The 72089-nt window shown below is 43.7% G+C and overlaps 2 long non-coding RNA genes and 1 pseudogene across 3 annotated transcripts; 2 read left to right on the forward strand and 1 right to left on the reverse strand.

Annotated features, from left to right (window-relative positions):
• Positions 1–6826: 6826 nt before the first annotated feature.
• On the forward strand, positions 6827–7428 carry LOC123488370. Of its 2 annotated transcripts, none has more exons than XR_006660035.1 (3): positions 6827–6865; positions 6983–7039; positions 7342–7428. It is a non-coding gene; the product is annotated as an uncharacterized LOC123488370 (long non-coding RNA). The 2 variants fall into 2 exon arrangements; XR_006660036.1 differs by having other exon boundaries at positions 6828–6865; positions 6980–7039.
• A 43-nt stretch (positions 7429–7471) lies between these two features.
• LOC123488371 lies at positions 7472–8698 on the forward strand. Its single transcript, XR_006660037.1, has 2 exons — positions 7472–7640; positions 7779–8698. It is a non-coding gene; the product is annotated as an uncharacterized LOC123488371 (long non-coding RNA).
• Positions 8699–24927: 16229 nt separating this feature from the next.
• LOC121566519 lies at positions 24928–46407 on the reverse strand (annotated as a pseudogene).
• Between the last annotated feature and the right edge of the window lie 25682 nt (positions 46408–72089).

A 72089-nucleotide genomic window follows, 5' to 3' on the forward strand; every position in this document is an offset into this window, starting at 1 on the left:
GACAGGTGGTAGGAATATATTGTGACTGAACTGAGTATGATCATTAGTTTACTAAATATATATGATCTATATTATAAAACACAATATTTCTGACATGTTATTGTTGTATTTCGTTGCAGACACCAAGTGACAAGATCCCAGCTCAACCTTCAGCAGACCCAGAAGTGAGACAGAGATCCACTTCATCCTTCCAACAGGTTATTACACATTTATTGTAGATCTTTTCTATTTAAATTAAAATGTTGTCTCAGTTCATTCCAAAATATGAATTAAATGGCTTTTTACTGTATTACAACCAACCTTTTGTGTAAAATGTTCACAAAATCAACATTCCCATAACTTGTTTCGATATCATAGCGTACACAAAATTAGCCCAACCATTTGACAGAACTAACCGCCCCTCAAAACATAAAATTAATCTTTATTCTCTCTAATGCCTATGTTTTTGTATTTTTGGGGCAATGTTTTTGCCCATTTAACATATTTCTTATCAATGTGCGTGATTTAATTTATATGGCAGTTGATCCATTTACATTACTTTTAAGGTTGTGAGCTTTCTTTGACAACAAAAGGATAACTCAAAGTCAGGAACCTTGACTATAGATGTGTTCAGTCGTCAAGTCCTCATTTGGTACTAAGGCTGTTCAAGACGTAAATGTGTTTCAAATGACGTCCCGATATGGTATGACCCAACAGAGTAGAGTGTGTGTGTTACACGGTCCTCGTATTGTTGGTTAGCAGATATTGTACAGTTTTAACCATTTCTATAGAGTCTTGCATAAAAAGCCCAGATCCACATATGAATTATCTTTCCTAACATTTGTGGTCAATGCAGCCCTTGACCTCAGCAATGAGTCTCACCCCAAAGGGGATTATGATAGACAGGTGGTAGGAAAATATTGTGACTGAACTGAGTATGATCATTAGTTTACGAAATAGATATGATCTATATTATAAAACACTATATTTCTGACATGTTATTGATGTATTTCGTTGCAGACACCAAGTGACAAGATCCCAGCTCAACCTTCAGCAGACCCAGAAGTGAGACAGAGATCCACTTCATCCTTCCAACAGGTTATTACACATTTATTGTAGATCTTTTCTATTTAAATTAAATTGTTGTCTCAGTTCATTCCAAAATATGAATTAAATGGCTTTTTACTGTATTACAACCAACCTTTTGTGTAAAATGTTCACAAAATCAACATTCCCATAACTTGTTTCGATATCATAGCGTAAACAAAATTAGCCCAACCATTTGACAGGACTAACCGCCCCTCAAAACTTAAAATTAATCTTTATTCTCTCTAATGCCTATGTTTTTGTATTTTTGGGGCAATGTTTTTGCCCATTTAACATATTTCTTATCAATTTGCGTGATTTAATTTATATGGCAGTTGATCCATTTACATTACTTTTAAGGTTGTGAGCTTTCTTTGACAACAAAATTATAACTCAAAGTCAGGAACCTTGACTATAGATGTGTTCAGTCGTCAAGTCCTCATTTGGTACTAAGGCTGTTCAAGACGTAAATGTGTTTCAGATGACGTCCCGATATGGTATGACCCAACCAGAGTAGAGTGTGTGTGTTACACGGTCCTCATATTGTTGGTTAGCAGATATTGTACAGTTTTAACCATTTCTATAGAGTCTTGCATAAAAAGCCCAGATCCACATATGAATTATCTTTCCTAACATTTGTGGTCAATGCTGCCCTTGACCTCAGCAATGAGTCTCATCCCAAAGGGGATTATGATAGACAGGTGGTAGGAATATATTGTGACTGAACTGAGTATGATCATTAGTTTACGAAATAGATATGATCTATATTATAAAACACAATATTTCTGACATGTTATTGTTGTATTTCGTTGCAGACACCAAGTGACAAGATCCCAGCTCAACCTTCAGCAGACCGAGAAGTGAGACAGAGATCCACTTCATCCTTCCAACAGGTTATTACACATTTATTGTAGATCTTTTCTATTTAAATTAAATTGCTGTCTCAGTTCATTCCAAAATATGAATTAAATGGCTTTTTTACTGTATTACAACCAACCTTTTGTGTAAAATGTTCACAAAATCAACATTCCCATAACTTGTTTCGATATCATAGCGTAAACAAAATTAGCCCGACCATTTGACAGAACTAACCGCCCCTCAAAACTTAAAATTAATCTTTATTCTCTCTAATGCCTATGTTTTTGTATTTTTGGGGCAATGTTTTTGCCCATTTAACATATTTCTTATCAATTTGCGTGATTTAATTTATATGGCAGTTGATCCATTTACATTACTTTTAAGGTTGTGAGCTTTCTTTGACAACAAAATGATAACTCAAAGTCAGGAACCTTGACTATAGATGTGTTCAGTCGTCAAGTCCTCATTTGGTACTAAGGCTGTTCAAGACGTAAATGTGTTTCAGATGACGTCCCGATATGGTATGACCCAACAGAGTAGAGTGTGTGTGTTACACGGTCCTCATATTGTTGGTTAGCAGATATTGTACAGTTTTAACCATTTCTATAGAGTCTTGCATAAAAAGCCCAGATCCACATATGAATTATCTTTCCTAACATTTGTGGTCAATGCAGCCCTTGACCTCAGCAATGAGTCTCACCCCAAAGGGGATTATGATAGACAGGTGGTAGGAAAATATTGTGACTGAACTGAGTATGATCATTAGTTTACGAAATAGATATGATCTATATTATAAAACACTATATTTCTGACATGTTATTGTTGTATTTCGTTGCAGACACCAAGTGACAAGATCCCAGCTCAACCTTCAGCAGACCCAGAAGTGAGACAGAGATCCACTTCATCCTTCCAACAGGTTATTACACATTTATTGTAGATTTTTTCTATTTAAATTAAATTGTTGTCTCAGTTCATTCCAAAATATGAATTAAATGGCTTTTTACTGTATTACAACCAACCTTTTGTGTAAAATGTTCACAAAATCAACATTCCCATAACTTGTTTCGATATCATAGCGTAAACAAAATTAGCCCAACCATTTGACAGAACTAACCGCCCCTCAAAACATAAAATTAATCTTTATTCTCTCTAATGCCTATGTTTTTGTATTTTTGGGGCAATGTTTTTGCCCATTTAACATATTTCTTATCAATTTGCGTGATTTAATTTATATGGCAGTTGATCCATTTACATTACTTTTAAGGTTGTGAGCTTTCTTTGACAACAAAAGGATAACTCAAAGTCAGGAACCTTGACTATAGATGTGTTCAGTCGTCAAGTCCTCATTTGGTACTAAGGCTGTTCAAGACGTAAATGTGTTTCAGATGACGTCCCGATATGGTATGACCCAACCAGAGTAGAGTGTGTGTGTTACACGGTCCTCATATTGTTGGTTAGCAGATATTGTACAGTTTTAACCATTTCTATAGAGTCTTGCATAAAAAGCCCAGATCCACATATGAATTATCTTTCCTAACATTTGTGGTCAATGCAGCCCTTGACCTCAGCAATGAGTCTCACCCCAAAGGCGATTATGATTGACAGGTGGTAGGAATATATTGTGACTGAACTGAGTATGATCATTAGTTTACTAAATAGATATGATCTATATTATAAAACACAATATTTCTGACATGTTATTGTTGTATTTCGTTGCAGACACCAAGTGACAAGATCCCAGCTCAACCTTCAGCAGACCCAGAAGTGAGACAGAGATCCACTTCATCCTTCCCACAGGTTATTACACATTTACTGTAGATCTTTTCTATTTAAATTAAATTGTTGTCTCAGTTCATTCCAATATATAAATTACATGGCTTTTTACTATATTACAACCAACCTTTTGTGTAAAATGTTCACAATATCAACATTCCCATAACTTGCTTCGATATCATAGCATAAACAAAATTAGCCCGACCATTTGACAGAACTAACCGCCCCTAAAAACATTAAATTAATCTTTATTGTCTCTAATGCCTATGTTTTTTGTATTTTTGGGGCAATGTTTTTGCCCATTTAACATATTTCTTATCAATTTGCGTGATTTAATTTATATTGCAGTTGACCCATTTACATTACTTTTAAGGTTGTGAGCTTTCTTAGACATCAAAAGGATAACTCAAAGTCAGGAACCTTGACTCTAGATGTGTTCAGTCGTCATCTCCTCATTTTGTACTTAGTCTGTTCAAGGCGTAAATGTGTTTCAGATGACGTCCCGATATGGTATGACCCAACCAGAGTAGAGTGTGTGTGTTACACGGTCCTCATATTGTTGGTTAGCAGATATTGTACAGTTTTAACAATTTCTATAGAGTCTTGCTTGAAAACCCCAGATCCACATATATTTTTTTCATTTATAGGTCATCTATAAAACAGTATTGTCAATTTCTTAACCCAAATTATTTTCACATACAGTATAATGTATAATATCCTAATTTACTGTTACGGTACTGTGTTATTAAAAACAAATATTTATTCTTCATAATTTCATTCAAGGCAAGCAAGTCCAGTGGAATTGTACCCTTCCAGTGTCCTACTGCAAAGCAGGTAAGAAAGCTGCATTCTTGTCATTAGATAAAATAGTTCATGTTCTTTGTTAACACATTGTGGTATTTTTGATGAGAGGAAACATTGTAGAAATTTGTACAGCTTAGAAAAAGCCGCCATCTGCAAAATCTGAGGCGCCGTCATGATCGTTGTGAGGATCGTTATGAGAAGAGATAGCTGAGAGACAGAGGTCTTTCAATCAGTTTACTAGAATACATTTTTCTGTGAGTATGTAGGTGTTATGCACAATGTGATGGTACTGTAGGGAGTATGATACCCTAGGTATTAATACATGTATAAAGTTATTGACAGAATTAGATGCTTTTTTTTCTTTTTTTTCAGACCTTGATGAGTCTTCGGATGCTGCAGACTATCTTCCAGACTCATGTGGCAATTCCTCGGATGCTTCTATTATAAGTACTACAAGTTCTTGTAGTAAGGAATATAAAACCACAGAAAAGAATCTCCACCACAAATTGTCAGAGAACAAACCATTAGGGAATGTTACAGCACACAGTGGGGATAGTACCACCAGTTCAGAGAAGCCAAGAACATTAAGTTATTCAAAGATGCGCAGCAATCCTTGTACTTCAGTAATAAGCTGCAGTGCCAATTCATCAGAGAACACATCACACCAGAAAAGCTCCATAAATGTCACACCTTTGTCAATAACAGCAAAAGGAAGCAAGTACAACAAGAAGCAATTTTGTCTTTATTGTAAAAAGGCCATTTATAAATTGGCAAGACACCTCGAATCCATCCACAGTGAAAAGCCTGATGTTGCAATGGCTTTCAGTTTTAATAAAGGATCCCGAAAGAAGAGAGTTGTTACGCTCTCTTAAGAAGAGATGAAACTTTGACCATAATACTGAAGTGGCAAGCTGTGGCACTGGAGAGATGGTTGCCTGTAAAAGACCTAGTAATGCAAAACCATCTGATGACTACCGTGACTGCAAATTTTGCGAAGGACTGTATGCAAGAAATTCCCTATGGAGACATGTGAGAAACTGCCCGAAGAAGTCTGTTGAGGGAGAGCCTCAAGTTGGGCGAAAAACGGATTCAACTGCACTTACCAAGACCTGACTCAGTTAAGGAAACTGTTTGGAAGATTGCTTGTGAAATGAACCAGGATGACGTTTCCTCGGTTGTAAGGAGTGAAACTGAATTCCTTTGTATCGGCGAGTCACTGTTGAATTACAGGAAACCATATGAGAGAAGGAATGACTACATACGCCAAAAATTAGAGCGATGGCAAGACTATTGATAACGGCAAGGGCTATAACACCTTTGAAGAGCACCGAAGTCCTTGTTATGCCCTGTAACTTTCCCCATGTGATACAGGCAGTAAGATATGTTGCTGGTTATGATGTTGAAAGCAACTCGTATAAAATCCCATCATTGGCTTTGAAATTGGGACACAGTTTAGCCAAAGTTGCAGGCATTATTCAATGCAATGCCATCACTGCAAATCGCCCTGCTGTTGCAGAGTCTGCAAAGCAATTTGCCACTTTACATCAGAAAAAGTGGACAGAGTCCATTTCAGCTGCCGCATTGGGTACGCTTCAACAAGCCAAATGGAATAAACCACAGGTTTGACCCTTTATAGAGGATGTGTCGGTGCTGCACACGTTTCTTGCTACTGAGCGTGCTAAGTGTATGAAGGACCTTGAGGAAGAACCCAACAGCAAAAGCTTTGGAAATCTTCCTAAAGTGACTTTGATGCAGGTAGTACTATTTAACAGAAGGAGGGAAGGGGAAGTTTCAAAAATGGAGCTTCAGTCTTTCACATCCAGGGATCTTACGGAGCTGAATCCAGACATTGTGAGGGGCCTTACTGACTTCGAGAGGAAGCTTGCAGAGCACTTTGAGAGAGTTGAGATTCGAGGTAAAAGGTCAAGAAAGGTTCCAGTGCTTCTAACCCCTGACATGATCACTGCTATGGACCTCCTCATGATAAGCAGAAAATAGTGTCAAGTCCACAAAGAAAATGTGTACATGTTTACACGGCCAGGTGTCCTTTCCCATTACAGAGGCTCTGACTGCTTTCGCAAGTATTCAAACAATGTGGTGCAAAGAACCCAGAGGCACTCACCTCAACAAGATTGCGGAAACAAGTCGCCACTTTGTCCACACTACTAAACCTCAAAGAAAATGAAATGGATCAACTTGCCACCTTTCTAGGACATGACATCCGTGTCCATAGAGAATTCTATCGGCTTCCAGAGAGTACCCTGCAGCTCGCAAAAGTCAGCAAACTGTTGATAGCAATCGAAAAAGGAAGACTGCCTTACCTGCAGGGGGAAAGGGCTGGATGACATTGAGGTCAATCCTGAAGGTAAAATTTTGTTTGAAATATAGTTTTTAGCCACTTCAAATATAACTATTATAAGTGTTGTTAGTCCTTAATTTAAATAATTGGCCGTAAATGTTTTTACCCAACCATATGAAGTAGAAATGAGTGATGATGATTCCAGTGAAGAAACCATTGCTGACCTACATCAATGCAAAGGTATCCTGACTTGTATATATGTGGTAATATCTTTAAGTTATGTCACATAAATGCACATTTCTGTGGGGATTATCGAAATGATCCTCTATCTGTTTTTTAACAATCACATTGGTGGTGATAAGTAATTCCACATTTATGGATTTGCAATCAGTTTATGTTTATATCTCAAATATCAGTTAATATCTAATGTAGAATTGCATATTGCCTGACATTGAGGTTGTTTACAGTGAATAATACAAGCAAGCAAACGTATTGTCATGAAGCTCATAGAACATAATCACATTCATTATTACTTTGCAAAGGCTCAACAACAGAGACTTCTAGGGACCAGACACTTCTGAGGCAAACACCAGAGTCAACCACCCTGGACAACATGGAGGGCACTTCTGGAGTCAACCACCCTGGACAACATGGAGGGCACTTCTGGAGTCAACCACCCTGGACAACATGGAGGGCACTTCTGAGTCAACCACCCTGGACAACATGAAGGGCACTCCTGAGTCAACCACCTTGGATAACGTACACATGAGCAACACACAACCAAGACATGGTAAAATAGTCACATCCCAAGCATCCTCAAAGTGCTCCAAAGGAAAGCAAGGTTAGTAAGCATTTTGTATTCACATGTATTGATAACATCATATAACTACTAACTAGAATCATTTGTATCATATCCTCCATTTGTCACTTTAGCAGAGCTCATTGTTAATCAGTTGTATTTTGTTTCCATTTATGAAAGCTGTGAAGGTGAGAAGCAAGTGGACAGGTGATGAAGTGAAAGCTGTTGAGCGGCATTTGCTTAATTTCATAACAAGCTGCAGAATACCAGGTAAAAGGACTGTGACTCCTGCCTCCAAGCAGAGCCAGTAGCTCTGAAAGACAGAGACTGGGTTGCTATCAAATAGTACATCCACAACAGAAATGTAGCATTAAAAAGGAAGATGAATAGATAGAACTAGAGCATGCCAACTGTAGCTCAGGTACCATTCACTTCCAATTTCAATCAGCTTCTCCTCAGATAGTGTTAATATCTGTGGGTTTCATGTTCATATTATTTTATTTTACTTAAATGATTTATATTGTTGGTTCTTGTACAAACATGCCACATAGGCTCGACTGTAGATCCCACATGTTTGTATGTTTATGTATAATTGAGGGCTATTAATGAGCATATGTTTGCTACTTATGGTCACATTTTTTTGGGATAACAGTTGATGATATATGTTAATACTCTGCTCTCATTGACAGGGAAAAGAGATAAACAGTACTTAAAGGGATTGTTATTGTTCCTAAGTTTTCAGAAGCACTTTGTTCCTAACCACAAGTTGTTGAATGTGGGAAGGTGTTTAAATTACTGTTAAACTATTACCATTTCAATGGGTGCTTGTAACAGGCCTTGTGTATGGTAACTTGCACTATGTAACTATGATGTAAATCCCTATGTTATTTAGACAGGTTAGCTGAATGTACACTGTCATGTTTCATAGAAGCTGGATGCTTTAATAGAGAGTTTCTCATTCATTTCAAACATGCCACTTCTACTGCCTTGTGCATAGCAGGGAAGGAGGCAAAGTGTAGGTGGTCTATTCTGGGTGTTCAATTGATTTGTTAATTTGCATATTTTCGCTGGCACTCAATAAAAGTAAGGCATAAAGTGTTCCCTCTTTTTTTACATGAATATTGACTGCAAATGTATTGTTATAAATAACAATAATACGACTTAAACAGTAGACTGAGAATATATTATATTTATGAGCTATGTGAACATGGATAGGCATTTCTGTTGAAGGTTACCTATCTGGTGAGCATGATTATTATAATAATTTTTTTAAAGCTTTAGTTAAGTATTGTACACCTATGATTCTTATGCAGACATTTCAACATGTAACCCGGAACCACGTTCAAATACAGACCCTATTTACAGGTTCTTCATAAGTCACATAAACCTGAAAATCAGTGTGTATCTATGGGCTGCTGTTGCTATGGGCCTTATATGTCACATGAACCCGAAAAAGTCCTCATATATACTATTAAAATCAGGTCTGAACAAAATATAGCCCTAGACAAAATCTCAACAGATGGATGTATTCCTAGAATCATGGGACCAAACTATTCTGATTCCCAGGTCTCTTGGACCTTGGGAAAGGCATGTCCCAATATGTCACATTTTTTGTCATAAGTCCTGATATTGTCTATAAACACGTATGTGTGTGTGTGTGTGTGTGTGTGTGTGTGTGCGTGTGTGTGTGTACGTGCATGCGTGCAAGTTGAAAAAACATGTTGACTCACCCTACTTGTAGAGAAACGCCAATGCCATCCTCCTCTTTCATGTTGCCTAAACGGTCTATGACTCTGTCATACAGAACAATGTTTCGTTTTTGTTGTCCTAGGCTAACTGGCTAAAATGCTTGCTCGCTACTACCTTTCATGGGCAACGATGCACCAGGCCAGATAGTTAACATTAGCATATTACATCTAGCTACATGTTGAACTTCCATCCCCTCAGGCCAGGGCACAATGTATAAATGTATGGTTGGATCAGAATCTGCATTATAATCATTGGCCAGTACGGAAAATGAAGTTAAACCAAAAGTCCAAATCCCTATCTCCATCCATGGCTAATTTAGGAAAGGGACTATTTTAGCTAGCTAGCTAGCCACCGGAGGACAACAATACAATGAGATGCAACAATTCCTTTTTTTCGGTCAATAATGACGTTTGGCTTGTGATGTGATTGGTCTGAAGCCAAATCCAAACTGGCTTCCCTTCACAGCTGAGTTCACTCAGATTAGCTCAACGCTGATTGGCTATTATCTTTTAAAAATTTTATCAAGGGAGGCCAAACGATAAATTATTTTGTATGTCTTTTTCTTTTTTTCTTTGTCCATTTTTGGGGAAGCCTGGCTTCTCTTGGAAGCCATGAATACATGCCACTGCAAAGTATGAACAAATAGATGCCTACTAGGCCAGAGGCCTAGGAGCCTAGAAAACTTGAAAATATCATACAACCATTCTCCAATGGACAGGATACAGGATAAGAGACAGAACAACAGATCTTCATTCCATTTATACCAGATCTGACTTGTTTGTACTCAAAATCAAATGTTGACCAATCCACAGACCAAACCAAAGATAGTAAATCTAAGATATCCAATCAGATCAAACTTGCCAACATCCTCTAAGAAAGGGGCCACATCTGTATGTGATGGCCTGAGGGTATGGGCTGGGTAGGACAATTGCATACAGCGTCGTCAGAGTTCACTCAGAACAACTACAAGTAACCACAGAGATCATACATCCATATAGATAGCTTCAGAGTTCTATTCAGAGGACACATTTTAAATAGATACCAAACATGGCTGCAATAGTGTTATTCTAACATACATTTCTGTAGTCAATTGGTTACTGTTGGAGAGAGAGAGAGAGATTTTGGCCCCTCAGAGGGGGGAACGGCGTACTGTCCCTTAAATCATTGTCCTTTGTGTCTTCCTTGTGTTCCTGGGCCATTTGCCATGTAGCCCCAGGTGACAGAGAGCACAGAGTTTAGGGCCAAGCCTACAGAAATTCATTTCCTTAGCCATTAATCATGCAAACATATCTTCTTTATTGTGACACGGCATCAGTGAGATTCAAACCCATAATCTTCTGTTCTCTTTCCATGGAATTAGTCCACTGCCACACCAGGATGGAGCTAGCATGCCATTTTTTTACACATACAAAGCTGTAAATTTTTGTCTATTCAAACTGACCCCATTTCATAGGAAACAAGCACTCATTAAGAACACACTTAATTAACAAGATAGAGGATAGAGAGAGTTATTTGATGCTGAATGTACAGTACCAGTCAAAAGTTTGGAAACACCTACTCATTAAAGGGTTTTTCTTTATTTTTACTATTTTCTATATTGTAGAATAATAGTGAAGACATCAAAACTATGAAATAACACATATGGAATCATGTAGTAAACAAAAAAGTGTTAAACAAATCAAAATGTATTTTATATTTGAGATTCTTCAAAATGCCACCCTTTGCCTTGATAACAGCTTTGCACACACTTGGCATTCTCTCAACCAGCTTCACCTGTAATGCTTTTCCAACAGTCTTGAAGGAGTTCCCACATATGCTGAGTACTTGTTGGCCGCTTTTTCTTCACTCTGCGGTCCGACTCATCCCAAACCATCTCAATTGGGTTGAGGTCGGGGGATTGTGGAGGCCAGGTCATTTGATGCAGCACTCCATCACTCTCCTTCTTGGTAAAATAGCCCTTACACAGCCTGGGCGTGTGTTGGGTCATTGTTGAAAAATAAATGATAGTCCCATTAAGCCCAAACCAGATGGGATGGTGTATCGCTGCAGAATGCTGTGGTAGCCATACTGGTTAAGTGTGCCTTGAGTTCTAAATAAATCACAGACAGTGTCACCAGCAAAGCACCCCCACACCATAACACCTCCTCCATGCTTTACTGTGGGAAATACATATGAGGAGATCAATCGTTCACCCACACCGTGTCTCACAAAGACAAGGCGGTTGAAACCAAAAATCTCCAATTTGGACTCCAGAACAAAAGGACACATTTCCAGTGGTCTAAGGTCCATTGCTCGTGTTTCTTGGCCCAAGCAAGTCTCTTCTTATTAGTGGTGTCCTTTAGTAGTGATTTCTTTGCAGCAATTCGACCATGAAGGCCTGATTCATGCAGTCTCCTCTGAACAGTTGATGTTGAGATGCGTCTGTTACTTGAACTATGAAGCATTTATTTGGGCTGCAATTTCTGAGGCTGGTAACTTTTATGAACTTATCCTCTGCAGCACAGATAACTCTGGGTCTTTCTTTCCTTTGGTGGTCCTCATGAGAGCCAGTTTCATCATAGTTCTTGATGTTTTTTGCGACTGCACTTGAAGAAACTTTCAAAGTTCTTGATATTTTCCGGATTGACTGACCTTCATGTCTTAAAGTAATGATGGACTGTCGTTTGCCTTTGCTTATTTGAGCTTTTCTTGCCATAATATGGACTTGGTCTTTTACCAAATAGGGCTATTTTCTGTATACCCCCCTATCATGTCACAACACAACTGATTGGCTCAAACGCATTAAGAAGGAAATACATTCCACAAATTAACTTTTAACAAGACACACCAGTTAATTGAAATGCATTCCAGGGGACTACCTCATGAAGCTGGTTGAGAGAATGCCAAGAATCTGCAAAGCTTTCATCAAGGCAAAGGAAGAATCTCAAAAAGAAAATATATTTTGATTTGTTTAACACTTTTTTGGTTACTACATGATTCCATATGTGTTATTTCATAGTTTTGATGTCTTCACTATTATTCTACAATGTAGAAAATAGTAAAAAATAAAGAAAAACCCTGGAATGAGTAGGTGTGTCTAAACCTTTGACTGGTACAGTAGTATGTTTTAAAATAACATTCTTAGAATGTTTTCTGAATGTTACTAAAGTTTTATTGTGATTTTATGGAAAGTTTTCTTATAGTTCTGAGAATGGTATGTTTTTAAATAACATTCTTAGAACGTTCTCTGAACATTACTAAAGTTTTATTGTGTTTCCCCCCTCCCCCCCCCCTTTTCATGATTACGATCTTGTCTCATCGCTGCAACTCCCCAACGGGCTCGGGAGAGGCGAAGGTCGAGTCATGCGTCCTCCGAAACATGACCCGCCAAGCCACGCTTCTTAAAACCCACTCGCTTAACCCGGAAGCCAGCTGCACCAACGTGTCGGAGGAAACACCGTTCAACTGACGACGGGTCAGCCTGCAGGCGCCCGGCCCGCCACAAGGAGTCACTAGAGCGCGATAAGCCAATTAAAGCCCCCGCAGCCAAACCCTCCCCTAAACCGGACGATGCTGGGCCAATTGTGCGCCGCCCTATGGGACTCCCGGTCACTGCCGGTTGTGACACAGCCTGGGATCGAACCCCAGGCTGTAGTGACGCCGCAATACTGCGATGCAGTGCCTTAGACCGCTGTGCCACTTGGGAGGCCTTCTTATGGTTTTTATGGAATGTTTTCTTAACATTCTCTGAATAATTTGAGAACATGACTTTAAATAGAAACATGAGGAAACCTCTAGAACACGTTACGCTGAAATACTGAAATTCCCTTAGAAGAACCTTTTTTCTTAACTTTCTTGGAACAATGTGAGAACATACCTTTAAATAGAACCATGAAGAAACCCTTGAGAAACGTTATGCTGAAGTACTGAAATTCTAACAGAAGAACTTTGTTTCTTAACGTTCTCTTAACTATTTGAGAACATTCCCAATGTCAAACCAATGGGAGACCATTCCTAGAAAATTGCCAAAATTGAAATTAAATGTAAACATGTTTGAACTTTTAGGAAATGTTCTGTTAAAGTAATGAAATACCAAGAAAATAACGTTTTTTTGTCAAGTTCCTTAAATGTGCTGAGAATGTTCCAAAGCCAAGCAACTATCCTGCACCATTCCAAGAAAGTTGTGGGAAGGTTGTATGCAAAATAAGTATAGGACAACCACGCTCTCACCAAGCTCTAAGACACATATGGTTCTAAGAACATTATGTGCTAGCTGGGTACTGTAGTATTTACTATAGTTTTTGGGGGGGCGGATAATACTGTAGTATTTACTGTAGTATTCTACAGTATATTACAGCATTATATAGTAATTACTACACATGATCGAAGGACACTACAGTGTGTAATATAGTATTCTACAGTATACTACAGTTTGCTATATAATTCTATATTAAGTACTGTACTATTCTATAGTAAACTGTACTATTTTTTCATGTGGGGCCCTATGCCTATACTGTATGATGTGGTCCATTCTGGCCTGTCTTATTGAATAAGATGTTACTCTCTAACATGAATCACACAGCTTCCTTTACTTAGATGAAAGCTATCTCTGCCATGTAAACTGCAACCTACTATTCAATCTCTGGTCCAAGACGCATTTACCTTGTTTTGGTGAAGATTACTTGCCTTACAAGAGGACGAGTAACCAATCACACAAATCAATGAGACTGAGGAGAATTACTAGGTTGTCAGAACGACAATCCCTTGATCATTCACTCAATAAAGTGAGCCCACGGTGGGAGGGAATGAACTTTATAGGAGAGTTGTGTATCAGGCGAGAATGTACTGCAGTACTGCTGTGATCTTGGCTGTATGAAGGAGGGGTGAGGGGGTGTTGCTGCTATAGACTGGGTTCTCTGACTCAGAGTGAGAGGGTAATGATTGCCTGATAATTCAGCATCGACTTCAAAAGCCTGTATCAGATGAAGTGTTATGGATTCCAGGCGTCACTATGCCATAAAGGTTCCACCCGTGAAGAGTAAGGAATCCAGGATTCAAAGTAATGGATGAATTACCCCAGTATTGAGCACCACACTGTGTCAAAGGAAACAAGTCTGATATCGGTTTCCAAAGGCCACGCTTTCTACTTCATAGATATTATTCTCTCTGTCAGATTCCTTCCCATTTGACTAACGTTCTCATCTCAAATAGGTTACAGCACTTTGATTGATTAATCACCTTTATGATTAGAATTATCAAATGAGAGAATATGATTGTACAGTCTCTCATTAATTGTGAATGTGACCCCGTTAGAAGTAGAGGGCGAGCGGTCAACAGGGGCTGAAGAGATTCACTTTGGGTCTGAGATGGGGCTGCACTCTTTTGAACAGAATGATTAATAAAGAGTTGAAAAGTGGGACTCCAGATGTTTGTCTTGTTCCAATGCCTTCTGGCTCCATCTTCCAAGGGCTGGAATCTATTCAATTATATTCATAAATATAATATAATCTCACAGTTGACAGATATAGAATGGATTTGTATTATTTAAATGCAACCTGGGAGAAATGTGTTGAATAAAATTACAGCGAGAATATGCAAATTGGATAAGAAGATTAAAAAGATCAGCGAAGGCTGTTGTAAAGTGGCATAGAGGGCTTTACACCAAAGAGAGTAGGAGGAGAGGAAATGGAAGGGATGAGGTGGGTGGAGCCAAATAAGGTAATCAGGTGAGAGCAGGGAGAAAACAAGGAGGAGAAAAAAGGAAGAAGGGGAGGAAAGAAAGGATATGAGAATGATAGGACTGTAAAGGGGTATGATGCTGATTGCATCTCTGGCTCCATTGTCCACACTTCAACTAAACTTAATGAGGTCTTACCAAGTTGAACTTTCTCCCAATTAATTGTAATTAATCACAAGCTGTCACTCCTCAAGAAACAATGAAATACCATAAACAAAACATAGCAAACTGTCAGTGAAAACATGACTCATTCTCTATCTGCTTCTCCATATCGTTTTACTATTTCAATAAATTATTTGTGGCCTTTTGAGGCTAATAAATATCTATTTTTCATGGCAACTGTTAATAAAGTTCCCTATCTTGTCTGAGCATGGCTTCTCATTACCGTGGTAACAATTATCCGAGCAGTGTCTGCTCCCTATCAGAGTGACATATCGGATGGGATGTTATCTGTTCAAAGCTTTCCCCAAAACAGAAAAATAACAGAGGATGAGGCAAAGGGTGAAAAAGAAAAAAATATTTATAAAAAAGACCAGCTATGATATTCAAAACGGGTTGTTCAAAGCTTAACAGTTGCTATCACAACTATCACAGATATGGGATATTTTACTGAGATTTCCATAAAATGGTTGAGTTAAAATTATAGAGTTGTTTGGGTGCCTTTAAACTTTCTCTAAGTTAAGCGTTCAGAGACTTGAGTTGCAGTTTAAATTCAGAGACATATCCTCCATTAATTTTAGGTTCAGGAAATTATACCTTGGAGGCGTTTCAGTAACGCTTAATGGTAAGGAGTCCTTATTAGAGTGCAATTACATGTGTAATTACACTGTAACAAGCATTGTAGTTAATTGTAATAACTCAGTTACACTGTAATAACAACATGTAACTGATGGTAATTGCAATCTGTAATTACAGAGATGTAACAACCACCATGCTTGTTACAAATAGGCAAGTTTCCACTAAATTCAGTAATAACTATCACAAGGTTATAATCTCTTGTGGACAGATGTGCTGGGTGTCCCAAGATTACATAGGCTCTAATTACCTACCTGTGAATGCACACTTCAACATTTCCACTCAATGTTGTTGCTAGCACTTACCCCCAAAAAGGGTACCTTCTGGGATAACTTGGTTGAGTTTACAAAAAGATAAGATGTAGGTCAACCTCACTGACTGGGGTCTACCATATGGGTGTCATCCTCAAGTGGGTGTCATCCTCAAGTGGGAGGTACACCACAGAGTTACATGTAAAATATGCACAAGTACAATGTAATTACTAGGTGTTATACAGGATTTAGCTAGTTAAAATGATGTGTCTCTTGAGGGGTACTTACTTGTAATTAAAGTGTACTGATATAGGCCTAATACATTACCCATCCTGACAACCTGGCCCTTATTTTAAGGCTTCTGGAAGCACCATCCAAGTGGGAGGATAAACACACTAGTACACCACAGAGTACATGTCATATCTGCATACGCACATTGTAATTACTAGGTGTTACACAGGATTTAGCTAGTTAAAAAAGAAGCGTATCTTGAGGGGTACTTACTCGTAATTATTGTGTACCTACAAAGTATGTGACCCATCCTGACAATCTAATAGTCAGCTTCTGAAAGCATCATCCAAGTGAGAAAAATAAACACACTAATACACCACAGAGTACGGATCTGTAGTATCTGCACAAGTACAAGATAGTCGCTAGTTGTAACACAGGATTGAGCTATTTATAGTCAAGTGTAACCTATGAGCAATTTCTATATAAGTACTTGGTACTCATTACCAAGTGAAAATACCTACAAACAAAAGATGAGCTTCTCCCATCCCGATATTTTAAAACATTTGATTTTATCGGCACAGAATCTGCAATGCTCTTGTAGTGTGAGATGTGCAACGACAAGTTTTGAGAACAGTGATCAGCAATAGCCAATGAGAGCTCGCCAGAGAAGAAGCCAGTGAGATGACGACGTTGTTTCGCATCACCAAGAATGTGTAGACTCTCCAGCAGGAACTTGACTACTATTAGTATGCATTTGTACTTGCTTTTAACCAAAGCGTCAAATCCTTACAGCGCTGAAGTTTACAAGATTTGAATGTTTTTGAATGTTATTCAATTCAAAATTGTGTCTAGATATTTGAACTGACTGACCTGAATGTCTGACTGAAAACGTTTATGAGGCTGCTTTGAGCCACAGCTCATTCTAGCTACGTTAACAATCTAATCACATCATCACATCATTGTTTTCGTGAGACATTGTGTTATTGAGAATCCTCATAACCAAGTGAAGAATCTTGCAGTGTGTGACCCCATCTGTGCCACATTGTTTAGTGTGCACACCACTATGTTGGCAAGACAAAAACTACAGGAAAGACGATCATTTAATGTGAGAGGCACAGCGATGTTAGGATTTTGAAAGTCGTGTAGTGTACATTATTGCAACATGTAAAAAGTATTTATATTTCTTACAAAATTACAAGGATTTTTATTGTTAGATTAATAATTGTATTAATTAGATTCAACAAAGATATTGGCCTGCTCAATAACATAAAACAAACTATTCTAGTGGCGGTGAGTAGTCATCAAGCTAGTTAAATTAGAAGATTGGGATTGTCTTTTTGTTCCCTTTTTAACATTACAAGGAACAATTGAAATCGACAACTCTGTCTCTGTCTTCATCTTATTCTTTGTTGTCAGCATTTTTCCATCCTGGAGTCTGAAACCTTGTGGGAATCTGTGGTAGATGACCCTATACTAGTTATCATCAGGGTTTCCATTAGCCAGCAATTGCCGGCTTTTGCCCCCTCAGCCTCTGTAGTTGAGGGGCTTGGCAGTCCTTTCTCCAGTTTGGATAGATATCAGTGGACAAAGTCATTTCACTCCAGCAACACCCTACATTCCTCAAGAGGGCAATGAGAGCCCATTGGCCTCAGTCTCCCAGCATTCACTGGTGCCTTGGGAAAACTTTGCTCATCCAATAAGAGGTCTCCCACTGCTCCTCAGTTTTAGAGAGGCTGAGGCCTCAGATCTGCTCATCTCATAATCAAACTGCAATGGCGGCTGTGGCTACACTCGACCACTAACCCCAAGGCTATAGCATAGAGCAGAACAGTACAGACAGACAAAGAGATCACTGCCAGTTGATCAGCTGCTCCCTTGCAGCCTTGGCTTGGTGCTATTGACAGCGGGTTCTCCATGAGGGTGACGGCATCACATAGCCAATGTAGCATACTGTATGTAAAATCAACGTTTCAAGAAATATTCACCGTAGTCACCGCCAATATTCCTCCATAACGGTCTTCAATACCAATGCTGAAACCAACCAAAGAAAACTATTACATTGATGTTCATAATTCATTTTAAACTAACCATTGACCTGTCACTTGCACAACTGTTAAATGCAGCTGCTTCGAGCTTCATTTTTCACAAGCTTGAGGAGAAAACAATGGGAGGGCAGCTAAGCACCTGAATGGAATAGAAACAGGGAGAAAGTGGGGAAAGAAGGCTAAAAGAGGAATTTAATCTGATTAGTTGTATAATCTAATTAAAGGCGCTTGGTGTCACATCACTGAGGTTTCTCTTCCTCACTGAGAGCTGAGAGGTGAGCTACGCTAGCTGCATAGTGACCAGGGAAACACGGTGTGGTGTGGACAGGACAGGGAGGGAGTATTAATATGCAAATGCTGCTCCTCATTAGCTGCAATTAATTAGAGGCAGGCTGCTGTGAGCCTCTGTGCTAGCAGTCAGACCGGCCAAGCTGTTTATCTGGAAACAAGAGACGCACATGAAACCATGTAGACTGGGACTGATGAAGGGAAGGGAAGAAGAACAAACACTGTGGAAGAGAGACGGAATGAAAGGAAGTGAGACGGCAAAGAAAGATAGAGCGAGAGAGATACAGAGAGAGAGAAGAGAGAGAGAAGAGAGACAGAGATGTTGATAAGAAAGGATGGAATTGTGTAGCAAGGCGAGAAAGGGAGGATAAGGATGAACACGAGTGTATTGCCTGTGGACGATAGGGAGAGGTGAGAAGAGAGATGTTTTGACTGCTCAGTCCTGAGGTGGTGGCAAGTCACACCTGAGAGATCTGACCAGCTGACAATGACTTCCTTCCAAGGCAATGCTGTCGATAAGACGGTGTGACATGAGGTCAGAGTCACACACGCACAGAGAGCAACTTGAAAAAGAGATGTCCACCTCCACACTCACCAGACTCAGAGCAAGGGTATTATTGTGGACCACATAATAACAAAGTGACAAGCCAGTCAGACCCTGATAGAGGACAGGTCCATTCCCACAACTATATCCAACATTATATTCCTCTTTTAGATTTCCAAAGACACAAAGACGTTTTTTCCATTCCGCGCCTCACGACAGAGGCAGCCAGGAAAGCAGAGAGAGGAAGGTGATGATGGGATGTCAGCGCACTCATTTCTCTGTCTTCAGACTGGCAGCCGCAGCCTAGCCCTGGGGGCTTCCTCCGCTGTCTGACTGAACACAACCTTTCTCTACCTCTCCCTTTCTCTTTTCTCTCTACCTCCATCCTTATCTAAACCGCTCTACCTATCACAGACGAGCCTACATTCTCTCCCTATATAATTGAGTCACTCTCCCTGTAATGCACAACCTATGTGCACACTGCATACCATGTCCTCTTCCTATCCCATCTTCCCTTCAAGACTTTCAGTAAGATAATGCGTATTGCAGTGAGCCAGTATATTCCATGATTTCATATTCATCTTTTAAAGACTTGCAGAGAAAACAGCCACCAATCTCTGCTAGATGACAACTGTGTTGTGACAAACACAAAAGGCAGGAAAGTGCCTGACATTTTTGTCATCTTTTCCGATTTTCCACACTCAAGGTTTCCTTTCATCTGTCAACCTTGCTTTCTCTCTCTTTTCTTCTTCAATTATGGATACAGTACATTTAAACATGAATTTCCCCTGACTCATTTATAAGTCAAGTCCCAAACCACCATGTCATTCTGTGGCATAAAAGTGTCTGTGTGTGTGTCTCAAATGGGCTGAAATATGAAGTGTTTTAATGGACACTGTGAGAGACACACTGTACAGATGAAACCGCCTTCTACATCAGAGAGACAGGCAGGCATTGAAAGAACTGACAAAAACTCAGAGAGCCTTGAGAGCCAACTGCTATAGTGAGAAACTGTGAGTTTAATTATGCTTTTTTTTATTTTTTTCTATATTTTATTTATTTCACCTTTATTTAACCAGGTAAGCCAGTTGAGAACAAGTTCTCATTTACAACTGCGACCTGGCCAAGATAAAGCAAAGCAGTGCGGAAAAAACAACAACAGCACAGAGTTACATATGGAATAAACAAAACGTACAGTTAATAACACAATAGAAAATCTATATACAGTGTGTGCAAATGTAGTAAGTTATGGAGGTAAGGCAATAAATAGGCCATAGTGCAAAATAATTACTATTATAATTTAGTGTTAACACTGGAATGATAGATGTGCAGAAGATGATGTGCAAAATAGAGATACTGGGGTGCAAATGAACAAAATAAATAGCAATGTAAATAACAATATGGGGATGAGGTAGTTGGGTAGGCTAATTACAGATGGGCTGTGTACAGGTGCAGTGATCGGTAAGCTGCTCTGACAACTGATGCTTAAAGATAGTGAGGGAGATAAGTGTCTCCAGCTTCAGAGATTTTTTCAGTTCGTTCCAGTCATTTGCAGCAGATAACTGTAAGGAATGGTGACCAAACGAGGTGTTGGCTTTGGGGATGACCAGTGAGATATACTGTACCTGTTGGAACGCATACTACGGGTGAGTGTTGCTATGGTGACCAATGAGGTAAGATAAGGTGGGGATTTGCCTAGAAGGGATTTATAGATGACCTGGAGCCTGTGGGTTTGGCGACGAATATGTAGTGAGGGCCAGCCAACGAGAGCGTACAGGTCACAATGGTGGGTAGTATATGGGGCTTTGGTGACAAAACGGATGGCACTGTGATAGACTACATCCAATTTGATGGGTAGAGTGTTGGAAGCTATTTTGTAAATGACATCGCCGAAGTCAAGGATCGGTAGGATAGTCAGTTTTACAAGGGCATGTTTAGCAGCATGAGTGAAGGAGGCTTTGTTGCGAAATAGGTTTAACTTTGGATTGGAGATGCTTAATGTGAGTCTGGAAGGAGAGTTTACAGTCTAACCAGACACCTAGGTATTTGTAGTTGTCCACATATTCTAAGTCAGAGCCGCCAAGAGTAGTGATTCCAGTCGGGCAGGCGGGTGCAAGCAGCGTTCGATTCAAGAGCATGCATTTAGTTTTACTAGCGTTTAAGAGCAGTTGGAGGCCACGGAAGGAGTGTTGTATGGCATTGAAGCTCGTTTGGAGGTTTGTTAACACAGTGTCCAATGAAGGGCCAGATGTATACAAAATGGTGTCGTCTGCGTAGAGGTGGATCTGAGAGTCACCAGCAGCAAGAGCGACATAATTGATATACACAGAGAATAGAGTCGGCCCGAGGATTGAACCCTGTGGCACCCCCATAGAGACTGCCAGAGGTCCAGACAACAGGCCCTCCGATTTGACACATTGAACTCTATCTGAGAAGTAGTTGGTGAACCAGGCGAGGCAGTCATTTGAGAAACCAAGGCTATTTAGTCTGCCAATAAGAATGTGGTGATTGACAGAGTCAAAAGCCTTGGCCAGGTCAATGAAGACAGCTGCACAGTACTGTCTTTTATCGATCACGGTTATTATATCGTTTAGGACCTTGAGCGTGGCTGAGGTACACCCATGACCAGCTCGGAAACCAGATTGCATAGCGGAGAAGGTACGGTGGGATTCTAAATGGTCGGTGATCTGTTTGTTAACTTGGCTTTCAAATACTTTCGAAAGGCAGGGCAGGATGGATATAGGTCTGTAACAGTTTGGATCTAGAGTGTCACCCCCTTTGAAGAGGGGGATTACCGCGGCAGCTTTCCAAACTCTGGGGATCTCAGACGATACGAAAGAGAGGTTGAACAGGCTGGTGATAGGCGTTGCGACAATTTCGGCGGCTAATTTTAGAAAGAAAGGGTCCAGATTGTCTAGCCCAGCTGATTTGTAGGGGTCCAGATTTTGCAGCTCTTTCAGAACATCAGCTATCTGAATTTGGGTGAAGGAGAAGTGGGGGGGGCATGGGCAAGTTGCAGCGGAGGGTGCAGAGCTGGTGGCCGGGGTAGGGGTAGCCAGGTGGAAAGCATGGCCAGCCGTAGCAAAATGCTTGTTGACATTTTCGATTATCGTAGATTTATCAGCAGTGACAGTGTTTCCTAGCCTCAGTGCAGTGGGCAGCTGGGAGGTGCTCTTATTCTCCATGGACTTTACAGTGTCCCAAAACTTTTTGGAGTTAGTACTACAGGATGCACATTTCTGTTTGAAAAAGTTAGCCTTTGCTTTCCTAACTGATTGTGTATATTGGTTCCTGACTTCCCTGAAAAGTTGCATATCGCGGGGGCTGTTCGATGCTAATGCCGTACGCCACAGGATGTTTTTGTGCTGGTCAAGGGGAGTCAAGTCTGGGGTGAACCAGGGGCTATATCTGTTCTTAGTTCTGAATTTGTTTCTTATCATTCCTTAGCCAGAGCCCCGCCTGTAGAGCAGGGTGTTATTATGAAGAGATAGTATATTGTTATCTGGTTTATGAACTGTTTTAATGTCTGTCTGGAGCTCAGATACATTATTCACATAGCAACTGTGTGGAGAGGTTAGGTATGTGTATGGCTACAAGACAAGACATCTGAACTATTATCTCAAGTAAGAATCTTTTGTTAGTGCTCTGCACTTGCATTATGAGACATTGATCCAAATTAGGAACACTATCCGTTGAAGTAAAAATAGCATTTCTCGATGCAGATGCCCTCCCAATTGACAATGTACCATATTAATTGTTAATCAGAAGAACACGAGAAGATTTAAAAAATATGTCAACAAGAAAGTGTCTCACTTGATCAGGTTTGGTTATGAAAGACATCAACTTGTAACTGGATGTTGTGGATGCAGGATCTGGGTAGTATTAGTGATAGGCATGACATAATGCAGCATTGATTTCACAACTCTGAATTGTTCTGATACAGCCTCCCCAAGTAGACATGAGTTTGAGGTGATGGAGTCTGTAAGATATAAGGGTGCCCTACTGAGAAAGAGGCACCAAAGCACAGGCCCCATAGGCCTAAATCATTCATGTCCATTTCAGTTTAATGCATCATTATGAGACACATCAGATAACAGATATCAGATACTTGTAATACTTACAAGTAGTGTAGCGCTGCTGTTCACGTAATCCATGCATCCATGCACATTATTCCATTGTCACTGTTTTAACATTTGTTACAGGTATACGTACCTACTCTGCTAAAAAGATAGAGGAAAATGCATGTTTTTTTTTCACAAAATGTTATGCAGCATTGAATTCACAACTTGTCTAGTTAATGCTAAAGAGTAGGCTACCTGACAAGAATCTCCCCCTTTCCCCTCCAGTTCTGTGTTAATATTCAACACTGTTTCAGTAAACTTGAATCATTCTCCTCTTTTGTTATTCTACTGTTCTCTCTCTGGCCTCACAGCACTAGTGTAAAGGATATGTGGGCTTTATCTGAAGCATCAAACGGTTTCTGAGCTGTGACATCTGTTGTCATCTTTGATCAATCATAGTGATGATGGAGATGCCGCATCTCAATAGTCCAAAAAGTGGCTTCCTTTCCTCTTCTCCTGTCCTCCATCTCTACCATTCTGAAAGACATGCCCAAGGGAAAGCAAACCCATTGGTAGTCTTCCGTCAAATTGGTTTCACCTATCCTCATGTCTTTAAGGTCATAGCAGAGCAGGTAAAGGAGATGAGGAGAAGACACTGCTAGACTATTGAGATGCACCCCAACAGATCATTTTGAAGTGTGTGGGCCACCACTTGCTCACTTAAACACACTGGAGGGAGGAGTGATATGGGTGAGGATGAGGTTCGGAGGAAGTAGTCTAGGCCTACTTACAATAAAGTAGCCAACCCTACCCCCCACAATTGCTCCCCCTCTCATGGTCTTCAACTACAACAACGAAATACCTTGTTCAATATCTCCTCCACCAGCTTGCTATTAGTGGAGCTCAACTTGTACCTTTAAGCATTTAATTAGTTTCAACAAAATGGGAAGCAAAGAACAGCAGAAATACAAACCCCCTGCCTTACCCATACAGTCTCACTCAGGCGGAGGCCCCAAGTCCCCATGAGTTTCAAAGTCAGGCCGTTCTCAGCTTAATTGTGCCCCACTTATTTTTAATTAAAGTTTCCTTTGTGTGGTTTAAATGGTGGCTGGGGAGATGACATTAAGTAAAGGGGATTTGTCCTTGTTCTGTCAGTTGTTTAATGAAGACAGACAGTTTTTCCATGTACTGATGTCACTAACTCATTGTGTGGAGTCCAGGATAGGCTTCTGCATGGTCTCCTAGCAGTAACACTAGGGTGACATATAGACCAAATAAACCAGACAGACCAACACTTCAGTATTCTGTCCCTCTGGTCAATCTGTTATTTCAAGCAACACTGAGCGCAGGGTTGGCACAGGAGGCTAGACTTACTGCTGAACTTAATTGAAGTTTTGGGTGAGATACACGCATCATTGGCACTACCGACAGACATCCCCCTCCTGGAATCAGAATTTGTCTTGCTGAGTTCTACAGCATCCTCTGTGTTAGTGCTAGCAGATCTCTGGCGCCCCCTGTCAACCAAACATGGAACAAACGCTTGGCTCTCTCTATCAACTCTCACCCTCTAGTTTAACAGTGAGAGCTGTTTATTCCACTAAAACACATTTTAAATGCCAAATGAAGGACTCTTGTCTCGCAAACCCATGCACAGTTTAAGTACAACTTTTATTAATACTGGAATCATCACAGTGCGTTTTGTTACATTAGCAGTGACTAAAGTTAACAAAATGAAAAGGATTAATATTACAAAAAGAAAAAACGTGTCATCAGCAACAGAGGCAAAACAGCCTTGGAAAAAAGGTCACAATTAATGAAAGAAGAAGAGAAGGAGAGAAAGTAGAAGAGACAACAGCACCTGTAGCGTTACGTGACTCCATTGGAGGGAGGGGGTTTTTGTACAAAAACATATGCACACATCATATCTCTTCACAATACAGTAATGAAAATAACGACTTCATAAAAACTGTGGCAAGGGTCAAGTTCATAGACGCAGTGGTTTAGCTTTCATATTGGATTGGGCTTTGGGAAGAGGAAGGGGTAGAGAGAAGATACCACAGAGAATCCACAAGTGATAAGACATTCAGTTCTGTTACCATGGCACCTGGAAATGCCAGTCACCTCCTCCCTGCCTGACTACATCTCAGGAGCTGACAGCGTTGAGTTAACGGATGGTGACATCGTTGTGGGGTGACTTTATTGGTATTTTTAAATAGACGGGGACAGGCTGTGTGTGGGTGGGAGAGTGGGCATGTAGCCACCTTGTGTAGAGGCAGAGTCCACATTTCTCCATCAGTGTCAGAGATCCTCAACATACGTCAGGGCAGACTTCGTGAGCACGAAGACACACCAACGCAACGCTTGTAGTCAATGTAAACAAACGACTCCAAGACCACGTACAGTATAACCTCCATACATGACCTACACCCACAGCTGCCCAGCTTGATTCAATCTCTGCCATGACATACGCTTGAACATAGTAATTATAAGCTAGTTAAAGGAAGAGGGGCTTGGGGTGTTTGGCTACCTTACAACGGCGTGAAGTGATTTGCAGGGTCACAGTACGGCTGTGTGTGTACTGGCCGCACACTAACACCAGCTTAGATGTGTGTGTACTGGCCGCACACTAACACCAGCCTAGACTTTAAAGACGGTGTATGTTGGCCAGAATGACTATAGTCCAAAGGTTTTCCTGACAGTCATGAACTTTATAATGTTCTTACAGTAATAAGGCTAATTAACCAAGCTCTTAACCAGGACTAAGAGGGGGAGGAAGGAAAGGTTGACCTGTGTTAGGGAAAGGCATCATGGAGACCACTGAGACCCAAAGACTCCTGTTACATATCCAGTATCACACATTATGAATGAGTTCCATTGTTATTTCCATATAGCTTAGCGGGGGAAAAGTATTAAATCACACACAGTGAAACTCACAAGGCAATGAAAGCACATTTTCTCTATTGAAATTGTGAAAGAGATCTGCATAAGTGTATTCAAAAAAGTATTTAAATAAGTGTAATTTGCGACCGAGGCTGTATTGCAGAGACAAAGAAGGGAAAATAAATCTCTATACAGCACTGTGCAACCTCTCTCAACATGAAGAGAAAATTATATTATGCTTAAACACTCCCATCAACCCATTTGCTCCATTCCCCTCACGACAGCAATAATACTATCGACACACCACCCGTGGCTAGCGCAGCAGGACAAACAGACAAACAACTCACCCGATTTGAGAGAGAGATAAGTCACATGGGCACTTATCGCAAATTAACACTCACTCAAGAGTGAAGTTAAGGCTTAATTCAAATTATTTCATTAGCTATAATCCAGCCAGCAAGAGACATCATATCATGTTCTCATGGAAGTGTTGTTCTTCTAATGTGAAACTAGCATTTTATTGTGATGACACAGTTATTCCCTGTCCTTGCATTAGCCTCAGTGTGAAAGTGTTTCAGTCAAAGTCCTGTTGGGGGTTTGGGTTTGGCTCTGGCTTAAGAGCTGATGCTGAGGCAGGCTATGGAGTGAGCTGCTAGTAGGAGTTGGGGTTGTGGTGGATGGGTGGATAAGAGGTTGAAAAGCAACAAGCTAATTTATTGAGAGTAGAAGTGGGGGTAGACCGCTGGGCAAAAACGGGTTAAATCAACATTGTTTCCACGTCATTTCAACCCAAAAGATCTATGTGGTGACGTTGAATCAACTTGGAAAACTATTTAGATTTGCAAAAAGTCATCAATGTAAGGGCTGTCTTTTTTCACCCAACTTTTAACCTAAATCCAATGACATTGCAATTATACTTTTTTTCATGTTGAATTCTTGTTAGATGACAACTCAACCAAACGTTGAACTGACGTCTGTACCCAGTGGAAGGATGGCGAGAAGAGCAAGTGATAGTGAGGAAAGAGGGAAAGAGAGTCTAGGAGCCAGAGACAGCCCAGCTGTGGGAATGTGAGGGAGTGAGGTGACTGCTAGTCATCCAACATGGGGTCTTGGAGCGTCAACTCAACCCAGACAGAGAGACACAACTGAGACTGACACCTCTGTAGTTCCCCTGTAGGGGTCCTTTTCAGTCTCAGCCTAACACACACTAGCAAACAGCCTAGTCTCACTCATTCTGTCTGTCTCTGTGCCACATCCTGTCTTTCTCTCACTCTAGTGCTTTGCTGGAAGTGACAGTTACAGAGTTGGGTTCTTGGGAACGGTAAGGAGCATCACACACAATCAGAATGAAACAGTGTAATTCAAGCATGACAAGAAATTGGAACAGAATAATTGCCAGAGTTAAATCTGCACATTTAAAAAGACGTAAACATGTTTACCTTTTTGTTAGATAAGAAGTTGTATTGTTAATGTGGCTAATAGACACACTGCCATATTGCTGTCATACACTGTACACTTGACATTTGCCTTTTTTTCTTCAGTAATGCGAAATAACGTGAGTTAAACTCCTTTTAAAAAATTCAAGCGATTTGACTTGTACGATTAGTGCTCACCTTCTTATACAGTATATGTATGTATATATGTATATATAAATATACATCTTTATGACCTGTGCTAGGCAGAAATTCTCTGGATGAGCATGCTCTGGTCCAGAATGCACTGTGGCAGGTGAGGTCACTTCCAACCTGGGCCACTCCCACCACACTGCTGGTCCTTCCCCTTCCTCCCCCGCCCCACCCCATCCTGCCCAGTCACACCCTCTTACAGAGCCCCTTGCTGAAGAACTATTTCAGAGTTCATGAGAAAAGTGCACTCCAGCAGAGGAGGGATATCCTACAATAGCAGGCGTTTCTCTTATCTTCTCAAAGCAGATCCTCGCTTTAAAACAGCCACAGGCATGTCTAAAACAGTGCTCTATTTAGGCAAAATAAATAATAAGCATTGAGATACATTTTGTAATGGTCATTGTAGTCAAAGTGAGGACATCAACAGTCACTGCTAGGGAGCATGGGGAGATATCCATGAAGTTCATCACTACCCTACATACAGTACAACGGTCAGATTAATGCTCTCTCTGCCTGCTCAGATCCTATGTCACTGTGGTACACTGTTCACTGGAAATTCATATATTTTTTTAATTGACAAAAGTAAGACTACAGCATAACATTATTGCAAAAAATATGGCAACATAATTTTCTGACAGGTTATTCTATTTTCATACAGATTCTAGTCTTGACTTCCTGCTGTGCATCTGACTCTTAACTCAGGCTTACAGTATGAACAGGCAGTGAAATGCTCATTCCATCTCTCTCTGCTGCAGCAACTCTCTTCCAGCTAACTCTGTAAACATAAATACCCCACTTCTTCTTCCCAATCTGGCAACCCCTTACATTATCCTCACTGTTTCTCCCTGGCTATAGTCACTCTTTCATTCTAATGTCCTTAGCAAAGCCAGCTCCCCGCATAAGGCTGCACATGGGTCAAACAAGCAATGGATCTCATGTTTGAGACTCACAATGACTAGTACAGCAGCTTACCATCCCCCTCTTTGCATAAATGTTATGTTTTAAATAAATCCGTTTTTGGAATTCAACCTCTTCAGCACGGACCCATTGTACATAACCATGCCCCCAATCCCGTATCCTTCCATTCCCATTTCCCACCTTTCTTTATCACTTCCTTATTCGCTCTTCTTCTCTCACCAATTGACCTGCTTCACTCACTGGTCTGTGGCACACAGCAGCACACCACATGACAACCAAATGTCTCACTCCCCCAGCACCCTCGTCTCATCACATAGCATGACCACACTGACTCCTAGTGGTCACACTAGAAATTAACCTTCAAAGTGCTTCAGTTTTCTATGATTTTTCTGTATTTTAACACATCAGACAAGGACTTGAGAAAAATCTAGGGCCAAAGTTAGACAGCCACTGTCATATATACTTGAGCATGCCTGATGATTGCCTGCAAGTAAAAAAATAAGACAACCTAGACCTAAGATAACAGCTTCTATTTCTCCTCCACTCCGCAAACAGAAAATAAAACACATTTATTGCTCCATTTCTTATTAACATGTTCTCTCTGGATTTAGAAAATATATAAGCCTGGCTTAATTTTGTAGTTTCTCATACAGTGGTAACAGGAAATCAAATGTCACAATAAAAACAGTCCACTGAGCACAGACGTCAATTCAATGTCTATTCCACGTTGGTCCAACGTAATTTAATTAAAATGACTTGGAAACAACATTGAATTAACCAGTGTGTGCCCAGTGGGAGGGTAACAACAAACGACACAGAGGAGAGAAGCCCCACCCTCAAATACAACCAGCTGACCTGCAGCAGAACTCTGCCCACCTCTTACACACACACACACACACTCTGTTAGCCATGGTTTAAAGCTAACATTGCGTTGTCAAAGCCTTGTGGCCTGAGCCAAAGGGAGAGGGAGAGATGGAGTCCCCAATGTCCTCACTTTTCGTCTGTCTCTCTGCCACCTGCTGCCCTTTGCTTTACTCTAGAATGGGGGGTAAGAGGTTGGGTGAGGAGTGGGGGGTTGTGGGAGGAGGTGGAGAGGGTGGCTGGAAGTCCAGGTCCCTATAAACAGTCTCTCTCTCTCTCAGCAGTCAGTCCAGTCCAGACAGTCTCTATATACAGTCTGAGGATCCCGTGGTGATAGTGGGTGTTAATAAAACAAACATGCGTCCAGACACGCTAGAGTTATAGTGGCCAGAGCCTGTCATTATTATTCATTATTTACCTTTTAATTATCAGCATTATTATTGTTATTTATCATTTACTTCTAATTAAACTTCTTTTTTTTGTAATCATCTGTTGTCATATTTACTTATTTACTACAGAGTCAGTACTGTATGTAGTGGTTGGGGCACCTCAGTGGGTGCAGGCTACGCTCCCTCCGTTCCGCTGTGGGCCATCACAAAATCCTGGGCGCTGACCTATCGTTGGAGACGGTCTTGCGGAGGCGCACGCCCCTGCGGATGGACACCAGCACGTCGGTTCCTGACCCGGGGGCCTGGGGGTCATGCTGGGGGGCCGGGCCAGGCGGGGGGTTCATCAGGGAGGTTGGGGAAGGGGAACTGTCCCTCCCCAAGGGCATGGGCACTGGCAACCAGCTCTCCTATCTTCTCCACCAGGCTGTGGCGGTTAGCGGCTATCATCTGGTCCTCCTCAGAGCCATGCTGGGCAGCCTGCTGGACATACACACTCATCTCCATCGCTCCCCCAGACCCCCACGCTGTGTTCGGCAGGCTCAGACGCTTGGGAGAGGCCTTTACAAACTCCAGCGCGTTGGGGGAGGAGTCATCCGCCACGTAGAACACACACTCCTCACTGCCCACGCGTACCGGAGGCCCGGGGTACCCCCCAGGAGCATCAGGCACCGTGGGTGTCTTCACTGGCACTATGGGCGGGCGGATGGGGATGGGGCCCTGCGTTGGACAGGGTGCGCCTCACACCTGGCTTGGTGGATGGGGTTCGGCGGATGGTAGCAGTCCCAGGGGTCCCAATGCCCCCTCCCCCTCCAGGCACTCCGCCTTGGGCCCCACTGGGCAGACCTGCAGTGCTGGCCGGCCTCTTGGTCTGGATCATACGGCGGTAGTTCTGGGCGATGTTGCTGTGGCGGGGGATGGTGGACGACTTGTCAAAGTCAGTTGATGCCTCACCTTCAGCATCTCCATTCACAGAGTAGCAGTCATAATCCGACACTGGGGGAGAGAGAAAGATAGAGGGGTGTGGTGTGTTATTCAGTGTTGTATCTAGGTGGAGTGCTACCAAGTAAGGGGATGGGGGCGTGTATACTCTTAAGTTGTGAGTGTGTCTATTAGGAGGTTGAGTACTGCATGTATGCTGTGTTGTCATGTGTTGCTGCCATAAATAAATAAATAAAATAAATGTATTATTCTGTTGGGGCTGGTTCTATAGTACATGTATGTTACCTTGAAAGAGGACAGTGAGTGTATCTCTCTGTTGGTTAATGTATGTGAGGTTTTACTCTATGAGAGAAGGAGTTACCCTGAGAGGGGATAGTGTCCTCGGAGCAGGAGGGGGTGGTGGTCTGGGTGCTGTAGCCACTAGAGTACTGCAGGGAGTCCCTGTTGCTCTTCTGCTGCTCCATGCTGAGACCACGGGTCAGGACCATTGCCAGGTCACTGGCTGCTGGAGACACCTCTTCACCGTGCTGGGAGGAAGCAACAACACACACTTAACACACTCTCTACACTGTAGAGAAATATGATTAGGATGATAACTAAGTCCAAGGTTTTCAGAACCGTATCGCAATCAATAGCCTTAGCAAACACTATCATACGGTAGGAGCACAGGACCACTACCAAGCACAATGGACAGACTATAACTACCGAAGTCCAATCCGGTTTAAAAATCCAACAGTTGTGTGATAGCAGCATGTGTCTTGTATTCACACCATTGTGAGGTAAATCTGCATATTCTCTGTTACCTTGGCAGCGATGGTGGCTGGGGTCATCCGGGGCCTCTGGACATCATCTGGGTGAGCACCAGCATATCCCTGGGAGCCTGGGGATGCCTCGCTCTCCCTCAGCCTATCCAGGGGCTCCTTCCTCCGCTGAAGCGTGGCAGCCAATGGCTGCTCATAAGAACCTACCTTGGACCAATCCTGAAGAGGTGGGTGTGGTTAATAAGAAGCAGGGAAAAGCAACAGAGCGAACTCTCCAATGAGAGAGACCCGTCCACTATCCAGCAGTTTGACGCCCTTCATCTGGGTTCAGTGTGGGGGTACTGTGGGGGGGGATTCCTCATCGTGTGTGTGTGTGTTTGGTATTGGGCCAAATTGATGAGTGGGTTTATTGGTTTGAAGCCTTTTGAGTTTGTTAGGCTTCGAAAGATGAAATGGATGCCATCCATGGCCTGCTCAGTTTAGCAAATCACCATACAGGAGATTTGAAACCAGGGGTGAGACTGATGGCCAACGACAACAGAAAAGGCACACAGGTTAGGGAGCAAAGTAATGAAGTCATGAGTGAGTTAAGCAGATGGTGAAATTAAAAGAAAAACCTGGTGAATAAGCATTAACTCAAGAAGCACAAATTATACCACAAACCAAAAAAGAAAAAACTAACCAAAAACTGCAAAGAAAAGTGTGCAGATGAAAACAAACCTTCCAGCAAGGAACCTTTGATGTGGGAGAGGTAGTGTTGGATCCAGGGGAGCAGTTATAGGGTGGGGACGCAGGAAGTATGACAGAGAGAGGTCTGATGGAGCCAGTGTGAGAGAGAGCAGGGCGGAAGGTAGCGAAGGACGAGCCAAACTGCGGAACGGAGAGACAAGATCGTGATCGTCAGAGCGTCCATCAACACCAAAGGCTTATGGGAGGAGCCTTTGTGATGTGACCTCTGGGTCACAGAGACATTCTGTACATACACACACACGCACACAGGTGCATGCACGCAAGTACGTGCATGTGCACTCCCAAACACACACATACACAAACTGTACGAGTAGCAGAAGAAAGGTCTGCAAAGTCAAGAGATCAGCGGTGATAGAGCAGATGACCACAAGTTCACCTGGGCTGATGAAGAACACATACTTAGGGAGACCATCCTGCTGGTCAGTTTTACCAGCTTCTCTCATTTTTTTTTTTTTTTATTTCACCTTTATTTAACCAGGTAAACCAGTTGAGAACAAGTTCTCATTTACAACTGCGACCTGGCCAAGATAAAGCATAGCAGTGCGATAAAAACAACAACACAGAGTTACATATGGGGTAAAACAAAACAAAAATCAAAAAAATACAACAGAAATACAATTAATATACAGTGTGCAAATTTAGCAAGTTATGGAGGTAAGGCAATAAAATAGGCTATAGTGCAAAATAATTACAATTTAGTATTAACACTGGAATGATGTGCAAGAGATGATGTGCAAATAGAGATACTGGGGTACAGATGAGCAAAATAAATAACAATATAGGGATGAGGTAGTTGGGCGGGCTAATTTCAGATGGGCTGTGTACAGGTGCAGTGATCGGTAAGGTGCTCTGACAACTGATGCCTAAAGTTAGTGAGGGAGATAAGCGTCTCCAGCTTCAGAGATTTTTGCAGTTTGTTCCAGTCATTGGCAGCAGAGAACTGGAAGGAATTGCGGCCAAAGGAGGTGTTGGCTTTGGGGATGACCAGTGAGATATACCCGCTGGAGCGCAGACTACGGGTGGGTGTTGCTATGGTGACCAATGAGCTAAGATAAGGCGGGATTTGCCTAGCAGTGATTTATAGATGGCCTGGAGCCAGTGGGTTTGGCGACGAATATGTAGTGAGGACCAGCCAACAAGAGCGTACAGGTCACAGTGGTGGGTATTATATGGGGCTTTGGAGACAAAACGGATGGCACTGTGATAGACAACATCCAATTTGCTGAGTAGAGTGTTGGAGGCTATTTTGTAAATGACATCGCCGAAGTCAAGGATCGGTAGGATAGTCAGTTTTACAAGGGCATGTTTGGCAGCATGAGTGAAGGAGGCTTTGTTGCGAAATAGGAAACCGATTCTAGATTTAACTTTGGATTGGAGATTCTTAATGTGAGTCTGGAAGGAGAGTTTACAGTCTAACCAGACACCTAGATATTTGTAGTTGTCCACTACAAATATCATAAACATATACAGTACAACATTACAGTATGCAATACACAGACAACTAAAATGAGCATGGCTATAGTGTATTCACATTATTTTCCGAAGTCAGTTAATCGTGTGACTGACTGACAGAAATGTGAGATTGATATTCTGATCATGTATTCCAATATGTTTGCACACATTAGGACAGGAGGGTGAGGTAGGTAGCTGTTGTACTTACCGTTGTGGGAGAGCTGCACTCACTGACTGACTGGCAGGTCTCGGATGCCTCTGAGGATGCAGAACTTGATGACTTCTGCAGAAGGAAATAGAGGTCAAGAAAGAGACAGAATGAACGCAAAACCAAGTCAGAAGAGTAGAGGAATTTAAACCAAGGAGAGGGCTGAGCTACGTTTCAGCACTGCAGCGACATCTGTGATGGCAGTCATACCTGGCTGGTGATGTCAGAGGGCATGGGCGAGGGAGGCTTGGAGTAGACATTGGCGTCCTGCGATATGAAGCCTGAGTCATGGGAGGAGACGCTGCTGAGACGGTGAGCGTTCCCCGGTGGCGGCTGGGCCAGGCTGCGGTAGCGATAGGACGAACTGGGTGAGTGAGTCTGAGAGCCTCCGGAGGAGCGAGAGGCGCTACTGTGGGCGCTGTTCACACTGCTGCAGGGGGGTGGGGCCAGAGTGAGAGGGTGGTGAGGGGGCAGGGGAAAGGGTCAGGCAGGGTGAAGGGAAGTGTTTAAGGGAGGGGGATATCATATAAACCACATTTATGAAGCAAGAGGTGGAGAAGGTAGGAGATTGAATGAGGATGTGTAGTGATGGATATGGGGAGAGAGTGATGAAGTGAGATGAAACGTGGAAAAGGAGGGAGATTGATGGTAGCGAGTTACAGTGAAGTATGGGCCAGAGGAGCAGAGCAAGCAATGGGTAGAGTTCATATGAGAGAGACGAGTAGTTTATATGATGGGTAGAGTTCATATAAGAGAGACAGGTAGTTTATATGATGGATAGAGTTCATATAAGAGAGACAGGTAGTTTATATGATGGGTAGAGTTCATATAAGAGAGACAGATAGTTTATATGATGGGTAGAGTTCATATAAGAGAGACAGGTAGTTTATATGATGGGTAGAGTTCATATAAGAGAGACAGGTAGTTTATATGATGGGTAGAGTTCATATAAGAGAGACAGGTAGTTTATATGATGGGTAGAGTTCATATAAGAGAGACAGGTAGTTTATATGATGGGTAGAGTTCATATAAGAGAGACAGGTAGTTTATATGATGGGTAGAGTTCATATAAGAGAGACAGGTAGTTTATATGATGGGTAGAGTTCATATAAGAGAGACAGGTAGTTTATATGATGGGTAGAGTTCATATAAGAGAGACAGGTAGTTTATATGATGGGTAGAGTTCATATAAGAGAGACAGGTAGTTTATATGATGGGTAGAGTTCATATAAGAGAGACAGGTAGTTTATATGATGGGTAGAGTTCATATAAGAGAGACAGGTAGTTTATATGATGGGTAGAGTTCATATAAGAGAGACAGGTAGTTTATATGATGGGTAGAGTTCATATAAGAGAGACAGGTAGTTTATATGATGGGTAGAGTTCATATAAGAGAGACAGGTAGTTTATATGATGGGTAGAGTTCATATAAGAGAGACAGGTAGTTTATATGATGGGTAGAGTTCATATAAGAGAGACAGGTCGTTTATATGATGGGTAGAGTTCATATAAGAGAGACAGGTAGTTTATATGATGGGTAGAGTTCATTTAAGAGAGACAGGTAGTTTATATGATGGGTAGAGTTCATATAAGAGAGACAGGTGGTTTATATGATGGGTAGAGGTTAAGATGAGGACATTTCCAAGTTGGAGTTGGAAGTAGAGAGCAGCAGCAGTGAAAGAGGGGAACCCAACCAGAATAGGGGGGAAGGAGGCACAGAGAGTGGAGAAGCCAAACACACAGGAAGAGAAAGAGGCCGTGCAAATACAGAGGAATAGGAAGTGATCAAACCACAGGAAATAGAGAAGAGGCCAAACACATAGAACACCAAGGGTAAGTATGAATGCAGAGTGGAGAGGTTGGGAGACACACACACATAGAGGGATGGTGATAGCCATGTTAAGGATGGAGGGGGGTCAGAGGTAGAGGGTTGGGAAGGGAGAGGAGGAGGGAACATGGAAGAGACAAGATGAGAGAGTGTGAGAACATGTGAGAACCAAGCATGGGTAGATTAGACACACAGGGCACATGGCAGGGTAGTTGGCATGCCCGAAGACATGGCCTCCCAGACAGTGACACAAGCGACACACACACAAACACACAGATACACACACACACACACACACAGACAAGTAGACCATGCCACCACATCAGAGCACTGTTGTGACAAGCCTGAGAGATACTTCTTCAGAATAGAGGACACCACTTCAGACCTAACAAGTGTCCTACTTCATCACACATGTCAATAAGTTTGTTTGACTCAGTGCTCAGTTTGAGTTTTTTTGAAAAACACTCCATAACATTGTAATATAAATGTTATGTGCTATTTGTTATCATCAAACAAGTCTGTTTTAAGTTGAAATAAAGTTGTAATTTTCACCACTAAGAGAAAAAAGACAGGGGAAAACATTTAGTGCTCTGAGTGTTGCATGCCACATGGCGCCATCTGTGATTAAACTCTGTGAGGACAGAGGACACAGGACGACACAACAGACATATGGACCAGCAGACAGATGCTCAGACAGACGCTCATACAGACATGCGCAGACATGCAAGGGTGCCTCTTTTACTAAGATACAACACTTATCTGAACAGCACCTCTCACTGACACACTTTCACTGTCACTTTTATTGTCAGAAATACTGTATGTGTACACTCACATAGCCTACAACATACAGTTGAAGTCGGAAGTTTACATACACCTTAGCCAAATACATTTAATCTCAGTTTTTCACAATTCCTGACATTTAATCCTAGTAAAAATTCAGTGTCTTAGGTCAGTTAGGATCACCACTTTATTTTAAGATGTGAAATGTCAGAATAATAGTAGAGAGAATTATTTATTTAAGCTTTTATTTCTTTCATCACATTCCCAGTGGGTCAGAAGTTTACATACACTCAATTAGTATTTGGTAGCATTGCCTTTAAATTGTTTAACTTGGGTCAAACGTTTCGGGTAGCCTTCCACAAGCTTCCCACAATAAGTTGGGTGAATTTTGGCCCATTCCTCCTGACAGAGCTGGTGTAACTGAGTCAGGTTTGTAGGCCTCCTTGCTCGCACATGCTTTTTCAGTTCTGCCCACAATTTTTCTATAGGATTGAGGTCAGGGTTTTGTGATGGCCACTCCAATACCTTGACTTTGTTGTCCTTAAGCCATTTTGCCACAACTTTGGAAGTATGCTTGGGGTCATTGTCCATTTGGAAGACCCATTTGCGACCAAGCTTTAACTTCCTGACTGATGTCTTGAGATGTTGCTTCAATATATCCACATAATTTTCCTTCCTCATGATGCCATCTATTTTGTGAAGTGCACCAGTCCCTCCTGCAGCAAAGCACCCCCACAGCATGATGCTGCCACCCCCGTTCTTCACGGTTGGGATGTTGTTCTTCGGCTTGCAAGACCCCCCTTTTTCCTCCAAACATAACGAAGGTCATTATGGCCAAACAGTTCTATTTTTGTTTCATCAGACCAGAGGACTTTTCTCCAAAAAGCACGATCTTTGTCCCCATGTGCAGTTGCAAACCGTAGTCTGGCTTTTTTATGGCGGTTTTGGAGCAGTGGCTTCTTCCTTGCTGAGCGGCCTTTCAGGTTATGTTGATATAGGACTCATTTTACTGTAGATACTTTTGTACCTGTTTCCTCCAGCATCTTCACAAGGTCCTTTGCTGTTGTTCTGGGATTGATTTGCACTTTTCGTACCAAAGTACGTTCATCTCTAGGAGACAGAACGCGTCTCCTTCCTGAGCGGTATGACAGCTGCGTGGTCCCATGGTGTTTATACTTGCGTACTATTGTTTGTACAGATGAACGCGGTAGCTACAGGCGTTTAGAAATTGCTCCCAAGGATGAACCAGTCTTGTGGAGGTCTACAATATTTTTTCTGAGGTCTTGGCTGATTTCTTTTGATTTTCCCATGATGTCAAGCAAAGAGGCACTGAGTTTGAAGGTAGGCCTTGAAATACATCCACAGGTACACTTCCAATTGACTCAAATTATGTCAATTAGCCTATCAGAAGCTTCTAAATCCATGACATCATTTTCTGGAATTTTCCAAGCTGTTTAAAGGCACAGTCAACTTAGTGTATGTAAACTTCTGACCCACTGGAATTGTGATACAGTGAATTATAAGTGTCATGCACAAAGTAGATGTCCTAACCGACTTGCCAAAACTATAGTTTGTTAACAAGAAATGTGTGTAGTGGTTGAAAAACGAGTTTTAATGACTCCAACCTAAGTGTATGTAAACTTCCGACTTCAACTGTATCATCCACACACCTAGGCTCAAAACAAAGAATCCCCCTTTATTGATCAAATCAAATGAATCCATGTCAATACAAATGTCTGTATTTCTAGTCCATGTGTCCTGTCTCCCTCTGGTTCGTACCTGCACATGCTGCTCTTCCTGGAGCCAGAGCTGCTGGGGGAGGAGGGAGGGGTCTGGTAGGACCAGCTGTAGTCTGAACCCTTCAGGTCTTTAATCACCTGGGAGAGAGAGAGGACAAACCAGTTGGCGCCATATAAGTGTTGTACACCTGAAAGGGGGAAATATGAGAAGGATTCACATGGACACGTAGCATCAGCTTTAGTTGTAATAAATGAGCTGGTAAGCTGCGTGCTCCCCCTATAGGAATTCATAGGCATTACTAACCAAACTCTGTACAAACAGACATCAATAGAGCACAGAGATCATATTATCACATTCAGATAAATGAATAGCATATTGCTTGCTGGTACACATTATGATGCTATTATTGTTATGGCACATTTTACTCTATCATACAAGCACTGTTTCATCTAGCATCTAATGACCTCTGTCTAGACGGTGGGATTGAGAGATGGTGTCACACCCTGGCTCTGGGACTCTATTTGTTGAGCCAGGGTGTGTTTATTCTATGTGTTATATTTCTATGTTGGGGGTTCTAGTTTGTCATTTTCTATGTTGGCCTGAGTGACTCCCAATCAGAGGCAACGAGTGTCAGCTGTTTGCTGGTTGTCTCTGATTGGGAGCCATATTTAAACTGTCGGTTTTCCTTTGTGTTTTGTGGGTTCTTGTTTCGAGTTGGTTGTGTTTTACCGTGTACTGTCACGTTACCGTCTTTTGTTGTTTTGATCACGTTTTCGCTAATAAATGAGTATGTTTGCCTGCAACGCTGCGCCTTGGTCTACTCCTTACCCTGACGATCGTGACAGAAGAACCCACCTTAAAAGGACCAAGCAGCGTGTCCAGGAGCAGGCAGACTGGACATGGGAGGAAGCGCCAGGTAAAGAGATGGAGAGGTTGGCGATGGCCCAGGTGGGCAAATCGTGGTCCTGGGAGGACATGCTCGGGGGCAAGGGACCTTGGGGTAGGATTAAGGCCCTGGCGAGAGAGGAGCAGCGGCGTCAGCAGTGTCATCGTCGGAAGGACGAGAGGCAACCCCAAAAAAATGTTTTAGGGGGGCACACGGCATGGCGGCTGGGCAGCAGGAGGCTGCCACAGGGCGATTTGGAGAGGAGGCCACCGGGTTTGGGGGCCAGAAGGCAGGTTGGCGGAGCCTGGATGGAGAGCGGAACCAACTTCCCGTGCTCAGGCATGGCAGCATGGGACGGGGCAGGTTCCGCGGTATGCGGAGCGGCGTACTGTGCCACGAGTGGTCCGGCATAGTCCTGTACGTCCTGTGCGAGCACCCCGCACGGGTCGTGCGAAGGTGGGTATGCAGCCAGGACGGAGTGTGCCGGCTCAACGCTCGTGGTCTCCAATGCCTCTCCGCGGTCCCGGATATCCTGCTCCAGTGTCACGTGATGTTATGCCAGTACGGGTACACAGCCCTGTACGTCCTGTGCGGATGCCACACACAGAGAGTGTGAGGGTAGGCATTCAGCCAGGACGGGTGGTGGCCCCTCTTCACTCCAGGTCTCCTATCCGTCTCCACAGCCCGGTTCGGCCTGTCCCTGCTCCACGCACCAAGCCTACGGTGTGCGTCGCCAGCCCGGCCTGTCCCTGCTCCACGCACCAAGCCTACGGTGTGCGTCGCCAGCCCAGCCCGGCCTGTCCCTGCTCCACGCACAAAGCCTACGGGGTGCGTCGCCAGCCCAGCCCGGCCTGTTCCTGCTCCACGCACCAAGCCTACGGGGTGCGTCGCCAGCCCAGCCCGGCCTGTTCCTGCTCCACGCACCAAACCTACGGTGTGCGTCGCCAGCCCGGCCCGGCCTGTTCCTGCCACTCGCACCAAACCTACGGTGCGCGTCGCCAGCCCAGCCCGGCCTGTTCCTGCCACTCGCACCAAGCCAGGGGTGTGAGTCGCCAGCCCGGCCCGGCCTGTTCCTGCCACTCGTACCAAGCCAGGGGTGCGAGTCGTCAGCCTGGTCCAGCACGTTCCTGCTACTCGCACCAAGCCAGGGGTGCGAGTCGTCAGCCTGGTCCAGCCCGTTCCTGCTACTCGCACCAAGCCAGGGGAGCGAGTCGTCAGTCCGGTGAGGCTCGTTCCGGCTCCACGCACCAAGCCAGGGGTGCGAGTCGTCAGTCCGGTGAGGCCCGTTCCGGCTCCACGCACCAAGCCAGGGGTGCGAGTCGTCAGTTCGGTGAGGCCCGTTCCGGCTCCACGCACAAAGCCAGGGGTGCGAGTCGTCAGCCCGGTCCGGCCAGTTGCTACTCCACGCACCAAGCCAGGGGTGCGCATCGTCAGCCCGGTCCGGTCCATTCCTGCTCCACGCACCAAGCCAGGGGTGTGTATCGTCAGCCCGGTTCGGCCAGGTGCTACTCCACGCACCAAGCCAGGGGTGCGCATCGTCAGCCCGGTCCGGTCCGTTCCTGCTCCATTTACCAAGCCAGGGGTGCGTGTCGTCAGTCCGGCTCCGGCCAGCAGGGCTAGACCGGACCAGGGGCGCTATGGGGGGTTGATTGGAGGGTGGTGGGCAAGGCCGGAGCCAGAACCGCCGCCGAGGAGGTATGCCCACCCAGCCCTCCCCTGTTTAGCTCTTATTGAGGCGCGGTCGCAGTCCGCGCCTTTAGGGGGGGTACTGTCACACCCTGGCTCTGGGACTCTATTTGTTGAGCCAGGGTGTGTTTATTCTATGTGTTATATTTCTATGTTGGGGGTTCTAGTTTGTAATTTTCTATGTTGGCCTGAGTGACTCCCAATCAGAGGCAACGAGTGTCAGCTGTTTGCTGGTTGTCTCTGATTGGGAGCCATATTTAAACTGTCGGTTTTCCTTTGTGTTTTGTGGGTTCTTGTTTCGAGTTGGTTGTGTTTTACCGTGTACTGTCACGTTACCGTCTTTTGTTGTTTTGATCACGTTTTCGCTAATAAATGAGTATGTTTGCCTGCAACGCTGCGCCTTGGTCTACTCCTTACCCTGACGATCGTGACAGATGGTGCATTATACTAAAATACTAGACCAAAAAATAATACAAATATCTTAGAAAAGAGTGTCGGTACCTGCTCGCTGGCGGGGGGCAGTTTGTGGGGATCAGTGGTCAGCACAGTGAGGTCATCAATAATGGCCTGGAGGTGAGTGATCTCTCCAAGCATGGCAATCTCGCCATTCTGATGAAAGAAATTAGACTCATTTCAGTCAGTTAGTGTTATTATATATAGCAAAAGCATTGGCTTTATGTGAATGACTGCCACTGTTTTGACTCAACACCAGAGTGCAATGTCAACATATTTTAGCTGGTGGCTAATTGACTTTGTCGCCCAAGTTAGGTTTCCCCTCCTCCTGTTTCATCTTCAGTCTGGCCCAATCGCAAATCGTCCCCTAAACCCTTCACCCTGTGCACTTGTGGAGATTTGATAGGATTTGATTGGTATGAGCAACCTGGTAATAGCTCCACCTCGCCCTCTGATAGGCTAGATGGAAGTTTTACCATATTGCTTATACCAATCAAATCCTCTCAGATCTCCACAAGTGCATAAAGCGTAGGGTTTAAGGGATGATTTGGGATTGGCCCCATGTCTCACCCATACAGCCCCTGCCTCCCCTCCTCCAGTCTTACCACTACAGGCTGCAGGAAGCCGATGAAGGTGCAGAAGCGTCCCCTCTCCTCCACCAGAGCTCTGCGCACCGCCTGCTTCTCTGTCTCCTCCATCAGCAGGTACATGTCATTTACATCATGCATGGCACTATCCAGCTGGGGCTGCAGGTCCCCTCGGCCTGGGGAGCCAGGAGGGAGAGCACAGGGGACAGGGGGACAGGGACAAGGGGCAGGGAAAGGGAAACAGAGGGCAGGGGCATAGTATACAGGGAGTGGGGGGATTGGGAATGGAGAGAGAATGGAAGGAAGAGGACAGGGGATGGTAGAAGGACAAAAAGAGGAGAAGAGGGTAACAGAGAGGTCACAAGGAAAAACCAAAGTGTGACACACAAGAGAGAGGAGAAGGAGAGAAAGAAAATATTAGAAATGTGTGGTGTGTCTGGGCTTGAAGGGACAAATCTCACCCCTCCCCTCCTCTCATCCCTCCCTTCTCGGTCCCCCAAGCCAATGACAGGCACCATGGACACAGGACAGAATGATCTACAAACACTACACTGGTACTGTATCTACATTAGCTAAACAGAAATGCATACAGATACTAAACAGACTGACATCTACAGAAGTTAAACCAAATAATGAAAAATGAAGGAAAAAAAGGTATGTCTTCAAAATGTCTTGTAATGTTAAGTCATGCAGCAGGGAGTTGTGTCAGAGATGGCCATGATAGAGAAGAGAGGGGGGAATCTTAGTCAACAGCAACCAGTGCTGTGAGCAGAAAGAGCTTTAGACCAACAAGTCATGCAGGAGTCACAGAGGTCACAGGACAGCATTCCAGAGGCCTCAGAAAGAAGACAGACATTTAACGGTTACAACTAGTAGGCCTAACTAGCTGAAGATGAGTGAATCACACCAAATGTATTAAAGTGATGTAAATCACTTAGCTATTTACTATCTCTCAATAGTAATTTTTTGGCAAGGGAAATCCCCTCTACACAGGATACATGTAAAGAAGAAACTGTAGCATAGCATAGCAGTGTTGTGGGACGGGAACAACATACTTACCCTGGATTTCTACAGAAGGGAAATCAACCACAGACAGAGAGAGAGAGAGAGAAAGAGAGAGGGAGAGAGGAGGGGAGAGAAAGAGAAAGAGGAAGGGACAACAAAGATGGGTTGAGAGGAGGATTTGGGGGACATAGAGGGGGTCAGAGGGTTGACAGAGGTAGAGGAGAGAGAGCAGAGATTGTTGAGCTCATCATTAGGGTTAGTACAAGGAAGCCATCACAGCTCAGTTCACGGCCAAAGTGTGCACGGTTAGAGCAAAAACACTGTTGCAACCTAATCAAAACCAACTCAACCTTGTAAAGCAACCCAAACATCAATGTTCCACTGGTTTTAAGATGAAATACACCTCAGGTAATCATTTTAGGTTCTTGCATCTGCCTGGCAACTGTCTCGAAACAGCCTTAAATAGACAACAGTCATTATTGGCTGTTGGATCAGAGTGAACTGCTTTATCACGAATGAGGGAAGGCCTGTCATTATCATCCTGACCACCAGGGGGGAGTGTTGCTCTATAACCTCAGTCTTCAACAACAGGGAGTGGAGCTATGTTCTCCGTCCCTCACTGCGGCTTCCCTCATCTCGCTCCCTTTCTGTAGTGATTTGAGGCAATGGCCCTTTTAAAGACCAAACTGTAATCTTCAACAAGCTACAAACACATGCCAGCTATGTGACTCTTGAGAAAACACATTGATGTAGTCAGAATGCCTTGGTAAAGGATCTCACCTTGAGGATTTGACCTTGACATTTTCAGCACTACTACTCCTACTGTAATATCATGCTGAAGGGGAGACACAGCTGAGACCATTACATAACAGAGAATGTCCGGGTTAACCTATAGTTATAGAAGCCAAACAAAATGCACAACCTGCTGTGATTTCAGAGCGCTGGATAGACGGAGAGGGCAGTTTAGGAGTGTTCAGCCATGCTAGCTGTCAGTCAGAGAGCGACAGGGAGAGAGAGAAGAGGAGCAACCTACCTTTCCGGGCCTTCTTCTGCAGTTTCATGGTGTCCGAGGACTTCTTCTTGATCTCATGACGAGATCTCTTGTACTCTGGAGGAGAGACAGGGGACTGAATGTCAGCCATATTGATGCAGGAGACAGAGGGGAATACGATTGGCTAGAGGTACCCTGTGTGTGTCTCACCTGTTTCAATCATGGCCATCTATTCATCCCCCTCATTCATACTTGGCATATATCACTCCTCACCTCTCCACCATGTTAGCTGATGTGTGGTGAGCGTTCTGGCACAACAATGGTTGCCATGCATCACCCAGGTGGGTGCCACACATCGGTGGTGGATGAGGTGAGTTTCCCCCTTACTATGTAAAGCGCTTTGAGTACCTCAGCTAGTAGAAAGGCGCTACATAAATCCAATCCAATATTATTATTATTATTATTAATATTCACCTTTGGCATGGTCCTTATCCAGCTGGTTGGCTGTCTTCTTCCAATCCTCAATCCTGTCCTGGAGAGGAGTGATCAAGCTCTCCATCAGGGCACTGGGAGGACAGAAGGATGGAGAGAAAGAGAGAGGTACAATGGGTGTGTTAATTCATGGTTATAATAATGATTTTCTTATCCATTTAAATGTAACAATTTGGCTTCATCTGGTTCACATCATATGGAACACGTGGACAAAATGAGTCTGTGCCATGATAAATTCTAAAAATATGTGTTCTTATGAACCATGGAAAATATAAGCTCTAAGATATACGATTTTTGGAAAAGGAAGACGGTTATATAATTTTGTGGTTCGTCCCACTTCACTATTTTTGGTATGTGGCACATTTGCACACCGGATGAGCTGGGAGTCCCATGGTGGAGTGTGGAAACTGCAGCCTCCCAGGTCGACTACTCACAGACTGACAGCACAGTGCTGATGTGGGCTTCAGCCCTGATTATAATGTGTGGCTATGTAAACGGGTGAGGAGACAGGTTTTAATGTGCCACCACGGGGTGAGGAAACTTTTGCTCCTAGAAATGCTTTGTAAGGAATGTAAATACCCCAACAAGACACCATCATCATCATCATCATCATCATGGTAATAGCCTCTGATTTGGAAAAGTCATTAGAGACTACAGACTTACTAGAAGGGATTCCTTTCTTTGAGGTTTACTGTATGGTCTAGAACAGAGCAGGCTGCTGCTGGTGGTTCCATTCATTTATCCTAAGTGTCTGAGAGAATAGTCTACAGATGTCCTATAATGAGGTGCTTGGGATTTGGGGAGAGGTGAGGGAGGGAGAGAAGAGGGAGGAGTGGAGGAGCGGAGGAGGGGAGGAGCGGAGGAGGGGGAGGGGGAGGGGGAGATGGAGGGTGTTAGTCCTCACATTCTGTTTTCTCCTCCCTCCTGTCTGCATCATACATTTTAGGGAGAGAATGTTCCAGTCTAGATAGCGTGTAGAATAACCATTCTGAGGTGATCCTGTGTCTAAATCGGGGCGGCAGGTGGCTTAGTGGGTAAGAGCGTTGTGCCAGTAACCGAAAGGTCGCTGGTTCTAATCCCCAAGCCGACTAGGTGAAAAATCTGTCGATGTGCCCTTGAGCAAGGCACTTAACCCTAATTGCTCCTGTAAGTCGCTCTGGATAAGAGCGTCTGCTAAATGACAAAAATGTAAAAAAAATGTAAAATGTAAATCACACTTACACAAGTATTCTGCCCTGCTATTTCCACATTACCACAGACCCGACCCAAACACTGGGATAGACTTACATTGAAAACCCATGACTGGTACCTCACTCAGTGGAGGATGACACGTGTCAATTCACTCTTCTAGCATGAAGAGAGTCTGGGCGGCAGGTAGCCTAGCGGTTAAGAGTGTTGGGCCAGTAACCGAAATGTTGCTGATTCGAATCCCTGAGCTGACAAGGTGAAAAATATGTTGATGAGCCCTTGAGCAAGGCACTTAACCCTAATTGCTCCTGTAAGTCGCTTTGGATAAGAGTGTCTGCTAAATGTAAATGTAGGCCTACCACCTATTCTCATTGCCATATTGTTTTAGCCTCTGAACAAAAACAAGGGCTCACAGTTTGTCCAAAACTTACCACAGACTTTTAGAAGGTCAGCCAGGGAACATGGATGGGATGACAGCTACTACTCATTACTGTTGGCTATCATCGCTAAGATACGGTTAACACAGAGCAGTGACTGACAGTTCATGGGACCAATCCCCACTAACGGAGTGATGGCAGGGACAGAGCTAGGCCTATAGGAGGATGCCTGTGTAAGAGGGCGGGACTTACTTTGTGAAATGGCGCAGTTTGGCCTCGATGCTGCGATGCCGCATACACATCCTTGTCAGCGCTGATCCAATGTCTCTGGTGGCGCCTGAAAGAGATCACAATACAGAGGAGGTTAGGAAAACGTTCAGTCAACGTAATGTATACTGCAGACCGACAAGCCAGACAGACCACCAAACAGACTGCCCACTGAGGTTTGTTTAATATTCACTCCACAGACAGCAGCAACCTGGAGGTAATATACACACACTCCTGCCCTAGTCCAAATAAATATATTAAGGAGAGCCTTTTTAGAGGCCTACACAGTGTGTGTGTAGTGTACAGTATGTGTACAGTGTGTGTGAGACTGTGAGTGAGTAACCTGTAACTCTGATAAACATCAGGCTATTTTTAGCCGAGAAAGAACATTTGGAAAAAGCTGACCCCTGACTCTGAGTGTGCCACTTCACTTGCTTCCAAAGAAGGTGAGCCAAGCTACCCTAGAGTTTTAAACCACTGGTGTTACTGGCTTAGAAATAGTCATTTTCCAACAACACAGAGTTAAAGATTTTTTTTATTTTTTTATAATAATAAATATAAATAGTGACACGAGGAATAAATACACAGTGAATAACAAATAACAATAATGAGTAAAAATAACATGGCTATATATAGAGAGTACCAGTACCGAGTTGATGTGCAGGGGTACGAGGTAATTGAGGTAACTATGTACGTATAGTAGGGGTAAAGTAACTAGGCAACGGGATAGATAATATGTTAATATGTGAGTAGGAAGAGATATCTGGAGAACTAGTATCTAATACATGCAATATCTGATAACCTCTAACATCAGGGTTAAATCTCACCAGTGGTGACAGAGGTATGATCCTGTCATGACCAGAATGGGAGAGAGAGAAATACAGACAAGGTATTTGGGTCTTAACCAGGGAGGATCAACAGGGGGCGATATAGAGGATTACATCCAGCCTCCTCCTCCTGAGCCTAGCTACTTTCCACTCTGCTGACTGGTAACTAAAGATTGGGGACTCTAAAGAGCTGAACCCAGATTTCTGGACGTGACACAAGGGGTTTAGCTCCGATGGGATTTACCCCTTTTCTCCCTAATCCTGGTGCTGAAGGGTTATCTAGGCAAACCCCACCCTATCCACACCCCTCTCTCTCTACCTGGGGGTGGCTCGGACTACACCCCTGCCCCTACACGTGCCCCAGTGGGAGGGAGAGGGCAGGGAGAGGGATTACCCCAACTACGTCTGATTACTCCTGTTGGACAAGCAGACCCTTCCACATCAGATAAGTGCAGAGACCAGCTCCTTCACCTAAATCATATCATCATATTACTAGTCCCTGTCTCCCAGTGGCTCATTGACATCGCGTGTGAGTGTGTGTGTGCCCTGAGAGTGACCTGAGCTGAGAGACAGCAGGATCCTATCTGAGTCAATAGGAGCATCCAGCCCCCTGACCCCGGGTCCACCTCATCCTCATCATTACAGCCATCACCCTGACACGTCATAATGACTGATCTGGGGCTCCTGTGACCTTGGCCTACTCTTGTTGAGGTCCTACCTATAGGACTGGTGAGAGATGGGCTCCTAGTATATAAATGTATACACATTGATTACACACAGAGAAGGACAAATGAGAAAGGGGAAGGGAGAAGTACTCATTCATTTGTGACAGTCATTTTTGCCAAATGATGTCTAGAGATTAACCAAACTATTAATGCTGGCACGGTAAGGACAGGACTTATTATTGACAATGCTGGTAAAGCAGTCAGCCTTCTGTATTGCTGGCCCCTCCTTCACTTGGATGCCTAAAGTCAAATCAGTGATTACTGCACAGTAATACATACACACACACCCACACCCACAGAGAGAGAGAGAGAGAGAGAGAGAGAGAGAGAGAGAGAGAGAGAGAGAGAGAGAGAGAGAGAGAGAGAGAGAGAGAGAGAGAGAGAGAGAGAGAGACGAAAAGGGCAGTCTCCATGAACACACACTGTTAAGATACAGACAAGGTCTACTCATAATTACCCAGCAACCATCCATTAATCCAGCCCAGGGCAACGCCTCCAACCCCTACACCACAGCTACCCTCTACCCTCCCCCACACACACCCCAACACACAACACGCACACACACATACGGAACGAGAGGGGGCGTTTTCTAACCTCACTTTGAAAAAGTGTCTAATGTCATGCCAATAAAGCACCTTGAAATTGAAAGTGAAAATTGAGAGAGCGCAGGAGAGAGAGAAAGAGCCTGGGGGAGAGAGGTTGATACCTAGTAACAACAAGAGAGAGGGGAGGAAGTGAGAGACAGTAAAAGAGGGAGAGAAAGGGAGAGAAAGAGAGAGAGAGAGAGAGAGTGAGAGAGAGGGAGAGGGGGCAGTGCTGAGAGGGATCTCCTCACACATTCTAATGAGCTGACTGCTGGGGAGAGAGAGTAACCGCCTGTGTGTGTGTGTTCGCTCCTTTTAATATATTCCCTTCCTGTTTTATATTCTTATTAACTTCCTCTTTCTCTCATAACAACATCCGCAAGAGATCAACAATAAGATGAGGAGGGAGAAAAAACTCCAGGCTCACATCTGTGCAACAAATTAGGTCAGCGTGTGTCTAGCTATGTGTGTAGCTGTGTGTGTAGCTATGTGTGTGTGTGTGTGCTTGTTTTAGAACGGTGAGGAACGTGAGTAAAATTAAGCATGTTTAATCTGCCAGTCTGTGAGGAGAAAGGGAGTAAATTACACCCCCCCACACAAACACACACACACACACTGTATTTGTACAGTATGGGCAGCCTACAGCTCAGTCACTATACCCTGTTCAGCTATAGGTCAACCCCTCATAGAGAGAGACAGACAGTGAACTAATCCTGAAAGGAGTTCCTCTCCTCTGTGTAGTCTGCTGTCGTCCCCACCTGCTCCTGCCCTAGCCCCAGCACAGTCAGCCTGTGTTTACTGTTAGCCTCCCTGCCTGTAACCCTGCTCCCTCCAACGCTCCCTTCCCACAATGAACACACAGGGAGCCAGCACATATTGATTTTTCCCATGAAATTTTGTCACCAACACCATGGTGAGGGAAAAGGCTGATATGACAGAGAGAAGGGGGGGGGAGAGAGAGCAAGGAGCGGGTGCATTGGGTGGATGTGAGAGGGAGTGAGAGAGAGGGAGGCACAGGGAGAGGGAAAGAGCGACAGAGCGGGGTGACAGAGAAGGTAACATGGAGAATGACAGGCAGGAATTGAGTGATCAGTCATCTTCCGCAGGCATTATTGTTCCCTCTATCTCTTGCTCCTACCAGATTTCCTCAGCCACACACCCTGTTAGGCTGCAGCCACCTTTAGAACACTAATACAATTCAGCATGTCAGTCTACTACTGACACCTGAACCGCACTGTGCAGATGGGTTCAGCTTACCTACCATTCAAATTGTACAAGAAAAGCAAAGAGCTTTTAGGAATTGAGCAAGGGGCCTCTCTCTTTCCTGTACTGCAGAAATCTCTCTCTGTCTCTGTCTCTGTCTCTGTCTCTGTCTCTCTCTCTCTCTCTCTCTCTCTCTCTCTCTCTCTCTCTCTCTCTCTCTCTCTCTCTCTCTCTCTCTCTCTCTCTCTCTCTCTCTCTCTCTCTCTCTCTCTCTCTCTCTCTCTCTCTCTCTCTCTCTCTCTCTCTCTCTCTCTCTCCCTCCCTCCCTCCCTCCCTCCCTCCCTCCCTCCCTTAATAAGGCATTCTAATGGTAGAAGTAGAGGATGTGACTTATTTTCTTCTTTCCTGGTTTATCAAAGAGGGAAAGTCGGGGTCATGACAGCTTGAGTATTTCCTTGCAGATAAGAGAGAATAGGCCAAGTCTCCACTGGGAGGGAGTGGAGTGGAGTGGCAGCTGTTCAAACACACACAGTTGTGCTAATAGCTAACAACCACACGCCCCTGCAGACACTGACCTGCGGAATCAACACTCAGACCTAAACAAACAGCAATAGGACTCAACAGGATTCAATACTACACAGACAGCCACACATTAGACATCCAGCCACGTGTGTGAATGTGAAATCCCAGTTTCTAATCGTACATCCTGATTCATGACCCTGTCTTTTCATCTGTTCTGTGTGACAGCTGCTAGTGGTTTCCAAGATCTCCTCAAGTGTATTTCCTGGAGATAAGGAATGTGTGCCAACTGCAGAAGCAGACAACCAACCAGCCACTGTTGCTAGTCACTGCCCAACCCACTGCCCCAACAGACACAGACAGACACAGAGACAGCCCCCACATTCACAGCTTCCTGTAAAATACTGCAGTATGCAACCACCCCAAATAACATACCACACACACCATCTCATATAATACACCACTGCCAGTCCAAAACACTCACTAACACAGACATATCTCAGGTCTCATACACACCCTAACGTGTCCCCATGGTAAGGTGAAGCACAGAGCAACACAGCACAAGACGTGTTCAGTTAACACATGGGGGAGAGGAGGGAGCCAAGCCAGTCTGCTCTGCATATTTATGGATCTCTATTAATGCCCTGATGAATTCACTGGGTGGAGAGCAGTAGATCAAAACACCCACACACGGAGAGGGCTGAGTGGCGGTGTGGAGAATGGTTAATGAATTGATCATGTCCATATCCCACTACCATAAAGCATGCAGTCTACTAAGTTCCTACTGCATCTATTATATGCAAACCCTAACATGCACCCAAAGACTCAAAGATGAAAGGTAGTCAGTGTGTGTGTGTGTGTGTGTGTATGTGTATGTGTATGTGTATGTGTATGTGTATGTGTGTGTGTGTGTGTGTGTGTGTGTGTGTGTGTGTGTGTGTGTGTGTGTGTGTGTGTGTGTGTGTGTGTGTACGTGCGCAGACAGTGAAGGAGATGTAATTAGTACAGCCCCTGCTGTGGGCGCCCCACCCTCCTCCACCCTCCTCTTCTCTCTCCTGAAGGGGAAAGGAGGGGACTCCCCATGGGATATCCCTCTATTCACTCTCCTCCCTCGCTCTGCCTTTCCTGACATTGCTCAGCTTCCTTTATGCCGTTCTTCCACTCTGGGACACGGGAGGGTCACTGACCTGCCAGTTTTGTTTGAGTGTGCCCACTAGTAAAACACCCTAACACATTGACGTGTTAGCTATACACACTATCCTGTCCTCTGTGTGAAATGTTCCTATTCATCAGTCTTTGAGAGTGGGCGAGTGAACAAGTGAGAAAACAAATGAAAAAGTGTAGAGAGACCCTCATTTTCATTCCATCTGCACTGTTGATGAACTTTATGAAATAACCTAAGTGGATAAACTCTGCCAGTTGCCTGGCAAGATCCCAATACTGCTCACTAGCTAAAGCCCAATTAGACCTCTGTGGAGGCACAGCAAGCCTTCCTGGCAGGTGGGTTCAGTTTGAGGACAGCAATGCAGATAGAAGTGTGTGGGAAATGCACAAGAAAAGTGTTTTTCCATTCCTCTTATTGGAGTGACACAGTCGGAAAAGTATTAGAGCGATAGAGCTTTGAATAGAACACACAGACACCTCCCCCTCATTCCCTGCCTTCTTTCCCTTTCCAAATCAATCAGCACCCCTCAGACTGACAGTCATGCTGGTTGCCATGACAGCGCAGAACTAGTGCTCCTCGTGACTGTCGGTGGGGCTGTCTGTTGCTAAGGTCACACTGGTAGAACATTCTTTAACTTCCACCCCTCTCTACCTAATATAATAGTACCTATCTAACACCAGTCACTCTAAAGTGTATACTGTATGAGGATAAGCCTACATTCACATCAGTGTCAGAGTATCAGTTTGGCAAAGGATTATTAGACTGTTGGTTATCAGTGCTGGATTGTTTATCTCTTCCTCGATCACTGGGTGTCTCTCTTTCTCCTCTTCCTCCCCCTACCTTCCTCTATTTCCTCAGTCACAACATCATCCAGACATTTTCTGCTCTGTCACAAGGTGGGCGACTATTACTTTTTTTGCCTACGTATAATGACACCGGTTATATTCAACGGGTGTTGCACGTTCGTAAATTCATCAGTTACTCTGCACTCTGGCACTGTGTTTTTAGCTTGCTACATAAATAGACAAGTTAGCATATTAGCCACGTTATGACTGACTTGTGATCATTGCCCTTGCTAGTTTGATTGTATTGACATTCCCAGTCTTAGTTACATTTGTAAGTTGTTGTCCAAAATATTGAGTAATTGAAACTGAAACAGTGCATCCCGAATGGAGGCAGCAAACAATGTAACAGGCCAGCTGTAATTTAAAACCTGATAGAAATGTTTTTGGGACTACCAAGAAATGTATTGGTGAATTATATTAATCATGCATTGAACTGCATCCATCTATTCTGCCAACAATGCTTTAATGTACGTCATGGAATGTTGAGTCAAATATAACCTATTTTTAAAACCTCTTATCAAGTTGGTTTTGTAGCATAAATTGGGAATTATATATTTTTGACTGATATTATGATTGTCTGTATGTTTCATATCTGCAAAGTAGTTAAAATGCTGTGAGTTCCACTTTAAGTCCCTGGATCTGATACAGAGTATTATTTGATGTTCTATCTTTATTCCATCAAGGATAACTGTGTGTGACAGATCAGATCAGGGAGGATGGCCCAGCCTGTCATTGTGACTGACCCTTCCCTTGTGTCAGCCCTCCTCTCCTCATTTCCACACTAACCCAGTCAATGTCTGCACAGCTCTATAGGGACACACACTGCTGCTGACAGTACACCCCAATTCCGCTCAGAGAGAGAGAGAGATGGGGAAAAATAGGTCACACACACACAAATACATGGCAAGTGCATACACCAACATATAAACATACCTAACACACACTGACACACACAGACTGCATGAGCGCTTACTCACAGCACACTCTACTTGAGTGCTAATCACACAAGCACACATACAGATTACATCCCCTCACGCACACACACAAACACACACACACACAGACATACACACACCTGCACACCCATGCCGTGACTGCAGCATACTGTATCATAAACTCAACATTCATAATTTAGTGATTACCGCATGGGCAGGAAATAGCTCTTTAGCACACACATCTGGGCCAGACTCACTGGCCCTAAGCATTTTCACTCAGCCCATCTCTCCCTCCACTGGGCTAAGATATCACAGAGTAGGAAGGGTTTCACACATACAGTCGTGGGAGAGTTCTACACAGCCTATTTCCCCTTCCATATAGTCCCATCAATTCACAATAGGGCTGTCCAGACGTGAAGGAGGTAGTGGTGTGGTTTCAGGGGTTTATTTCGATATTTACAGGGTTGGTTGTCCGATGGTTATGGGGAGTAGGTAAAGAGAGTGAAAGGGGAGAGAAGGTATGGCTGATTTTCCCAGAATGAGAGGGTAGTGCAGTTGGGTGGAAAGCGGTGTGCACGTCCCATCACCCCCGAACAAACCACTTCACTCAGAGAGAGGGAGAAAGAAAAACAAGTGTTTGAGTGAGGGAGAGAGAGAGAGAGAGAGAGAGAGAGAGAGAGAGAGAGAGAGAGAGAGAGAGAGAAAGAGGGGCAGACAGACAGACCGACTGACAGGGGACAGACAGAGCTCCTCTAGCAGGCCTGTTTACCACGAACACACCCAGAGAGGACTGCTTTCCTTTCCCAGAGAATATCAATGAGCCTCTTTAGACTTTCTGCTCAGTAATAATAGTCCACCATCACCACTTCCTCTCTCTCTCTTCCTCTCTCTCTCTCTCTTTTCCTCTCTCTCTGACTCACACAAGCATTCCCCTTTTCTCTGCTCCTCAGGCTTTGTGGCCTTCCCACCAGAGCATCTCCATGGCAACGGGGAGATGAAATCTGCAGAGGGATTCATCAGCCCCTTTCCCTCTCTCTACTGCACCATGCACACACACACACACACAATGACAAAACATACACATGCTCAATACACACATTCACACCTGTGATTTCCCCAGAGGAATCAGCTGACGGACTCATCCGCTGTACATCCTGTTACTTCCTGTATCTAGGGAGGGAGGGTGTGGTGAGTGAGTGAGTGAGTGGTGAGTGAGTGGTGAGTGATGAGTGAGTGAGTGAGTGAGAGGAGAGAGAGAGAGAGAGAGAGAGAGAGAGAGAGAGAGAGAGAGAGAGAGAGAGAGAGAGAGAGAGAGAGAGAGAGAGAGAGAGAGGCATGTACAAGTCGTTTGGTAAAAACCATTTGGAGGGCATTAATGAATGAGAGAGTTGGGGCACTCTGCTCTGGTACTAATTATCCCCAGCCTGCCTCTGGAGGATTAGGAGACTTTTAATAGTGCTGTTTTATGAGTTACAATCCTGCTGGGAGACACAGGATTACACTGGTACTGAGAGACCCTACACACACACACCTCATGTATAGACACATACACACATGCACGCACGGAAGCACGCACACCAGATACAGTACACATCAGGCACTCAAGCTTGTACACACAGAGATTTATAACTGCAGAAATACAGTCAGCTGCCTCATAATGTAGCCATACATTACTAAATGCATTATGAATCTCCCAACCCTCAAAGTGGGAATAAGGAAATCACAGGAATTATGACCCAGCTGCCAAGGTAATCTAAACTATGTACCTTCATCACCTAGTTTGTGTGTTTGTAGTCAGTCAGTCAGTCAGTCAGTCAGTCAGTCAGTCAGTCAGTCAGTCAGTCAGTCAGTCAGTCAGTCAGTCAGTCAGTCAGTCAGTCAGTCAGTCAGTCAGTCAGTCAGTCAGTCAGTCTGTCTGTCTGTCTGTCTGTCTGTCTGTCTGTCTGTCTGTCTGTCTGTCTGTCTGTCTGTCTGTCTATCTGTCAATAACAGTCTGGCCTAGTTCTCAGGCAGGCAGGCCCAGAATATCACACAATACCCCTCTGAGGCCCTCATGGCTTCACCAGGGGTTCATCAAGAACATGTCAGCCTTCACGCAAGTGACCGAGCATCCCGGGTGCCCTGCCAGCATTGCCTCAACACACACACACACACACACCAATACACACATTCACAAGCACACACAAGGACCAATACAGACACACACACACCATTGCACCCACATGCATGGATGTGTGCAGCTGCGCACTTACGCACTTTGACCCAGACATTGAAATTTGACCATCTTATCGATGGTCTGGCCAGACAAAGCACTGTCCCACTTTCAGCAGTCCAAACATTAGCACCAAGGCAGAGCAGAGCAGACTGGCCACTCCCTGTGTGAACAATCACAACGCTGACATGACTTGCCCACGGACTGGAGCCAACTCACTCGCAAGGGGATAGTGAGCGCACATAAACACATACACACACAAACGTGCAGACGCACACTCATGTCTTGCAATACATAGACAGATACACATTTCCGTAAAACTGCTTACACATCCAAAGAACCTTCCTCCTCCCTACATCCACCATACTGTACTGTATAGCCTTTTAACCCCTGGTCAATCTGAGCTAAGATGTATACAAACACACACACAGATCATGATCTGTAATACCCACGATGGCCCACATATAACAAGTCCCGAGTCCTGAGGCATTGGCCCAGATCAGAGAGATGGACAGATGAGAAGATGAGAGGAGATGTGTAGGATTAGATCACACTATACACCAAAAGTATCTGCTCGTCGAACATCTCATTCCAAAATCATGGGCATTAATATGGAGTTGGTCCCCCCTTTGCTGCTATAACAGCCTCCACTCTTCTGGGAAGGCTTTCCACTAGATGTTGGAACATGCTGCGGGGACTTGCTTCATTAGCACAACATGGGCATGGTGATTAGGCCTGCTGCAGTCGTATTCAATTCATCCCAAAGGTGTTCGGTGGAGTTGAGGTCAGGGCTCTGTGCAGGCCAGTCAAGTTCTTCCACACCGATCTCGACAAACCATTTTTGTATGGACCTCACTTTGTGCACGGGGACATTGTCATGCTGTAACAGGAAAGGTCCTTCACCAAACTGTTGCCACAGACTATTATTCCTCATCCACCAAACTTTACAGTTGGCACTATGAATTGGGGCAGGTAGTGTTCTCCTGGCATCCGCCAAACCCAGATTCGTCCGTTGGACTGCCAGATGGTGAAGCGTGATTCATCACTTCAGAGAATGCGTTTCCACTGCTCCAGAGTCCAATGGCAGCTTTACCCATTCAAGCCGACGCTTGGCAAGGCACATGGTGATCTTAGGCTTGTGTGTGCGGCTGCTCGACCTAGGAAACTTATTTCATGAAGCTCCCGACGAACAGTTCTTGTGATGACGTTGCTTCCAGAGGCAGTTTGGAACTCGGTAGTGAGCCGTTGTTGCTCCTAGACGTTTACAATTCACAATAACAGCACTTACAGTTGACCGGGGAAGCTCTAGCAGGGCAGAAATTTGACTGACTTGTTGGAAAGGTGGCATCCTATGATGTTGCCACGTTGAAAGTCACTGAGCTCTTCAGTAAGGCCATTCTACTGCCAATGTTTGTCTATGGTGATTGCATGGCTGTGTGCTTGATTTTATACACCTGTCAGCAACGGGTGTGGCTGAAATAGACGAATCCACTAATTTGAAGGGGTGTCCACATACTTTTGTATATATAGTGTATCTGTGCCATAGATCACACACTGCCTGCTCCTGGAGAAAACACACTGCCTGCCCCTGGAGAGACACGTCCCTGCACTACCATACTACTCTAGTACAGCATTCCATGGGTCATGTTTCAAATGGGCACAATGTTGTTTAGATAGTCACTCTCCCATAGAGAAGACGGAGACACGGGCATGGCATGTCTTGCTAGTGGTTGGCCCTTGTGTGTAATACGTATGGACACACCTTTCTCCCAGAGCCCCATCCAGAGAGGCAGAGTGGGGCACAAAGGGAAATGTAGAAGATAGGAAAGGGGTGAAGGGAAGTGGAGGAGGAGGGGAGACAGAGAGGAGGGATGACAGAGCTTTTGGGCTAGAGTGGGATAATGAGGAGAGGAGGGTATCGCCATGGCAGGTGCGACTGTGGTTGCCAGGGTTACAGCCGTCTGCGACAGAGAGAGATCAGCCCACGACATAGCAACAATGTGAGAGGGATGAGAGAGAGAGGGGGGGGGAGTAGACAGAGAAATAAATAGAGATAGAGTTTGAGAGACAGAGAGAACGAGACAGAGAGAGATAGAGAGCAAGACCAAAAAAGAGAGTGAGACAGTGAGGGAGAGAGAGAGAGAGAGAGACTGCAGCAGCAGCACATAAAACAGAATTATTCATGGAGGCCTGGATTCCTATCCCAGCGTGTGTCCATGCCTGTGAGCCGCCTGTGAGCCTCAGTCCAAAAACACAGCACCACCGTCATTACACACCAGACTGGAGTCATGCATACCTCGGCGCAAGATACTGAAACATGGATAACATGTTACTGTACTGCAGCAGATAGAATATAACCTGAACCACACACAATGCAGCAGAAAATGGAGGATGGAAAAAATGCTGAAATCACTAGTAGCGTTGCAGCGTGGAAATAAAGTAATGACTGACACTGCAGCAGACCTTACACAGAGCTGCACATCTTGCACAGGGAACACAGGCTCACTGCATACATGTAGTAGCCTTGAAGCCAAGAGAATAGAGTATGAATGCAATCAGTACAATGATGAGAGAGTTTCACAGTACCCAGCTAGCTCATAACGTTCTGAGAACCATATGTTTCTTAGAGCTTGGTGAGAGTGTATTTGTCCTATGGTTATTTTGCATACAACCTTCCCACAACGTTTTGGGAATGGTGCAGGATAGTTGCTTGGCTTTCGAACATTCTCAGCACATTTAAGGAACCTGACAAAAAAAAACTTTAACAGAACGTTTCCTAAAAGTTCAAACATTTAACATTTAATTAAAATGTTGGTCATGTTCTAGGAACGTTCTCCAACAGGTTTGATATTGTGAATGTTCTAAAATAGTTCAGAGAGTATTAAGAAACAACGTTCTTCTGAGGGAATTTCAGTTCTTCAGCATAATGTTTCCTACAGGTTTCTTCATGATTCTATTTAAAGTAATGTTCTCAAATTTATCTGACAATGTTAAGAAAACTTTCCATAAAACCACAAGAAAACTTTAGTAACATTCAGATCTAAGAATGTTATTTAAAAACATAAATTCCGTTCTCAGGACATGAAGAAAACTTTCCATAAAAAACACCAGAAAACTTTAGTAATTTTCAGAGAACATTCTAAACATTTATACAACGGGTGGGTCTAAATCTGAATGCTGATTGGTTAAAACCGCATTCCAGCCGGTGTCTATTCCACAAGTTACCACCGGCTAAATCTATGATGTTAAAATTCCTATTTACTCTGTTCCATCTGACTGCGCAATCCACTATCTCATCAGCCCAGCCAGGCAATGTATAAACTTTATCTCCACTATAAAAAGCATCTAGACATTATCTCACATTTCTTTTAGACTAACATTTAGTTTTCAACAGCAGAGATTTGTATAAACCTTGCTGTCTGTCTCTCCGACATTTGCAACATTGTTTCAATATTTAAATTTGATCTCCAGCTGTCCCATAGTAATGAACGTGTCGGGAGTCGGGAATGAGACAGACAGGCAGGTAGCGTTTCTCAGGCAGTCCAAATCATGAATCAGCTGGCATCGTTTTTATGGATATATACAAAGAAATGTCATTTGAAAAAAGGGTAAAACAAAACGAAATGCAGCTAGTTTGCAGTCTTTCCAGCTTCAGTTTGAAGTGATTGTGTTAGCTGTGTTGTTGGCTAGCTCCTCTGAACAACAGTGTCCTGACGAGACAGCACATTTTCTATGCCAGGCAAAATCGCGCCTCATTAGCTAATTGTTATGCATAAATCAAAATAAATGTCACTAGAGAACAGTTTAAACAAATGCAAATGCAGCTATTGCTGTTATTCTGGCTTCACTGTTTGACGTGACTGTAAGTTAGCCATAGTTGGCTAGCTAGCAAGCAAGGGATAAGAACGTTGCCAGCCAGTATGGCAATGGAACATTTAGAACAAACGACTGGGTCGCGTCCATAGATACAGAACAAAAAGACTGAACCGATAGAACGAACGACCAGCCGGCTTGGGTAGCAACCCTAGATTTGTGTCAGGGCTATATCCTCTTGTGGAAGGATGAAATAGTATGAATTAATTAATCAAAATAATGTTTTTAATGAAAATACATCAATCATTATGTGAATATGTTGGTAAGCCGTTGTATAAAAGTGATAATGCCCTCGAAGCCGGTGTTTGGAGGTTATATTGGCACAGTTTAACAACACCCGTGCCAATATATCCTCCAAACACCGGCTTCGAGGGCATTATTACTTAAATACATTCCATTCTCAGCATCAACAAAACTATCATCTATCTTGTTAAATGTCGATCTTGTTTCCTTTGAAATGGAGTCTGTCTGAATAGACTAAAATTAACAGCTTTGTATGTGTAAAAAACATGCTAGCTCCATCCTGGAGGCGCGGTGGACTAATTCCAGGGAGGGAGAATAGAACATCATAGGTTATAATCTCACAAAAACTGTTTGCATGATTAATGCCTAAGCAAATTAATTCCCATGTGTCCTACTGTATATGTGCTTGGAGTTAAAAAAAATTAACCCAAAATAAGCTAGCATTGGTATTAAAAGTCTTATTGAAACATTCAGTGAAGTTTTAAGGAAGTTATTCAAAAACGTCCAAATAACCTTTACATTTCGTTGCCTCGGTAAAACAGAGAATGTTCCTAGAACATTTAAATTTTTTTTATTTTATGTTAAAGTAATGACATTTTTGTCAAATTCCTGAAAATGTTCCAAGCCAAGCAACTATCCTGCACCATTCCTACAAAGTTGTGGGACAGTTTTATGCAAAATAACCATAGGACAACCATAGGACAACCACACCAAGCTCTAACAAACGTATGGTTCTCAGAACGTTATGTGCTAAATGGGTGGGTAATGTCTAATTTCACTGATAGAATGCGAGACCAAGAACGTCAAGTTAGATTGAATGCACAGCACCAGTAGTGGACTACCAAGGCCAGGCCTGTCTGTGCTGAATAGCTGGCCAGCCAGTCCTACCCACTGATCTGCACTATTCAATTACTAAAAGCCAGGGGAGAGCTGGGAATGTGCACTCTATTTAAAGGAGATGGAATAGCATGGCATGGCATGGAATGGAATGGGCTGTATTCTAGGAATGGAGAGCAGGCAGAGAACGTAGTCAGGGCGACATGGGACACCCAGAATGTTAAGCTTCTGCTACTGACCCTAGGTCAATCAGTAGCTGAGGAATGAGCAGAGAACAGGAGAAGCCCCTGTGTCGGGGTTCATTTTCCATTCTGGATGTACCGCGACAGTAGCTTGGCGGACTTCAAGTTAGGTGTCAGCCAGACTACCGAGACAGGACAACTCTGAGCCATGTAGAGGTCAACCAGTCAGCCTATAACATTCTGACATGAGTTTAAACTGTACACACTGTACCCTAAAACCATATTCTTACTGTAGGTGTTATTCTATTCACCACTTTCATGAACTCTGACCTTTCACGTCATTCATAGCAGAAGCCGTTTTCCTAGCTGTAGTAGCTATCAGGTAAAAGTTCTGGTTAATTCGCACAAAATTTTTTTGTTTAACAAGCAATGACAACTGTTTTGTGAAAGAGCCACATCCGTCTAAGCTAACGGAATGGGTAGATGACATGACAGCTATGGCCTGACGTTAGCTACATAGACATTGTTAACTACTTCGTTCTCTCCGAGGGTGTTGATGGCGAAGAACTAAGAAATTATAAAAGCACAGAAGCCTGTGTAATACAACCGCCAAAGTTTTGTGCAAGAGACATGCAGACTTTTATGAAAGCAGAGGTTGGTTGAGCCCAGTCAGAGCGTCAACAAACCAAAACAGACGGCTTGGGTAATGGTGAGAGGCAGTAGCATCGTCAAAACAGTCGGTTGCTCGTGTATTGCGGGGTTAGGGAGGTCCTGTAGCAATGCAGCAGCTATCTTGTGGAAGGTATTAGAGTGGCTAGCAATTTAATTTACAACCATAAAATCAGATGCAATTGCAAAAATTTCAATTTTGGAGACATTTTGCATGTGTTGCTTTCATGAACTTGTCCAGGATTTGTATGATGTAAAGATACCTTGAGTTTGAGATAAGGTGCTAAATAAAACATTATTATTATTAGAAGGGACATCCAAGATCCTTGAGCCTAAACGTCTAAGTCAGATAAACTTCAGGCACCACAAGGCAGAGGATGAGTATGAGAGTAGTTTCAGGGTTGTTGGTAGTCCATCACTCCCAAAAACACCACATCATCTGTCTCACAAAGCCTTTAGAGTGTGGACAAGGCTCCTACTAAACCCCTCTTTCTACTCAAAAACACTTTACTAGAGAAGTGTTACAATGCCTCTCCATCAGCAGAACAACAGAGCAGGGAAAATAGTGCAGTTGATGGTAGGATCTCTCAGCCACATCAAAACCATGATGATGATCTGAGTTGTGAGAAATGCAAGGCATTCTACCAGGCTTACATTAAGGTTCATGGTGAACAAGCTGGCAAACTAGAATTGGAGACAAGGGAACAAAGTGCATCTGATTTGTGGTGCAGTTCAAGGGAGATTAGAATTACAGTCAGCTCAGAAAAAAAGGTGCTTGTACGTGCAGAAATTCAGTGATTTCATTAGATATTTGTGAGGGAGCAGATGAAAAGGTTGAGAGATTTTTACTTTTCATGAATGCTGCCTCGACTTGTTGATGAATTTGTTGGGGGACGGCTTAGGATCGATGACAGATATGCTAAGATTGTGTAGAAAGTGTAGAGCATGTGTTGGTATTAACTTTACACAGACTGTAAAGACATGAACAAGTGTGTTGTGCATCAGAGCTATAGAAAACTTCTCTAGATGGCAAAGAGCTGAGCAAATGACTGATTTGCTGCTAAGTTGATTAAAGGTCAAATGTGGACAGTCATACAACATAAGGTAAGAAAAAAACCATACAAAGAGCTATTGTCAGTGTCTGTTGTATTCAAGTAGTGAATTGAAATGTAAAAAGTCCATTAACAATTCTAGATCTTGCTAGGAGAGAGTAAGTTTACATGTATATACAGATTACAATTCTCATGTTCTGTAAATGGATTCAATCAATAACAATGAACAGTCTCAAAGTTTAATAAAATGCATAACAATTGCCAATATCACATTTTTGTTCTCATTCCTTTTCATCACACTGTCTTCATAACCCCCTGAACAGTATCATCAGTATCAGTTTGTTGTAGGATCTAATTGAACCCGCTTGGTTGTCATGCATTTCATGTAATGTCCTGCATTGAATTACTGGTCAGTCATGAATGAGCTCACCCCTCAAATTTACAAGAGCAGTACATATTCTTAGAATCTTGTCTACTTTTGGAACAAGAGTTATTGGCACCACTTGTGATAAGATTTTGAAAACGTTTATGTGTCTAATAGCTCTTTCTACGTGGGTTCTCACATTTGAAATTCTTCTAGTGGAAGTAAACTGTTCCTCACTAAGTTGTGCACCCTTTTTTTGTAAACAAGGGTATTACTAAATTCATTTTCATCTCAAACAACAAGTCTCTTATTGACCTCTTCTCCTGGAAGTAAGTAGTCCAAGATCCCAGAGTGCTTCATCGTCCACCATATGCAGCAGATATAAACATTATTAGTCCACATGGGGCTATACCTACAAGGTATATGATAGTGTTATGTGAGTAGTAGTGGCTAAAAGACGAATCAAGGTTTTGGGGGTTTTGTAACAGGCTCTCGCTACAGTCTAAAGTGCAATTATTTTTAAAAGCTGTTAGCATAGTCGCCTGAATGGTTTCCCTAGGAAGCCATGGGATAAGGTTTCTTGTGACCTCCTCCAACTTGTCAATCCAGTATGAGATGATCTTACTGGCCATGCTCTCTGATACACAGAACCGTCAACTAAGATCATCTATCGTGAGGTTCAATTTCAACTTCATCAGTATCAAGACAATATATGACTCGTTTCAGGAAACTAGGCGTATGTCACACATCACTACTTCACAGGAGAGGCATTTGAACATTTATATTTTTTTATTATCAAAATGCGTTTTTCTTGGCGAAAATGCCTTCTGGAACATGTGAACGTTCATGTGCCTTAATAACAAACTTGTATGCCATCTGTAAATACGAATACAATTGTTAAATTACGAGCCTAGTTGGTTTATCCACGGAATAAGACAGGAACCTTCTCGCTAGCCATGGTTTGCTGAGATAATGGATGGGCTGGACATGCCGAGAGATGAGTTTGGATTGGTCTTCCGTGTAGCACGCTTCTGTCTATAACATGAGCTGGTCAGTATGTGTAGGTAATCCTTTCTAATGCATTTTTTATTTTTACGATATCACATAGTAGAACTGCAAAAGTGTTGCTCTCTACTATCTGGAGGACCGAGTTTTGAAATCAGTGGAACACCCGGTGGAATTAGATTATGATAGCTAAGGAGATGGAGAAAATTCCTCCAGCATCTTCACAAGGTCCTTTGCTTTGTTCTGGGATTGATTTGCACTTTTCGTACCAAAGTAATTTAATCTCTAGGAGACAGAACGCATCTCCTTCCTGAGCGGTATGACGGCTGCGTGGTCCCATGGTGTTTATACTTCCGTACTATTGTTTGTACAGATGAACGTGGTACCTTCAGGCGTTTGGAAATTGCTCCCAAAGATGGACCAGGCTTGTGGAGGTCTACCATTAATTTTCTGGGGTCTTGGCTGATTTCTTTTGATTTTCCCATGATGTCAAGCAAAGAGGCACTGAGTTTGAAGGTAGGCTTTGAAATACATCCACAGGTACACCTCCAATTGACTCAAATTATGTCAATTAGCCTATCAGAAGCTTCTAAAGCCATGACAAAATTTTCTGGAATTTTCCAAGCTGTATGTAAACTTCTGACCCACTGGATTTGTGATACAGTGAATTTTAAGTGAAATAATCTGTCTGTAAACAATAGTTGGAAAAATTACTTGTGTCATTCACAAAGTAGATGTCCTAACCGACTTGCCAAAACTATAGTTTGTTAACAAGACATTTGTGGAGTGGTTGAAAAAAGTTACCTAAGTGTATGTAAACTTCCGACTTCAACTGTACTAAATAAAAAAAATTCACGGGTGGGTTTATTAGTGTTAAAATACACCAGTTATGCTATTTTGGACCACCAGGCTGCTGATGTCATGCAGCCTGTAGTTTTTGTGTTTATACTTTTTCATAACGTTTGATGTCGGACGACAATAGAATGTTGATGATGTCACTGCGACAACTGTTGATAGACGTAGTATAAACCAGCCTTTAGTCTTGAAATCTTTGGTTGTTTAGTACATGGCTTCATGTGAATTCTTAAAGAGATGGGTGGGGCTAAGGCTTGAGAGGGTGTGAACGATGCTGAATGGGTGTAGACAAAGAAGAGCTCTCCGGTAGGTGTACCAAAACATTAAAGGGCCATTTTCTCAAAAGTGGGAGTTACAAGTTTATCAACTTTCAAAGCAGAATTCCTTTCCCATTGTTCTTCAACTGTATTGTACGATATACCATTGTCTAGCTCTGAGTCTCTACTTTTATCCAATGTAAAACACACCATTTCAAATGTTGCTACATAAGACCGAATCAAGCCGGTCGGTCACATATCTGAGGTATCTGTATTGCTTGCAATGAGTGGAGGATCCAAGTGAGTCTGGAGGGTCGTGTCAGAAGAGGAAGACATAAACCCTCTTTGGTGGATATTTTAACTTCAGTGCTGCAAGCCATGCTCTCTTTGTCTCATCGTTCCTAAGCCTTGAATGTAAGGCGTAGGGTGCTGGACAAGGACATACATTAAGCGTCTGTTTGTGCTTTAAACAGACTTCTTCTAAAAACTCCTTGAGTTTTCTTGAGTTGCTACAACATCCCCGAACATCACACGTTGAACCCGAAGGTATTATTATATTAAGAAATCACTCCACGACGGCTGTGTTGATTCGTTAAGAATTGGTTGTTTCTTTGTTGTTTACTGCTGTCTTGGCGTGACCGGATAAAGAAAACCAGCATCCGGAAAATTCACGTCATGGAGCCGCGAAAAGTTTTTTCAGGAAAATTGTGAATTGAAAGCAGAAGCCGTCATAGAGAGAAGTAGAGTCCCATACCTGAGTGCTGACTGGTTGTGTACTATGTTCCTGCTGGGCTGTGAGGCTGTGAGGTCAGCCTTGGAGCCAGGTGTGACTGATGAGTCACAACACCATCCATACTGCGTGATGGCTGACTATGCCACTGACCCCACACTAAGTCTGCTAAATGACTAAAATGTAAATGCAAACACAGAGGCCAAGGCTAGGGCAATGTCACTTCCTGTCACCAGTCAACACTGGTGACAAAGCTCGTCACAGCGTTCCCATGGAGACAGGGGCAGAGGGTGACGCCATTGGCTGCCTGGGATCACATGCTGTGTGTAAATGGTGGACAGTAGGCAGTGGGTGAGAGTGTGTTTAGTTGAGCAGAAGCACATCGTTTTTTCTTCTTATCATCCACATGATTTATCATATGGAGATGACACGCTGACATCACATATGTGTGCATACATGCATACTCACATACATACTCACATGAATGCACTAGTAGTAGGGGTGTAACGGTTCACCAAACCCACGGTTCGGTACATATTGCAGTTTTGGGGTCAGGGTTCGGTTCGGTTACGGTACAGCAGGGAAAATGAAATGCCAAACAGTTACTGTAGTACATTTTTGTTTATTTGGCAAAAGACGCAAAACTAAAAAGCACCTTATTTGTGTCCCAAGTCCAGCTTCTGTGACAGCATTCACAACGTTCCTGTAATTGTCTGTTGCGACAGGGATTGTTATGTTGGGCCTCTCAAGTAGAGGTCTTCACGGGTCCTTCCGAAATGGACCTGGGGCTTTCCCAACTGAACCCGATATGCATAAATGTATTTCTAAATATAGAGACCCATTCCGAACAGACCCAAAGACATCTAGACCAGTTCCGTATACACCTGGTCGGATCCAGACCTGGCCCGATCCGAGTGAGGGAAGCAGCAGAAAAGTCATTTTGTAAGCTACTTTATTAACCAGAGCTGATAAAGCACGAGGGAGAGACACTCTAGCAGGTGGAGGGAGGTGTCTTGCTGTGTGTGTACTGTGAGCGAGTGACACAGGGAGCAAGGAGGAGGGAGGGAGAGACAGACAGATAGCAACCAACTATCCAAGCCGAGGCGCTAGTAGACTAACTTCTAGCTTGGCATAGCTAGTAGCTAGATTATTTCTCATCCAATATGATTTCGTAGTACCTGTCTTGACTGCATCAAACAGAGAGAAGCTCATTAGCTAAGATAGCTAGGCTAATTGAGGCTGCATGCGGTTTCTCCCTGTCCTACAGTTACAAATAACAACACCTTGTTCAGATTATTAAGTAGCAGCCTACCTGTTGGCTCTTGGTCGTTGTAACATATCTTTCTAATTTAACTTTTATTTCCATAATTTTAATTCCATATTCCATTGATTAGATAATCTCCTAACTTGCTTTGCCACACATGGAGGCTCTATGACTGTAGTGCTGCGTTGATGACTTGTGATTGGCCGACAACAACAAGCTACACTCGCCTGCATTGGCTATTCTCGTTAAGCAGTGGCGACATACTGTTCATGTTTTATCCACAACTCTCTGTCCATCGCCATTGTAATCTACTATGAAGCCAAAATCTCCAGCCAAACTTGAGATTTAAACGATGACGGAGGATCCTCCAATTTCTGGTTTATCGACCCCACCACTTGCCATCGTACAGAACTAGTTCCCGGCTGCTCCTCACAAAAGGATAGTATGAAATGCGCCAGTTAAGATTCCAAGTTTGATTACAACGTGTGCATAGGCTCTAGTTGTTTTAACGGAATAGCCTACAATGTTTTTTCAGCTCAGATTTACTCAAGAGGCAATGGCATACAACTCAGCGTGTTTATTTTTGAAATTCTTTTTTTTAATGTATTCATTTGGGTTCACAGTGCGGACCGAACCGAGGTGTACCATTACACCCATATCTAGTAGTCCCACGTTCCACACTGTGACCCTGAGTGATGAGGACAGTGGCCTAGATGCCTGTCCTGAGATCACTATCAATTGAGATGCTGGGCTCCAGCTCCACCCACAAAGCCCAATTACCAGGACACGGATCATCAGTTCCTCACAAAACAGACATCATTAACAGGACAGGAATCTAGAGTGGGGCTACAACACGTGTTGTTAACCACCCACCCAGCCAGAGGACTCAGTGAGGGGGAAGAGGTAGGGCTACATCCCCTGTTGACCACCCACCCAAAGGGCCCAAAACCTTGGGATGAAATAGCTGCCAGGCCTGGCTGGAGAGAGCAGAGTCTCTACCAGGGACCAGGCTGTAAGTGGGTCAAAGCCCTACTCTCTCTGCATCACTCAGAGCCAAAACCATCTCACACATGAAATATTGATGGTGCTTTTGATAGGTGAAGGGGAAGAGAGCAAGGCCCAGACATGGCCAACCCATACTACATACAAGTCCAAGATGGGTTGACATACATAGCCTGCTCACTAACAAAGTGATAGGCCTACACTCCATTATCAGTCCACAAGTACTTGTGTATTCAGAGATCCTAATTAGGATTCCTTATGGGATGAAGTGTATTTCACTGAATTATGGTTCCAAAAGGAGATCATTTCATTAGAGGGTCAGCTCAGAGTGAGGCCATTTCATTGGAAGGCCATTTCAGCGCAAGGCTATTTAATTGGAAGGCCATCTAATGGAGGACATTTCAGCGGAGGCAAAACAAATGCTCCCCAAAAGCTAATCTCACCCAAACCAAACCGTGGGAGCTGAATGCTGATTAGAGCATGGTTTCTCTTAGGAGAAAGCCTGTCTATGGGAAACAGGTCATAGTCACTGTAGAGTCAGACCCATGTTTCCTAACCAAGCTGTACCCTCTCCCTGGAGAGATGATTGCCTCAGAGTTTTTTCTCTAGTTGACAGAGAGGAAGAAACAGCATGACTGGCGCTGTGGGGTCAGGGGTTAAGGGTCAGATGGTGATCTGGTTACACCATGGCTTAAGGAAGGCTGACTAATGAAGACACATCATTGGCTCCCTGACCAAACATGCTGTGTGACTGGCTGGCCCTGTTCACACGTCCAGAGCAGCACAGCTCCCCCCAGTTCCCCTGAAGTGTGTCAGAGAAGATACCTGCCGGGCAGCTGAACACACTAGGCATACGGAGGGCAGCGGAGGCCGCTTGGCTGGCGGCCATCACTTCAAAGAGCTAGCGTAAAAACATTCAAAAACCAAGAGCAGAGGAAGTCCATTGGTGCATTCCCAACATCCTTCACCCTGTGCACCAATCGGCAGCTGGCGGCCAACACTTCAAAGAGCTAGCGTAAAAACATTAAAAAACCAAGAGCAGAGGAAGTCCATTGGTGCATTCCCAACATCCTTCAACCCGTGGACAAATCGGCAGGGCGGATACTGAATAGTGCCGGGACCATGGAGAACAGTGGAATCAGATGTGCCTGAGAAAGCATGACATTCTCTGGACTTGATTAAAGAGCATTTAAAGCGTCTCCTAGGTCTGAGGGAGGGTTGGGAGAGGGCTGGGCTAAAGGCCTCCCTCCATATTTACTCCAAAAGGAAGTTCCTGGCAGGGGACAGTATTATTGCTAAAAATACCCCAACACTGCCACTGCCCAACCAGATGGGCTATGCATTCCAACCAGAAAAGAAGAAGGAAAAATAAAATGTAAGAGAGAGGAAAGCTATCCCCTTACAGCCACCACAGAACGAGCAACAGGACTAGCTCACTCCCTCGCATTCTCTCTCTTTTTCTCTCTCTCACTGTCTCTCTCACGGATGGTTGCCACAGTATTTATGGAAAGCCGCTGACTTCATGGCTAGAGTGGTGGAGGCTCTGTGCGTGTACAGTAGGCTACATAAACAAGGCCCACAGGACGTGATCTCACTATCTCCATCCCAAAGAAAGCGCCAAACTCATAGGCTGCTGATCCTATCGCCTCCGCTGCTGAAATGTTTCCCAAACAATACTTCCCCTGGAACTCACCCACTCCCATGACAGGAGGGGGACGTTACTATTTTCCCCTGCCTTTTATGTCAAAGAAATGATCAGATAAATACATAATTCATTTCAATCTCTCTTACCACAGCATACTTCTTTCTCCCCCTTTTATTCCCCCTTTCCATCATTCCAAACTTGAAGATATTTAATTCCACATCAGTAAAGCACTCTTAACAATTTTAAAACCTTGTTTTCCCTGTAGCTAACCCCTTTTTTACATCTCTGATGTCTGACGTTACTGAACACAGTTCAATGTGAGTGTTGGCCCCAGGAAATGATTGAACTGTATGCTCCGCTCTGGCTTCAGACAACACATGATCTCTAAGTAACACTGAGACACTCACTGCCGTGACAAGTACACTAAGTGATTTCCCAGTGTCTAATAGTGGCAAGATTATATAGCTTGTGTGTGGGCTAGATATGTGAGCAACTGCGTTTATACACTCCGTTTATACACACAGTGTATATAGTTTGTGAATGTGTATGTGTGCCTGCTATGTAAAGGTAACTACATTGCTGTGACTAAGCACACACTCAACACACACTTTCCAGATTTACAAGCTGAGAAGGACACTCCACAACTGTAAAGGCTACTGGGCCTGCCACCACTTAGTTTGTGGGGCACACAACACTAACTAAAGAGTAGGGTGGTTTTATTCAGTAGTCAGTACCGGGAACTAATATCTGTACCAACTCCTTAAATACCACTGTTACTGCTACCCAAATCAAATCGTATCTTACTTCACGTGTTTAATATGCAAATCATTTCTGCGCACATGTTTCCGATAAGTTAGACCTACCAAGAAGGTATATTTTGACACCAAGGAACATGTCAATGTCAGTAAGACCTGGCCTGATGGGCTTGGTCTCAGTATCCATACTGCAATGCCACACAAGAGAAGAGACAGTCCAGAGACACTAAGTGCTCTGCTCTGCTCTGAGGGGAAGCTGATGGGAATAATTATTAGCCTGTCCACTTCCTGTACAGATCAGCAGTTCTAGTCCTGCTACTTTGATGAACCTCCACCCATCACTGCCCTCCCTCCTACCCCTCTCTTCTCTTCTCTTCTCTTCTCTTCTCTTCTCTTCTCTTCTCTTCTCTTCTCTTCTCTTCTCTTCTCTTCTCTTCTCTTCTCCTCTCTATTCCTTTCCTTTCCTCTCCTCTCCCCTCTTCTCCTCTCCTCCCTTCTCCTACTCCTCTCTTCTCCTACTCCTCTCTTCTCCTACTCTCTTCTCCAACTCCTCTCCTCTCTTCTCCTCCCAAGGTCCCTGAGGTTGGGTGGGTGGGGAGAAAACCCTCCAATAGGAAGAGGGGGGCTGCTTTCCTGTCCTGTCCTCTCCAGATATCCAGGTCTTGAACTTGACTTCCACTAGGATTCCCAGGTTGCTGCTCAGGGGGGTTGCTGAGGGGGAAGTGTGGAAACGTCTGTCTGGGACCAGACCACCTGGACAAGAGAAGTGCTGACCATGTGGAATAGAACAACAACCCGCTGGTCCCTTAAGAATGACTCTGACCTAATCAGACCTATGAGAAGAGACTTCCCACTGGGCACAGACGTCAGTTCAACATCTAGTTTTGATTTACATTTGGTTGAGTTATCAACTAACCTGAAATAAACAAGACATTTCACCATGTTATTGGATTTAGGTTAAAAGCTTTGTTGATGACTTTTTGCAAATCCAATCAGTTTTCCACGTTGATTCAACATCATCACATAGATTTTTGGAGTTCAAATGACGTGGAAACAACGTTGATTCAACCAGTTTTTGTCCAGTGGGTTGGTTCTATGTGGGCTGAGCAGAGCAGAGCCAATCTGAGCTAATCCAGCCTTATGAAGGGCCTCAAATCAGCTAATTCACAGTTACTTAATAAAGGATAAAGGGAACATCAAGTTCAAACAGTGGTCATTAACCCTCACCCAATAGGGAGATAACAGCTAACAGCTACATCACATAAACAGCCTGTATCCCCCCCTGAGTGCTAACCTGTGCTTCCAGGGTGAAAATCTGCAGGCAAGTATACAGCTTGAGGACAGGACTCAGGAGACTGTGGGTCTCAAGACCGTTGATCTGCTGAGGACCAATAGAACCAGCTCAGAGTAGAGTGTCAAAACTCATCTCTATGGCCCTTCACAGAGAGAGACACAAGCCTCTGGCCGTGCAAGAGGGAGAGAACACTTGTATTACCTGGCTAATGCCACTCAATCAATGCTAACCTAGTCTGTGGTGTGACACCAGGGCTAGCTCTCTGTAGGAGCATTAAAGGGGCTGGGGACAAACATGCTGCATATCACATTCTCTTGGTGCTTTATGCTACAGGACAGGGACAGAAGTGCAAAACCTTTCAGAAATGTAATGTTGGGTGGGAGTAAAGGGGGGAGGGGGGTAGAAGGATACTTTATCCTATCCCAGGTATTCCTTAAAGAGGTGGGGTTTCAAATGTCTCCGGAAGGTGGTGAGTGACTCCGCTGTCCTGGCGTCGTGAGGGAGCTTGTTCCACCATTGGGGTGCCAGAGCAGCGAACAGTTTTGACTGGGCTGAGCGGGAACTATGCTTCCGCAGAGGTAGGGGAGCCAGCAGGCCAGAGGTGGATGAACGCAATGCCCTTGTTTGGGTGTAGGGACTGATCAGAGCCTGAAGGTACGGAGGTGCCGTTCCCCTCACAGCTCCGTAGGCAAGCACCAGGGTCTTG

The sequence above is a fragment of the Coregonus clupeaformis genome, unplaced genomic scaffold (assembly GCF_020615455.1).
Source record: "Coregonus clupeaformis isolate EN_2021a unplaced genomic scaffold, ASM2061545v1 scaf2233, whole genome shotgun sequence".
In the NCBI taxonomy this organism is placed as follows: domain Eukaryota; kingdom Metazoa; phylum Chordata; class Actinopteri; order Salmoniformes; family Salmonidae; genus Coregonus; species Coregonus clupeaformis.